Source organism: Gastrolobium bilobum, unplaced genomic scaffold (assembly GCF_033153095.1).
Source record: "Gastrolobium bilobum isolate Gb01-03AN ecotype WA unplaced genomic scaffold, APGP_CSIRO_Gbil_v1 utg98832, whole genome shotgun sequence".
In the NCBI taxonomy this organism is placed as follows: domain Eukaryota; kingdom Viridiplantae; phylum Streptophyta; class Magnoliopsida; order Fabales; family Fabaceae; genus Gastrolobium; species Gastrolobium bilobum.
In genome coordinates this window covers 1-56,619 of record NW_026898669.1, presented here as the reverse complement: position 1 = coordinate 56,619, position 56,619 = coordinate 1, and the positions used below count along the sequence as shown (strand labels likewise).

The 56,619-nt window shown below is 38.7% G+C and overlaps 1 protein-coding gene and 1 non-coding gene across 5 annotated transcripts; both read left to right on the top strand.

Moving 5' to 3' along the window:
- Window positions 1-17,224: 17,224 nt before the first annotated feature.
- LOC133318149 (small nucleolar RNA R71) lies at window positions 17,225-17,331 on the top strand. The gene has a single exon (XR_009752433.1). It is a non-coding gene; the product is annotated as a small nucleolar RNA R71 (small nucleolar RNA).
- Window positions 17,332-25,719: 8,388 nt separating this feature from the next.
- LOC133318148 (probable sodium/metabolite cotransporter BASS4, chloroplastic) lies at window positions 25,720-51,036 on the top strand. 4 transcript variants are annotated; one of them, XR_009752432.1, is made up of 15 exons: window positions 25,720-26,002; window positions 26,327-26,414; window positions 26,548-26,655; window positions 26,765-26,832; window positions 27,399-27,477; window positions 32,203-32,261; window positions 32,403-32,471; window positions 36,056-36,169; window positions 36,872-36,893; window positions 44,709-44,776; window positions 48,766-48,851; window positions 49,514-49,643; window positions 49,796-49,897; window positions 49,967-50,209; window positions 50,990-51,036. XR_009752432.1 is itself a non-coding variant. In XM_061520111.1 (14 exons), the coding sequence occupies exons 1-14, from the start codon at window positions 25,808-25,810 to the stop codon at window positions 50,036-50,038; spliced, it is 1,260 nt and encodes a 419-aa protein (XP_061376095.1). In that variant the 5' UTR covers window positions 25,720-25,807; the 3' UTR covers window positions 50,039-50,763. The 4 variants fall into 4 exon arrangements, 2 of the variants coding, with proteins under 2 accessions (XP_061376095.1, XP_061376096.1); XR_009752431.1 differs by lacking the exon at window positions 50,990-51,036 and adding an exon at window positions 50,419-50,763; XM_061520111.1 differs by lacking the exon at window positions 50,990-51,036 and having other exon boundaries at window positions 49,967-50,763.
- The last annotated feature ends 5,583 nt before the right edge of the window (window positions 51,037-56,619 follow it).

Below are 56,619 nucleotides of genomic sequence, written 5' to 3'. Positions count from 1 at the left end.
ATGGGTCGGATAAACTGTCTTGGGTCTTTCCCAATCAACAACTGCCTCTATCTTGCTAGGATCAACCGCTACTCCATCAGCAGAGATAACGTGACCCAGAAATTGCACTTGAGAAAGCCAAAATTCACATTTGGAAGGCTTTGCATATAACTGTTTCTCTCTGAGAATTTGCAACACAGTTCTCAAGTGACTTTCATGCTCTTCCTTACTCTTCGAATATATCAGGATATCATCAATAAACACAATCACGAATTGATCCAGAAACGGCTTAAATATGCGATTCATGTAATCCATAAACACCGCAGGAGCATTAGTGAGTCCAAATGGAATTACTTGGTACTCATAATGTCCATATCTAGATCGGAAGGCAGTCTTCGGAATATCTTCCTGCCTAATTCGGATTTGATGATAACCCGACTTCAAATCAATCTTTGAGAAAACACAAGCACCCCTCAACTGATCAAGCAAATCATCTATGCGAGGGAGAGGATACTTGTTCCGGATAAACTACTTAGCCGAAAGCTCTTCAATATGCTTCTTTAACTCGGCTAATTCCGGTGGTGACATCCTATACGGAGCCAGAGAGATAGGCCCCACACCAGGCAACAGATCAATCGTGAACTCAATCTCTCTATGAGGCGGAAGTTGTGGAATTTCATCCGGAAACACATCCACAAACTCCCTCACCACGGAAATAGTGCCAATCTCCTCATGACTTCCGCCTACTAAACCCCCCACAAAGACATATCCCAATGCCCCGGCCCTCAAAGCCTTTCTAACCTGCAACACAGATAGATATGGGGAAGAACTAGTAGCAGAATCATCAGCATCAAGCACAATCCTTTTACCACAGCAGTCTATCATAGCACAGTTCTTTGACAACCAGTCCATACCCAAGATAACTTGAAGGCTGATCATAGGTAAACAAATAAAATCCAGCACGTAATCTCGGCCTTCATATTTGAATTCAACATCTTTACACAACACGGATGTATAACACTCCTCTCCAGTAGCAGTAACCACTTTCATTGGAGGGCGAATGTCATACATTTGCAAATTTAGCCCAACGGCCATAAAATCAGACATACAGGAGTGTGTAGCTCCTGAATCAAACAACACTTCAACATCCATATTATCAATGTAAATTGTACCTTTCACTAGATTCGGAGCCTTCTCCGATTGCTGACGGTCCATGGTATATACTCTACCAACCGTCTGAGACTCTAGCATAGGTTGAACAACAGAGACCGGAACAACAGTAGCTTGAACTGCCATAGTCCTTGCTTCATTCTGAGGACACTGCTTGGAGTAGTGACCGGATCTTCCATATTTAAAGCAAATCACCTCACCAGTAGCACATGGACCTCTATGCTCTTTGCCACATCCCTTGCACTTGGGAGGAGGTCCTCTATCAACAAACTTCTTCTGAGTACCGGGTTTTTTGAACAAGTCAAAGGGCTTATTCGCATTCAGCTTCTTGCCTTGCACCTTCTTGTTCTTCCAATAACCTGAGCCCGTTGCTTTATTGGAACTAGGTGTCTGGGCCTCAGAAGACTTCTTGGTTTGGGACACCTTATACACTTCCTCCACCTTTCTACACTGGTTTACAAACCGACTGAACTCTCGGATGTCACAATTTGACATCTTCCGAGACATCTTCTCATTAAGACCCCATTGGAACTTGGAGGTCATTTCAGCCGGGGTGGGTAAGGCTCGCCCATAGTTGGCGTATTTCACCAACTCATTGAATTTTGAGAAGTATTGGTCAATAGACATCGACCCTTGTTTGAGATCGTTATACTCATTCTGCTTTTGTTCCCTAGCCTCTCTAGGGAAGTAGTTATCCAAGAACAATGTCTCGAATAACCGCCATGTGATCTCCCGACCTTCAGCTTCTAGTGGCTGCACGGTATTTGTCCACCAATCTTCTGCTTCCTCTTCCAGCATATAAACAGAGTAAGCCAACTTCATTGCGTCAGGGCACCTCATCACCCTGAATATTTTCTCCATCGCTTGGAGCCATTTTGCAGCCGCCATTGGCTCATAACCTCCCTTAAAAGAAGGAGGTTTATGTTTTCGGAAAGCCATCAATCTCCTTTCCTCCATTTCATGATCACCGACATTTTCAACTTGAGGTTGACGAACCTCGGTGTGATGACTCCGACTCCCAGAGTGGTGACTACCTTCACCCTCATTGTTACCCACTCCACCCTCTTCCTGTGAAGGAGGTGGAGAAGGCGTAGCAGTGTGAGGAGGAGGAGTGGGTTGCCGGTTCACGGGCCTAGGACCCCTCAACGTCCTCAGCTCAGTCATCATTGCGGCCATGGCAGTCCGCGAGTCTTCATTTGTTTTCATCAGATTTTCATTGGCTTGCCTGCTAGCAGCCAACTCCCTCTGAACAGCTGCAAGAGCTTCAGCTACGGGATCAGGGCTGTACGCCCGTTGCCCCACGGCCACTTCTAGGCCTCACAAAAGCAGCCAAAACAGGTTCTGGCTGAGCATTGGTGTTTGATGGTCCGGGGTTGTTTCGGTTCCTCGTCATGTCACTACACATGTTACACAAAGAAGTGAGTTGATCAGGCCCACACTTAGTGATCACAAATGCAATAATCATACAGAGTACTAAAACAACTATAAAGCATCAAACACTAAGCATACTCAACAATAGCTAACAGTTATTCCCGACGAAACTGCTCTGATACCATAAAATGTAACGCCCCGTTCTAGAACCGGTTTGTTAACATCGCATTATGATATTAAGCGCAGTTACAATCACATGGGTTCAATTAAAATTCGGATAAACTTTTTATTTTAAAACGTACCGAACTTATAATACCCATTTTCGTGATCATAACCATATTACCTTGCGGAAACAGATAAATTAAGCTTAACATCATGTTCATTTTCCATTTTTAAACCATTAATTTACTTCTTGTTTAGTTCAAAACTTCTACTATATTGTAGGTTTCTTCATTAGCTACCCGTGGCTTCAAACCGTGCTCAAATCGGAGCACTGTAGCCCAAGTTAGGACAATTTGAAGCAACACAAGAGAGTGTTGGTCACAGGCCCCGCGCGCTTCAGCGTGCTACTGGGCGCTCAAGCGCGCTCTATCGGGCGCTAAAGCCTCCATCTGGGCGCTTAAGCGCACGGAGGCAGTAAGCATCAGGCATTCCAGTGTGGATGGGCGCTTAAGCGCGCAACAGGGCGCTCAGGCGCGATATCCTGGGCGCTCAAGCTCCCACGGGGACGTTTTAGCGCGCAGAGACAGAAGCATCTTCTCCTTCAGTGGCGAAGGGCGCTTAAGCGCGGACCAGGGCGCTCAAGCACGCAACCCTGGGCGCTTAAGCCCAACCCTGGGCGCTAAAACACGAGGGGGCAGTAAGCCACCCAACTTTCTGCAGCAAGGGGCGCTTAAGCGCACGCCAGGGCGCTCCAGCGCGCAATCCTGGGCGCTTAAGCCCCCACTTGGGCGCTCCAGCGCGAGGAGGCAGAATGCATTGGCACTCGCAGGGGCAACAGGGCGCTTGGGCGCGCTCCTGGGCGCTTAAGCGCGCTGCCAGGGAATTCCAATTCCCACATTTCTCAAGTCCAAGCCTTGGGGAAAATGCATCCCCATTACAAACCCCAATTGTCCATGCCCCAAAACTAAATCCTAGCACTCATCCAACCTCTCCTCATGAGATTTAGCTAGAATTTGGGCAGCATGACCTTTGTTTTCTCATCGTTTACCGGTTTAAACAAAAGGGTACCTAATTGATTTTCAGCCCAACCAATTCAACAACTCAATACATAACAAGCATGCATATATTGAATTTCAAGTAGGCATCATTTACATTACATATCCTTTACAAATCATAGAACTTAGCTTACAAAACACTATGATCATTCCCTTGGCTCCCATCAACAAAAGGTGTAACCAAAGGCATGAGCATAGGCTAAGTTCATCCAATGAATCAAGATATACAAATGACCAAGGCCTTTCAAAATAAAATCCTATACATGTCAACTACAAAAGGCATGCATAAACTCAAAAGAAATGCCACATTTCATGCATAATCCAGATATGGCCACTTGCCACCAGAGGCTCCTGCAGCATCCTTACCTCAAAGGGGGTCCCCACAACACGGGGTGAGATATACGAATATATCCAGTAAACCAGGGGTCCTTGGAGCATCTCTCCACCCCACAGTTCCATATCAGTGTAATAGCAATAACAATAATAATGCAGTAAATACATATCTATGCAAAGTGCAATACATCTCCAGGAGAAATCCCTCGAGCTCTCAAGCTGTCCTAAGGGAACTCAGATGCAAATAGTCCTACTGGCCAGCTAACTACCAAGTATGATTTACGCATCGCCATGCAACATACCAACATAGGGAAACACCATCCTATGCCACACCAAATGCATACACATACGTATAACAAAGCATTACACTATTTTATTGCATTTATATACACAATCACAACCTCTACCCTTTCAGGGCTTGGTAGAACAGTCAAGGGAATTACACCCAAGGTCCGAAGGCTTACCTCAATGCTTCAGTCGACCTTTGTACTTCACCAATGACAACAATACTCTACTCCAAAACCAACACCTACACATGGTGTAATGCAATCAACACATTGCATCCAAGAGTATTTCACAATCAACCATCAATTCAAAACACAACTCAAGTATGAGCTTATCAATTCCAATGAGCTATTCAAGCTCCATAGCTTGCTCCAATGGTTGATCACTCACGGTTGGTCCAAATGTCTCAATCATAGACATCACAAGGATCCAATCAATCATTCAACTCACTAATTGTTCAACATGCTAGAATACTAACCAATCCAAGCATGAATTTTCCAATATTATGAACAATTATCAAATGACTATCTAGGCTCATTTCCACCGATTAAATGACATTCCTAGCATTTTCCATAACATGCTCTAAGCTCCATTCTTCCTAGAACATAGCTAATTCAACCACATTTCATAAAAATCCCAATTTACTATTCACAAACCCTAACTCATGCAAATTTCAAGGAATCATGAGGCTCAAGGGTTAGAATCTTACCACCAATGGTCACACAACCAAGGATTGATGGCTCCTCAAGCTTCAATGGAGGTAGAAACTCTCAAAACCCCAATTTTCACCAAAGGGTCGAATTTTTGAGAGGTAATATCTCTCTCCACAATGCTCCTCACTCAAAACAAAGCTAGGATTATGAAAGAGGACGAGATTCTAAGCGATTTAGGCTTTTGAATCATCCAAAACCATCAAGGTTTCCTCCTTCCTCTCTCTCTTCTTCTCTCTCCCTTCTTCTCCTTTCTCTTTCTTTGTCTCTGTTCCTCGACGGGTTTCAGGGGGAAATGGGGTCTCTTGGTAGCTTAAGGCACTTAACATAGGTTAAGTGGCTTTAAGCGGGTATTGGTTCGTCTATCTATTCAACTCCAATAATTACCAAACTTTACCCAAAAGTCTGGAATATTATTCTAGGAATATTACTATTTTTATTTTTATATTTTGGGCACTTTCACCAGTACCCATTTATACCCCTTAATTTTCACTGAGTACACTTTTTAACTCCAAAGTGACTCAGATTCATATGATTAAGCCTTATACTTAATTTCACTCACTAAAATATGTTTAATTAATTAATTACACTAGATTTACTAATTAATTAAGTTGGGCTATTATATGGCTCTAACTCAAGGTTTTAATTTGAGAAGCTCTCTTGGCCTATACCCATGGAGTGGTCGACGGTGGAAGAAAGTGAGGAGAGAGAGAGTGTGTAAAATCTGATTTCATGCCTTTAAGTCACTTAAGTCACTTAAAGTGGGTCTCACACGTCACTTAACTTTCTTAAATCATTCATTTTAATCCATAAATTCATAACCTATGTATTTTTCTCGTTCACGTCATATTTTTACCTCCTAAAGATACTGATCATATTTTCACGCTTATCGGTACAATTATACCGCAATATTTTACATCAGTAAAATCACTATTCATCAATTTTTTTGAAACTTGCCTAACCACTCGATTTTTTGTTCTGAATCCATTTCCGACATTATTTTTTCCATTTGAGACCTTCTACTCAATTTTTCCTGCCTAGGGTTACATGTTTGGTAAATTACCATTTTACCCTTCTTATGCAATTTGACCCTAATCTCAGGATTTTCACTAATACCCTTTAATCCATATTTTCATACGTAAATATACGTTTGCGAAATACGAGGTGTTATAGGTGGATACAAGCATGTCCCAATCATGTATTGTAGGTCGACCGATTATGATGTTATAAGATGAGGTAGCATCCATAATAACGAAATGAACTCGTCCAGTTCGGAATGCTTTCTCTGTTTCCAGCATAAGCTTCGGGTTAATGTAACCTTTAGGAGGCGACCGCTCTCCATTGAAACCCACCATCTCAGTTACACATGGTTTCAAGTCTTGCTCATCAAGATTCATTCTATGGAAGGCACTCCAGAACAATATGTCAACTGCACTCCCTGGGTCGATGAATATCCCCCTATCATGGCAGCTAAACCGGTTACTATAAGCCCGCCAGTATGACCTGGGACCACCTTATCTAGATCATCTTTAGTGAAAATAATTTTGGGGGATCAGGCTTGTCTCTCTTCTTATTGAAAACTGGTCTATCTCTTAACGATATTACCTCATTCAGGTATCTTCTCCTTGCACTAGTAGTGTCTCCACCCCCTCCAAGAGCCCCGCTTATCACGTTGCAATTAAATTCGGACTCTTGGAACTTATCGTCGCTGGCTTCAGCTTTCTTCCCTTTGCCTTTGTCATCTCTATCACGGTCTTTTCTCCTATTATCCTTCTTTGGGCTTGCCCCCCTGCTACGGCTTCGTTGTCTGCGTTTGTTATTCTTCTTGACTTGAGTACATATGAGGTATTATTTCAACTTTCCCTCTTCGATGTGTTTTTCTATGGCATCTCGGAGGTCCCATCATTCATCCGTGGTATGGCGTGGCCATCATGGAACATACAGTATTTAGAGTGGCCAAGTCCGCTCTTGTTCCTGATAGGCCTCATCCTTTCAACATTTTGAAGCTTGGTTTGGGCGACCTCTCTCCACATCCGAGATCTGGAGACATTCAAAGGGGTGTAACTATGAAACTTGGATCTTGAGAAACGCTTTTTCGGCGCTTTAAAACGAGAGTCAGCCGCCTTCCTGAACCTCTGCCAATCTCTGTTTTTATTTCTTTGGTTTGAGCTCTGGTGACGAGGACTTTGGCCTCTAATATAACACCTCTATATTTGAAATATATTATTAAATGCCTAATTGAGGGTTAGAGGGCATATTTAGAGAAAATCATGAGTTTTGGGTCAAAATACCCATCAGAGGCAAAATGATAATTTGCCAACTGTGTAACCCTAGGAAGTGAAATGTTAAATCGGAGCATAATTTGATGAAAATAATACTGGAAATGAGTTCAAAATGAAAATTTGAGTTGATAGTGCATTTTGAGAAATTTGATGAATAGTGATTTATACCGGGTAAAATACTGCGATATAAATTTTACCGAAAAACGTGAAAATAGAATTAATATTCTAAGAATGAAAATGTGTTGAGTTTGGATGAAATTGATGATTTATGAATTTAGTGAAGATTGGCGGATTAAATGAGTATGTTTAAGTGAGTAAAGTGACATGTGGGACCCACTTTAAGTGACTTAAGTGAATTGGAACACATGTGGAAATCAAATTTCAGCTCATTCTATCTCCTCTCTCTCCCTCACCCGTAGCCTTCTCTCTTAAATCAGCCAAGGAAGCCATTTTTGGTGGCATTTGAAAGCTTGAAACCTGTTGGGTGGTTTGCTGATGGTGGAAATTATATATTCTGATAAGGGGCGTTCCTCTGTTCTAAGTTAGCAACAGAAAACAGAGTTGTTCCCTTACTTCCAACCCAAGTGCGCAAGTGCACGCATCAAGTAATAATGGGTGTATTAAGGCCCAGATTATCGTTCCCACAAGGATAGAACTCTAAATATTGTCTTAAACTATTTTAAAAAGAATGAAAATGAGAAGAAAAATTAGTGAATGAACTGTCTGGTCAAACGTTCCCTACTGTCTTGACAATGTTTCTCAGGAATAGTAAGTTCAGTCTGATGGTAAACAATTGCTCGTTGCGTTATGTATGTGATCATTTCTGTTTAGAATAAGGTGTGATAATAATCATTGGAGTTTGATAGATACATGATTAAACAAAGTAAAAATAAAATAGTAATGATAACTATAATCAAGAGACAACAAAGTGGATGGTTTGAAAAATAGTTTAACAGAAGGAACGGATTCACTGCTACATTCTTAAATAGTTATTTCCTCTGTTCAAGACTTAGCACTTTTTGGCTTTGTCCCAGTTTCGTATCTGCCAACTCTGATTCGTCAGCTCATGGACTAGATGGCTCACAAGTTTTCATATTCCTACGGCTCCCTTGACTCCAACAGGTACTTAGTACAGAACCTTAAAATGGACGAAGTGGCCCCTTATTCCTAAGGTGACCAATAATGTTTTTGCCATAACACTACCTTCCTCCAATGGCTAAGCTGTCAAAAATCCCTTCCTTAAGGAAGTTCCTTTCTCAGTATATGTTCAATTTCCATTGATACACAATGAATATAGCTTACTTAGCCAAAGAAATACAAAAAGCTTCAGTCAAGAGTTTTGGAAATAATTCTTTAAGAGTTTTACAGCTTATCCGTTCCACAGATAGTTCAGCCCATAGCTGATATTTTAAACATAATTATTCTAAACTGAAATCCCATAGACCCGAGATTCAGTTCAGAGATAACGATTGGAAAGAAAAGAAGAAACACTTATATTGAAATCAAACAAGAAAGATTACAAAAAAGTATAAAATGGAGAAGATGGTTTGATGTTCGTGGGGAGTCTTAATGGATGATACAGAATAAGGAAGAAGGGTTGTCACTTAACTACAGTTAAAACTATACAAAACTAAACTACTAACTAATACTAGGCGATCTCTTCTTTTAGGACTTCAATCCCTCTAGGATTCGATGATGTTTTTGTGTTTGGGACGTCCTATTTATAGGCAGAAGAGAGAGTGGAAGTCTTGTAAATCCTTTGGAGTTGGTTTCTTGAATGAAGGGACGGGTCGGTGGTAACAGTGTTTAGAAGCTTGCAAATTTCTTGATGGGACAGTTTTTGTTGATGATTAGCCGTTTTCTTGCAGTCCCCCGTGCCTTGCTTTCTCTTCCTAGTCAATGAGAACTCTTGATTCTCTGCTGTTCACGTTTCCTGCTGCTTAAGTGGTGCACCGCCTTGCTTTTTAGAAGATGTTTCCACGTTTCCTGCAAAATGAGCAGAGCATTAAATGAAGGTAGCAGGTGTAATAAATGCTCTCAATCAGTTCCCCTTTTAATATGTTTTCAAAGGAATACGTCATCATATGTTCCCCCACTGTGTTTTTGTCACAAATGTGTAAAACAAGTGATTTTCATGCTAAGTTTCTCATCATATGAGGGAACATATGGTATTTTGCCATCAAAATGGACTTAGATGGGAACGAATTTACATCCCATCAAAACCTTATCTCTATTTTTAGCCATTTTTAGGAAAAACCTTGAACTACAAAGTTGTTCCCCACGTCCTTGAGATTAACTTTCATATTGAGTGCATCTTGTGGGGAGCATTGTATAAAGAGATTTTTGACCTCCAAACCCATGAAAATTTCAGAGAACTTGACCATTATGGGTTATTTCAAGTGTTGGAGAGCTTGGAGATCACTCCCTTGAGCCTTAGGAAGCTATTTATGGTAAGTATTCACAATTTCATTGAGTTTTTTGAGAGATCATAAAATTGATGAACATTAAATGGCAGTATGTTGGTTGATGTAGTTGGAGAGCTTTAATGGTATTGTCTCTTTGGAAATAAATGCTTAGAATGATAAATGAATGAGATTGAATCAATAATATTTATGGTGACAAAGTTTTGTAACTAAGTGAAATTTATGATGAGAATTGTGATTGGGGTCTTAAATATGGTTGGTGAAAATTATGTATTGGTTGTTGGGAAATTTAATGTGGATGTTGAATGAAAATGAAACATGATAGAACAATTGGAAATCCCTTGGTTTGTGACAAGATGCCCATTGGCCATATGGAGATAGTTTGATGGAAATTGGGTTGGAATATGAGAATGATTGTATGTTGTTTGATTTTTGTGACTTGTTTATCAAGTTGTTGATGATCATTGTAGGTTACCTCTCACAGAATCAATAGAGGTGAATTGAGCTTAGAGCTAACGTTGAAGAATATTGCTTTTGGAATTGAGGTAAACTTTAAGTACTGGGGTTGATCCCCTTGTGTGTTCTGTAAGAACCCGCACCGTTAATTAAGAAAATTAATTAATTATTTGTGTGAACTTAAGAAATAATTCCGTAATTGACCCTAATAATTATGAGATGGCTTAAATAATTATGGTAAGTGTTTTATAATGCTGAAAGTCGCTTTTCTGACGAAAAGTGCAGATACCGATTCTGCTACTCGGTATAAATGCGTACCGGTGAAGTATCCCGAAAAATTATGAAAAGTGTGTATATGTCACTAGAATAATATATAGGACTTGTAAAACAAGTTTCAAGTTAAAATAATGAGATATGGTGCCAGAACTGATATTGGCTATAGAAAAGTGCGTACCGAAAAGGTGCTGCAAAAAATAAAATAAAAATATGACAAATCTTAGAAAAATGAGTAGGTTCAGAATTCTAAGTTTGGGATTAAAATGCTAAGCGTAGCAATTAGCACTAATACAATGCGATTAAGACTTAAGTGGACTATATATACCCATTTGGCCCAAAACCCTAGGCCATGTTGTGCCTTCTACGTAGGAATTTCTGGAGCTTGAGGGTCAGCCACCTTGCCACTCTCTTCTACCTCCATTAAAGCTCCAAGGGAGCACCTTTTCTTCATCTTCCTTCACCTAAACACCTTGGGTGAGTGTAAACCATCATTGTGAGTGAGAAATGAGCACTATTTCAGAGTGTGGTGGTTGTGTGAAGTCAGTTTAAGGGCTGTGTTTCTGAGTTGTGAGGGAGAGGCCATTGTCATGGCATTTTAAGGTCCAAGGAGTGACCTTTGTGAAGAAAGAACCAACCTTTGGTGCGCCATTTTCGTACCTTTGAGAAGTCTGAACTTGAGGAGCTGTTTGGTGAGTTCCAAGAGCCATTGTACCTCTGTTTTGAGCTTGGGTAAGCTTCACCACCTTTGATCCTGAGTTTTATATGTTAAAAGTTGAGTCTTGGCATGTTTAAGGAGTTAAACAAGTAACTAACCTGTAAATGAACCTATATGTGCCTAAAACTGGAGTCTTGAACGTATGTAATTGGTAAAAGTTGAAGCTTTGATGGATATCTTCGCCAAAAGCAGAATCTGCATCCTGTCGCGAAATATCCGGATATGATATCCGCATATTGATATCCGGATATGATATCCGAATATGGGGTCTCTGATATTCGAATATGAATATCCGGATATGCATCTCCGGATATGATATCCGGACATGGGATATCCGGATATGCCCCCAACATATATCCGGATATTCTGGGTTTGCGTGAACAGTAACGGTACTGTTCATATAAAACTGAGTTATAGGTTTGTGGACCCTAGATTGATGAAGTTGGACTTCTGTGATGACTTGTTAAGTCAGAATCTAAGTGATTAAGGGCTTGTGGCTTTGTGAGAAGCCTAAAGACATGAAACATAAAGGAAATGCGTTGTCTTTATATCATATGCTTGTATGTTTGAACATTGATATGATGCTGGTCCAAAACAGATTGTGATTCTACTGTGTTTGGGCTTTGAGATTGGTTGGACTCTTGGCTTGGATTGCTAGCTTGCAAGGTAAGCTTTTGTGTCCTCGGTTTAGCCATTGTGTGGTTCCACCCCCATGGTGGAATGGTTTATATGCATAATGTGTTTACATGCTTTGATAATTGAAAATGTTGTTGAGATTTATCTGCAATTGCTTATAATATGTATGTGTTGTTCCACTTAGACGGTAAGCCTGAGTATGTGGTGTCATACGAGACAGTGACACTGTGGGTGGGTGCAAGTGGCGTCTTGCACTAGTGTGGGTAATAGACGTATTGTTGCGTAAAATCGGCAAGTGCACCGATCGTACCAAGTAATAAAAAGTGAGTAAGAATATCGTCTCACGAGGATTGAGGCACCAGATTTAATTTTAACTATTCCTTTCTTATTGGATTAACAAAGAGAGGTTTTTGAAATAATTGTGTTGTGACAATTATGAACTATTCAATATTTCGTGAACAATTCAAAGAGAAGTTTGAAAACTTTAAAGTAAAAGGTTGAGATTTGAGAAAAATATTAAAAGAAGCTATTGCAATAAAGGATGCCAACACCTTTCCAATCCCCACCTTGTAATCTTGATTAATATTTATATTTAATTACCCAATTGATCAAACAATTCACCATCTATAATTAATTAGTTAAGCCCTAATCCCTTAGTGATCTTAACTTTATTAACCCTGTTAGAATCCTAATCCCTTAGAAATCCTTTTTCAAGTTAATCTCTTAACCCAGTGAATTTTCCACGTTTGCAGTTCATGTAGCTTATCCCTAGTGCATACATGAACTGTTATTTTACCCTTGTCAGGAACTAGAATCCCAATATTCCTATTGAAAACCCTAACCCTCGCAATCTTAATAGAGTGATCAATTCTAAAAGAATTAAAAGATGAAGAACAAGATAAAATAAATGCAATTTGAAATAATTAAATATAAATTTAACCAAATGACAAGGGGTTCACATCAAGGGTTGTGACCCTTACCACAATAATGAAACTAGCCAGACATATTCATGTTTGACAATTCAAAGAATTGAAAAGAATTCATAAAATAATAAAACAAGAAAAATTGGAGAAGAAGCTTGCTCTGCGTTCTGCCTCCGTCTTCCTCTCTGTGCAAAAGTGTTTTTCTATTGAGGTCTGAGTCTCTATTTATAGAGTCTTTGACCTGGTGTAGAATCTTGATTGAATCCTTGTCGTAATCTCAGTGTGATCTGTCTCTGATTTAAAACAGATTTAATGTTGATTGACGCACCTCCCACGCCACTAGCGTGGTTCCCACGCTGTGAGCGTTGGAGTTTTTGTGAAGAATCCTGGAGCTCCACGCAACTAGCATGGTTGCCACGCTTCAAGCGTGGGTTTGTGAAAAGTCTGGCGCTACTATCGTCAATCCTATGGTAGTAGCATGGTAGCTTCTGCCTGAATTGGATGTCTGGCGCCACTAGCGCGAATCCCACGCTAGTAGCGTGGATGCCTCTGGCTGAAAAGCTCCTTTCATGCTTTGAGCGTCATACCCACGCTGTGAACGTGGGCCTTTAGTTTAGCTTTTTCCTTTTTAGCTCCAGTTTGTCTGTTTTTCCTACGAAATCAACATAAAATCAGTATGCAATCTCTGATTGGCATTTTAACAGATCAACAATAATATTTTCCCTTTTTGCTTAAGATTGAATCAACATTCTTTCTCTTTTTGGCTTAGATTTCCTTATATGCTGAATGCATATCAAACAATTCCCAGATTTGAACTTTGCTGTCCTCAGCAATGTAATAGATTCAAGTTATCAGCAAAGAATAATTCAGTGAAAACATGGAACACAACACCATAAGAATTCAAACTGTTATGCATGTATAACTCTGTTAAAACTTCCAATAATGCTTTTCAGTTATATCAAGAATTTAAACCCTAGCGTGAACATTTCCTCATCAGTTTAAATGTACTCTCATCACACTCAGTGTTTAAGGGTTTCACACTTATCCGTCAGTGTAGCAGTAATTTCATAGGCTTGAACTTATTCTCAATTCCTAAGAATGAGGAATCCATTTGACATGCACAGACTGATCAAAAGGTCTTTGACAGGTTGTAACTTGGCCTGTTTTGGGGGTGAGAATCTTTTGGTCAGAAGCTGATTGGAGAGATTGAAATACTGATTTTAACAATACTTCCTTCTTTTCTGGGCTTTGCACCATCTTACAGACTTGGGATTCTTTCCCTTTTTTTTGCTACCCTTTTCTTTCCTTGTTTGCAAATGTTTTCTTTCTTTTCTCTTTTGAGCTGCAAATTTTCTTCTTTTCCTTGTTCAGCTACTTAACTTTTCCTTTGAGAAGTACTTTAACTTTTCTTCTTTGATCAGCATTCAATCTCTTCAAGGTGTGTCAAGAGGAACAAGATTAAGTAATTTTCATCAGGTTTGAATGAACTGGTTTAAGGCTCAAAAGGGCTTAACAATGGAAATTCTTACGGGTAAACTGTTTTATTCTAAGTTAACAAGAATAAGAATGCCCTTATCATATCAGTAATGCATGCAAGCTAGAGAAACAGTTCAAGTTCTAGAAACTACTACAGTGAGGCCTCTCAAAAAGAAAAATTTTTGTTTAGGCTCAAATCCTCACAGTTATAATTCAACTAGAATCGCAATTCAAAGTTTCACATCAAGCATTATAAAAAATTTCACCAAAATAGTTATAAAAACGAGCAGTCATCATTCTCAGATTAAAACAATTAATTGCTCACAGATATCATGCTTCATCTAACTCAATCTAATTACTTACTGTGTAAGCTTAGAACACTCTGGGACTGCTTGTTTAGGAATTTTCTAAAAAAATTCTCTTTTTCTTTAAAAATTGAATCTAACTAAAAACAACAAATAAAAAAAAATTGAAGGTTAATATCTCCCTTTTTTCAGAAAAATTTCTGTTTAGACGTCCTTTAGCGTGGTGTAGTTCCGCAGTATTTAGCAAGCCTCGCATACAGTATGCGACAATTCCCAGATTTAGAACGTAGCTGACCTCAGCAACAAACTATACTAGTCGAAGGACTAAATCTGCCAGATGGAACACACACACACACACACACACTTGTTAAACAGTCAAAACAGAATAAACTCAGTATGCAAAAGGAGGAAATAATCAAACCATAATCTCAAAACAGCAAAACGAAAAATACTATAGTCAAGATAAATAGTGAGGACACTGGCGCTGAAAGCGTGGAGTTCACGCTGTGAGCGCGGAGCTCACTGGAACTTTTTGATCAGTGGAGCTGACAGCGTGGAGTTCACGCTGTGAGCGCGAAACTCACTGTCTCTTTTCAGTCTTGTGGCGCCACTAGCGCCAAGTTGACGCTGACAGCGCCAATTCCCAGATTTAAAATATTTCCATATGGTCACTAATTCACCACTTAATTGACTTATTAAAAATTAAACTATCCTAAGAAAATAAAATAAAAACAGAAAAACAACTATTGGGTTGCCTCCCAATTAGCGCTTGTTTAACGTCACGAGCCTGACGTACCCCTTTTGATTTATGGTGGTTGGAAGCATGCTACCATTGATGACCCAATCTTCTTGATCCAGTATTGTTTCCTTTTATGATCATATGCATGTGGATAAGGATGAGGGTTCTCAGGAACTTTGAACTTAGTCTTCACATGCTTTTCCTTACTCTTGGGCTTTTCCATCTTAACCTTTGGCTTGCTGTCTTTATGCTGCTGATGGACTTCTTTCTTTTTCCCTTCCTCAGCCTTTTTCTCCGCAATGTAATTGACTTGATTCTTAGGTTGAGAAGAAGGCAATGAAGGAGCTTCATTTATGAATACCTTGAATATTGCTTGCTCTCCATCCACACGCATTATCAATTCACCCTTAGGTATATCGATTAACGCTCCTGAGGTTGCTAAGAATGGCCTCCCGAAGATCATAGGCACACTGACATCTTCATCAATGTCAAGGATGACAAAATCATCAGGAATTAGAAATTTGTCTACCTTGACTAGCACATCTTCCACAATACCATATGCTTGCTTTGTTGAGCGGTCGGCCAGTTGAACATTCATCCTAGTTGGCTTGACTTCATCAATTCCCAGCTTCTTCATCAGGGTTAATGGCATCACATTAACGCTGGCATCGAGATCACATAAGACTCTCTCTATAATTGTCTTGCCAATGGTGCATGGAATCCTGAAGCATCCTGGATCCTTCAACTTTGGAGGCATATTTTTCTGCAGGATTACACTGCACTCCCCTGTTAATGTGACAGGTTCATCCTCTGTGAGCTTCCGCTTCTTAGATAATATCTCCTTCAAGAATTTGGTATACGAAGGCATTTGCTCTAGAGCTTCTGCAAAAGGAATGTTAATTTGCAATTTCTTAAACATTTCTAAGAACCTGGCATAATGTTGCTTCTGTGCCTGTTGTTTGAGCTTCATGGGATAAGGAGGTTTCTCAAAACGAGAATAATCCATCAGTTTCTTTGGAGCTTCCACAGCTTTCTCCTTTGCTTCTTCTTTGTCTTGCCTTGCAGGTTCTTCTTTTTCATGCTCCTGCTCAGGTGTTGGCTCATCAACTTTCTTTGGCTGAACCGATTTCGGCTTTTCTTGAGGATCGATCACAATTCCACTCCTTGTCACAATGGACTTGCATTCCTCCTTTGTATTCACAATTGTATCACTTGGGAACTGTCCTTGAGACCTTTCAGCCAACTGCCTAGACAACTGGCCTATCTGACTCTCCAAGTTTCGGATGGAAGCATCCTGGTTCTTGTGGTAGGCTCTTGTCTTAATTATGTGATCATTAGTGGTCTTGGCCAGTTGTATCATCGCTTTCTCCAATTCGGATGGCTCTTTTTGTGGCAGAGAAGGATGTTGTAGATAGTTGTTGGATTTATAATCCAAGCCGCTCCCTTGATTCCTCCTTTGAAAGTTGTTCCCTTGGCCTCCATTCTGATTTCTCTAGTAACTTTGGGTATCCTGTGGTGGCCTTGGATCATACCACACTTCATTGACTTGGAATGGTTCAGCTCCATTGAATGTAGGGCACTCATTAGTCTCATGTGGCTCTTTGCAGTACTCACAGTTGAATACATTAACTTTAGATGTTGAGATCTGCATCTTGTCGAGCTTGGCATATATACTAGCCAACTATTGTAAAATCACCTTTTGCTCCGCTAATGAAGCATCATTGCTCCCCAGTTGTAGAAGTCCTTTCTTCGATTGAACTGGTTGAACTTCCATTAAAGCATTATCAGCTCTTGCCATGTTGTCGATTAACTCTAAAGTTTCAGCTGTTGTCTTCTTTGCTATGGTTCATCCAGCTGCACCATTGACCACCATCCTGGATTCCGACGTCATTCCATTATAGAAAACTCTGGCCTTCTTTCTGTCCGGCAAGTCGTACTGGGGACACTTCCTGATCAATTCTTGGAACCTGGTCCAAGCTGCACATAAAGTTTCTCTCGGATGTTGAGTGAAGTTGGTGATCTCATTCACCAACTTGTTGTATTTCTCCCTGGAGAAATGCTCTGCAAAGAATTTAGCAGCCAAATCATCCCACGTTGTGATGCTGTTGGGAGCGTGCCTATCCAACCATCTCAGAGCTTTCCCTGTTATAGCAAAAAGGAATAGTCTGAGTCTAATTGCATGGTCAGACACCCCATTATGCTTGGCTGTATCACAGATTCTCAGAAATCTGTCCATGAAATCATGGGGGTCTTCATAGTCTTCTCCACCAAATGGATTTTTCTCAACAAAGTTTATCAGTGTTGGCTGAATGTCAAAATTATTGGCGTTGACTGGTGGTCTGATGATGCTTGAATTCGTTCGTGTAAACATGGGAGCCAAGATTGACTCCATCAATTCCTCCGTAGGAGGTGGTTGATTATTTGCGGCCATCTCGGGTTCTGCGTTTGGTTCTGAACTCGAGGATTCTTCCTGCTTTCTTTGCTTAGCTAGCTTTCGGTTCTTCTTTGCAGTTTTCTCTATTTCTGGATCAAACTGTAAAGTGTCTCGATTTACTTTACCTCGCATAAACTACAGCAAAAATATTAGTAACAAAACAGAATCCAATCAAGAAATTCAAAAGTTAAAAATAAATTAGGCGTAGTCAATCCCCGGCAACGGCGCCAAAAATTTATTGCGTAAAATCGGCAAGTGCACCGATCGTACCAAGTAATAAAAAGTGAGTAAGAATATCGTCCCACGAGGATTGAGGCATCAGATTTAATTTTAACTATTTCTTTCTTATTGGATTAACAAAGAGAGGTTTTTGAAATAATTGTGTTGTGACAATTATGAACTATTCAATATTTCGTGAACAATTCAAAGAGAAGTTTGAAAACTTTAAAGTAAAAGGTTGAGATTTGAGAAAAATATTAAAAGAAGCTATTGCAGTAAAGGACGCCAACACCTTTCCGATCCCCACCTTATAATCTTGATTAATATTTATATTTAATTACCCAATTGATCAAACAATTCACCATCTATAATTAATTAGTTAAGCCCTAATTCCGTAGTTATCTTAACTTTATTAACCCTATTAGAATCCTAATCCCTTAGAAATCCTTTTTCAAGTTAATCTCTTAACCCAGTGAATTTTCCACGTTTGCAGTTCATGTAGCCTATCCCTAGTGCATACATGAACTGTTATTTTACCCTTGACAGGAACTAGAATTCTGTTATTCCTATTGAAAACCCTAACCCTCGCAATCCTAATAGAGTGATCAATTCTAAAAGAATTAAAAGATGAAGAACATGATAAAATAAATGCAATTTGAAATAATTAAATATAAATTTAACCAAACTACAAGGGGTTCACATCAAGGGTTGTGACCCTTACCACAATAATAAAACTAGCCAGACATATTCATGTCTGACAATTCAAAGAATTGAAAAGAATTCATAAAATAATAAAACCAGGAAAATTGGAGAAGAAGCTTGCTCTGCGTTTTGCCTCCGTCTTCCTCTCTGTGCAAAAGTGTTTTTCTATTGAGGTTTGAGTCTCTATTTATAGAGTCTTTGACCTGGTGTAGAATCTTGATTGAATCCTTGTCGCAATCTCAGTGTGATCTGTCTCTGATTTAAAACAGATTTAATCCTGATTGACGCACCTCCCACGCCACTAGCGTGGTTCCCACGTTGTGAGCGTGGGAGTTTTTGTGAAGAATCCTGGAGCTCTACGCAACTAGCGTGGTTGCCACGCTTCAAGTGTGGGTTTGTGAAAAGTCTGGCGCTACTAGCGTCAATCCTACGCTAGTAGCGTGGTAGCTTCTGCCTGAATTGGATGTCTGGCGCCACTAGCGTGAATCCCACGCTAGTAGCGTGGATGCCTCTGGCTGAAAAGCTCCTTTCATGCTTTGAGCGTCATACCCATGCTGTGAGCGTGGGCCTTCAGTTTAGCTTTTTCATTTTTAGCTCCAGTTTGTCTGTTTTTCCTACGAAATCAACATAAAATCAGTATGCAATCTCTGATTGGCATTTTAACAGATCAACAGTAATATTTTCCTTTTTTGCTTAAGATTTAATCAACATTCTTTCTCTTTTTTGGCTTAGATTTCCTTATATGCTGAATGGATATCACGTATTCCTGCATTTCTCTGGCCAATAGATTAGTTATAACACACATTACATGGTTTTCTGCTGCATTGCACTGTTTTTAGAACTTATATTGTTTAACTGTTTTTGGAACTTATATTGCACATGTAAGTGAGCTTGGGGTGGAAGATCCTTGAGGACCCCTTGTCTCACCGAGATATCTGTTTAGAGATCTCACCCCACGTTTGGGGCGCTTTTTTCAGGTTCAGGTAACACAGGGGTTGAGACCTCTAGCAGCAGAAGGCCGGAGCTTAGCTGATATTTCTGCTTATGCTGTCTATGTTTGGATGCTGGATGATATTTGTTGCTGTTATGTTATTAGTTTCATGTTATGGATCTTTGAGCTGAGACTCTGTTGATTATGTTGCTATTTGGTGAGTATGGGGATCGTCCATGACACATTGACTTGACTTTATGTTTTTAGTTCTGAGTTGTATTAATGTATTAGGATATTGTCCGGACTACGTGTTGTAGATCTGTGACTTAGATACTCTCTTATTTATCTATTGAGGTATTTCAGTTAGGTGTCTTTTGCAATTTATATACAGACGATGTTTTTATGAAATGATTAAGTAATCAAGTTGGCTAAGTTTAATGACGTCATAATTGAAAAGAAAAAGATTTTTCGTGCTTTTAATTAAGCGTGGCTTAATACGATGACATGTTAACAGACCGGGTATACACGAGGTGTTACATTTTATGGTATCAGAGCACTTTCTAGGGAAAAGCCTGTATGTAGTGCAATAACTTAGGATTGTTTGTGCGAGTCTGTCTTGTGATTTTCCTCTGTTGGGTTTTGCTAAGATAATGCATGTGTGACCATATTGCATGGGCCTGATCAACTCATTCTTTGTGTAACTTGTGCAGAGTATGGTAAATCTTAGGAGAAATTGCGAGACAAACGAGGATCAGCTGGATCCTGCCCTGACTACATTGGCTGAGATGCAGGTGGCTAGACTAGCCGATCAGGAGGCCACTAGATTGGCCAATGTGGCAATGATGGACGCCGTTCGAGAGGCGAACCGGAAGGCCACCGAAGATGTCCTTGAGGCAAGCAGACTGGCGAACATGACCATGATGAGGGTCATGTTGGAGGGGATGGCCGCAATGAGGGTCAGTTCCCACCGCCACCACCTCCACCGCCACCTCCGCCTCCATCTCCACCTAGTCTGCAGGACGAGAGCCAGAGCCATGTTGAGGGCACTGGTCACCTTACTTGGGTAATGGAACCTTATATGGAGCCTGCTGAGGATCGCGATGTGTTAGACCGCCGGCTTAATGCTTTCCGCAAGGATAAGCCACCTTCCTTTGATGGGTCTTATGATCCAATTGCTGCAGCGAGATGGCTGCAGGCGCTGGATAAGATCTTCTAATTCATGCAGTGTAATGATCCGCAAAAGCTGATGTTTGCGACGTATATGCTGGAGGGAGATGCCCATGAGTGGTGGATGAACACCTTTCACGCTTTTGAGATGTAGGGTCATGTTATGACATGGCCATTCTTCGAGGATTGCTTTCTGGGTCGGTACTTCCCTTATGATGACAGGAGAGGAAGTAAGGGGAGTTCGATAGGTTGGTGCAGGGCTCGTTGTCTGTTGACGAGTACCTGGCAAAGTTTAATGAGCTGGTGAAGTTTGCACACTTTCGGATGGCTATGCCTACTCCGACCTTCTTGGCTGCTAAGTTCTGTAGGGGACTTAGCGAGGAGATAGCTGTTCCCCTTGCTGGAGCGGCTTCGAGAGATTTTGGGACACTGATGCAGCAGTGTCGGGACATCGAGGATGTCTGTATTACGAGTAAGGCCAAGAGGGCCAAGATTGCTGAGACGAAGGGAGCGAGTAGTTCCACTTCCTGGAAAGACAGGAAGTTTGCTGGAAAGGGAAAAGGGAAGCAGTTTGCAGTTAGATAGGCACCTGGCCAGTTCAAGAGGACTTCTTCGCAGCAGGGAGGTTTTGCTAGGCCTCCTTCCACTTCTACGTGTTTGGGGTGCGAAAAGGAGCATGCAGGACGTTGTGCTACGGGGCAGCTGATCTGTTTTCACTGTGGCAAGGAGGGCCACTACTCTAGAGATTGTCCGTCGTCGATGGTGAGAGCTGCTGCAGTTCAGGCAGTTCCACTTCAGATGGTTCCCCTTCCACCTACTTCGACACCGGCAGTGCCACCTGCTGTTGGACGTGTGTATACGTTGGATCGCCAGCAGTCGAACCGAGCTCCGAACCTTGTCAGAGGTACAGTTTCCATTGGTGGATCTTTTGTTGATGTATTGTTTGACTCCGGGGCTACGTATTCCTTTATTGCTACCCCGATTGCTGTGGGGCTTGAGTTGCCCATGTCTGTGCTTTCTCCACCGTTGCGGGTGACCACCGCCACCGGAGAAAAGTGTGATACCTCCACTGTTCACCACAAAGTAGCATTTCAGTGGGATGGCCGTGAGTTCTCGGAAGATCTGATAGGATTGCCGATGGCCAATTTGGAGATTATTCTGGGCATGGATTGGTTGTGCAGAAATTGTGTGATGATTGACTGTTGTGCCAAGCGAGTGGTGGTGTCTCCGTGTGACTCCACAGCCAGTTCCTCGCCTTATATTTCATTGTTGCAGGCTAGGAGAGTCTTGAGAGCAGCGGCATTTGGTTATGTCATGTTGGGAGGTTTGGTGAGTGGGGCACAGAAGGATATCACTGGCATTCCTGTGGTGGGGGAATTCCTTGAGGTGTTTCCTGAGGAGATTCCTGAGTTTTCGCCACAGCGGGAGATAGAGTTCTCCATAGACTTGTTGCTTGGTGTGGGGCCCATTTCTTTAGCTCCATATCAGATGTCGCCACTAGAGTTGACTGAGCTGAAGAAGCACATTGAGGATCTTTCAGCGAAAGATTTCATTCGACCGAGCGTGTCTCCATGGGGAGCACCGGTCATCTTTGTAAAGAAGAAAGACGGGACTATGCGATTGTGCACCGACTACAGGCAGTTGAACAAGGTGACGATCAAGAACAAGTATCCCCTTCCGCGTATTGATGGTTTGCTGGATTAGCTCAGGGGTGCTTGTGTGTATTCGAAGATTGATCTTCGGTCTGGATACCATTAGATTCGGGTGAACAAGTATCCCCTAAGATCGCGTTTCGTTCGAGATACGGTCACTTTGAGTATTTGGTGATTCCTTTTGGACTCACGAATGCACCAGCAGTGTTCATGGATTACATGAACCGGATTTTCCAGCCGTACCTGGATAAGTTTGTGATCTTCTTCATTGACAATATCTTGATTTACTCCAAGACGGAGGAGGAGCATGCTGAGCACTTGAGGATTGTGTTGCAAGTGCTTAAGGAGAAAAAGCTTTACGTTAAGCCTTCAAAATGCGAGTTTTGGCTCAAGTCTGTGAAGTTTCTTGGGCATGTGATTTCTGCTGAGGGAGTTGCAGTGGATCCCAACAAGATTGAAGTTGTGCTGGATTGGGAGAGGCCCAAGACAGTTACTGAGGTGAGGAGTTTCTTGGGCATGTGATTTATGTGCAATTGCTTATAATATGTATGTGTTGTTCCACTTAGACGGTAAGCCTGAGTTTGTGGCGTCATACGAGACGGTGACACTGTGGGTGGGTGCAAGTGGCGTCTTGCACTAGTGTGGGTAATAGACGTATTCCTGCATTTCTCTGGCCAGTAGATTAGTTATAACACACATGACATGATTATCTGCTGCATTGCACTGTTTTTGGAACTTATACTGTTTAACTGTTTTTGGAACTTATACTGTTTAACTGTTTTTTGAACTTATATTGCACATGTAAGTGAGCTTGGGGTGGAAGATCCTTGAGGACCTCTTGTCTTACTGAGATTTCTGTTTAGAGATCTCACCCCATGTTTGGGGCGCTTATTTCAGGTTCAGGTAACCCAGGGGTTGAGACCTCTAGCGGCAGGAGGCCAGAGCTTAGCTGATATTTCTGCTTATGCTGTCTATGTTTGGATGCTGGATGATATTTGTTGCTGTTATGTTATTAGTTTCATGTTATGGATCTTTGAGCTGAGACTCTGTTGATTATGTTGCTATTTGGTGAGCATGAGGATTGTCCATGCCACATTGACTTGACTTTATGTTTTTAGTTCTGAGCTGCATTATTGTATCAGGATATTGTCCGGACCAGGTGTTGTAGACCCGTGACTTAGATACTCCCTTATTTATCTATTGTGGTATTTTAGTTAGCTGTCTTTTGCAATTTACATACAAGCGATGTTTTATGAAATGATTAAGTAATCAAGTTGGCTAAGTTTAATGACGTCATAATTGAAAAGAAAAATATTTTTTGAACTTTTAATTAAGCGTGGCTTAATATGATAATATGTTAACAGACCGGGTATACACGGGGTGTTACATGTTCCACCATGCCCAAATTGGGGGGTGATGGTTGGATGTGTGCTCTTTGATAATGTGTGTAATAGTATGTTCATGCGTTATTGGCATGTTGATTGACATGCGTATGACATGCGTGATATTGCAATTGTGATCTCTGGTCAGTAGATGTGTTGGTTTGGACTTCCGCCGTTGTATGCTCTTTTGGAGAGTTCCAGTCGGGTTTTGTCGTAGAGTCGTATCTGGGAGTGGCACTAGGGAGCTCTAAACATGGGACTTTCGCTAGATAGGTCTTCGTTGGGAGTTGGGTTTTGCCATGGAGTCGTCTCAACTATGGGAGAGGCACCAGGAAGGTTCCCGGGAGTTATATGATTGGGTCCTTAAATAAAATCCTCATATGGATGTTCTTGGATGTGTGCCCGGTTGTGATATAATGTTGTGTGTTATACTGTTCATATGTTTATCATTGCATGAACATTGAGTGAGCCAGTGTGTGGAGTGACCCTCCAGGACCCTTGGTTTATTGAGATATATATGCATATCTCACCCTACGTTTGGGGCACCATTTCAGGTACTATTGACCAGGTTGGAGCTTTGGGGAAGAGGCCTGCTTAGAGGCTATGATGGATATATGATGTGTATATGGATTACTTGGTATTTTGGCGAGGAAGGCATAGGATGCACATACTAGAATTTACTTTGTATCTTGGACTTAGGGTATGAACATTGAATTGCATGAGGTTGTAATTGCCATGCCATGGTTGTTCATATGTTGTTCTAAGTCATTTAATCTTGGTTTGTATTTTGGTATATGGAATTGTATATGTCTCATATTGTTATTTTGAGTATTGGTGAGCATGGAGGATGTCCATGCCACTTGGTATTAATGACGGAAAGGTTAATGACCTATTAGATAATGTGCTATGTGAAGATAGATAGATAGATATTATATGATTTAAAGTTGTCTTGTAGGTCACATGGTGAGTGGGAAGTAATTCCCCAAAGAAAAATTGGTGAAAACAGGGGAGGGCATGTGTTGCCCAGTTGAAGAGCGTTAAAACGCGCTTACACCGACGAAAAATGTAAGTCCCTTGTTAGAGAGCGTTATAACACGCAAATAAGCGTTCAAACGTGCAAAAAGGATGTGTTTTTGGTATTTTTTTTTTACATTTTTTCTTTTCTATAAAATCAGGAAAAAAAAGAAAGTGGGGGGAAAGAGAATGTAAACACACACCAAAATGATGTAATTTTATTTAAAATGACATAAATTAGATCTTTTAAAATAATAAACACTTTTTCCTTTAAATGTTTCTATACATCACTGATATTAGCCTTATTTATTTGTTAAATGGTTATGATGAGGACCTAATATCTAGGTCCAGAACACTACTTAAATGATTTCTAAAAAGTTTATTTAAAATTTTGTTAGAATTGCAATATTACGATAATTGATAAATTAATTTAGAGTTTATGATACGAACCTTGGGGAGCCTCACCCAGGTAGGAGAGCTTAAAGTCCATATAAATCCCATATTAGTCACCCATATAACCAAATGTGGGAACATTCCATCACGCTCCGCAGTCCCAGGCGGATTGCTCGTGCCGCTCGATTGCAGCTATGAGAAATAGTGGAAAGCTCAGATAGTAATTGATACAAACCTTGAAAGAGCCTCACTCTAAAAGCTAGCCCATGAGGCAGGACAACTCAAAGTTCATATAAACACCACATTAGTCACACATATAATCAATGTGGGATTACTCAAGTTCCATCCATATCTTGCAATTAGATCGTAATAGTTTATGTTTCTTCAACAAATAAACAAATAAAAATTTTAAAATATTTTTTATTAATTCTCCAAATTCTCAAAATGAGATAATTTTGAGATTAGAGGGAAAAATAAAAATAAAATTGCACGTTGTTCCTACCGCCATCACACACCTAACTTTCTCTGTTTTTTACACTTTGGCAGTCTCAACGAGCGTTTACTATCATTCTACCTTACAAGTCTTGAGAGTTCAGCCACTGCATTCGACGGAGCCCATGGCGGAGGCCACCCACTCACTCGTCCTCATGGTGCTTCCCGCCACCACTTTCTCTTTCCGTCGCCGGAATCCTCGTTTTCTCGCATCCCTCCATCTTCCCTCCTCCGTTAAACCACTGACTTTTCGCTCCGCTGCTTGCGTCGCTCGCCATCGAAAACTCTCACTCGTTAGAGCCTGTGACCGATCCCAACGGGTTCTATCTCTTCTCCATTGCCAAGAATATAAGCACGGAAAAAAATGGGGGGTTTTAAAACTTGCATGAGTTCCCAAATTTAGGAACAATTAATCTGAATTCTTGTTTCAATGTGGTGACAAATTTGAGGATTTTATATAATTTTTCATATAAAATTCTTATTGAAGTATTTTATGTATTACCAAAATTGACCCTAAATTGAATTTTTTTGGGCCAAAGTTACTGAATTGTAATTCTTGCTGAATAAAACAGTGAAGTTTTCTGGTGTTGTATGCATTTATTTTTTATTTTTATTTTTAAATTAATTCCATTTTGGAAATTCAGATGGGTGGTAATGGAAGCAAAGAGACAAAGGGATTTAGTTGGGCGCAACCCGTTTTGAGATTTGCTGGGAGCAACGTTTTACCTTTGGGTAGCTCTTTGTTCTTTTGTTATATTTTTTTATGTATCTTTTTTTGTGATTTTATTAATGGTTTACATCATTTTATTATGTTATAATGGACAATGATTTTTCCTTTCTCATGTGTTTTTGACGCAATGCGTAGCTCTGGTTACTTCAGTGGCGTTAGGATTAGCATATCCTAGTCTTGGTTGTGCTGTGGATAAATATAATGTGTCAAAACTTGGTCCTTTTGGAATTTTTGTTATCTCAGGTTAGTATTCGAGGCTAATCTTTTGCATCTATTTGTTGTTTTGATTTTATGATTCCCTTATCTCAAAGTGTTCTGGTTTTTTCCTTTTGGTGGTTGGTTTGTCATAAAGGGTTGATGTTGCGTAGTGAAGAAATCGGTGCAGCTATAGAAGCATGGCCTGTTGGACTCTTTGGGCTAGTATGAACTTGAATTTTTATGGTTGCTGGTTCACTACAGTTGCTTTATTATTTTTTCTTACTCTCTTAACCTAGATTTGATTGGGTGGCTTGGATTTGGTTTCTCATTGTTTATCTGGAATGTTACAGGAAGTTACTGTAAATTTATGATAAACTTATATATCTCTATGATTTTAGGGTAAACATAAAATTTCTTAAAGTAGCCGAAGAAAAAAAATTAGGATATAAGTTTTTTGCCCCTGTTGAACACTGTCAGCAACCTTGTATCCTGTCTCCTAGCAAGGAAATACAAGAATTTCATATCTTTATAATTGTGGCTGTGAGCCATTTACTTTTATGTACAAATTTTAAACTTCTAAGCCTCTAAGGTTGAATTGCTCTCATTTTGTCTATACAACAGCATCGACCAAGCATTATCTTGCTAGGTGGGTTCAGCTAGATTGATCAGTTGACACCATTGAGCTCTATCAAATATGAATTATCTCAAAGTACATGTTTTAAAAGCAAAATCCGAAGGTTTTTTATGTTTGTCTGAATGTATAACGTGTTATTTGGTTCTTTATGCAGGTATCTATTTTATTTTTTACACCATACTTTTCCAAGGTAATATTGCAATTTCAGCTCCAACCCCAAGAATTTATTACAGGTTCGACCATTTAATTTTTTTCTGCTTTAATCATAAATCAGTAGCCATTTAGTGGACACTTTTGTCATAGTTTTGAATTGTTTTGAACTTGTGTACCCTCATTTGTATATTGCTTAAAGCCTTAAACATTGAATAACTGCTATGTAAATTTTGACTGCATTGCAATACCTTGTAGAATAACTGCCCAGTTTTAAGAAACTTGATTTTTTATGTTGAAGAACTAGTTCATTTTTGCTTGCATTAAATATTAATTGGAAACTCAACCGGTTCTGCATTGTTGAAAATGTCACCTTTTGTTTGATACAGTCTCTGCTCTAATAAGCTGATAGTCAAAGTTTTAAATTATTTATCTCTGAAATGGTGCCTCTTTGACCAATGTGTTCAATGGCTGGCCCCATTCTTATTATTAAATCCAATTTCTGCACAAGTTAATAGTAGGTCCATGCAGTGTCCACAAATGGAGCACAAAATACATAATTATAAAGAACCAATTCAACCCAAAAATTTAAGCTGTTAGGTGAGGCTAAATTAATGGTTTTATACTTTTCTAACACGTCTCCTCACACAAGAGCCCTTTGGGCTTGAAGGGTGGATAATGCACATGCCCACTTACCTATGCTAAGAAACTCCAAAAGAGTTAATTTAATGTTAATTAAATGAGGGGTGGTGAGGATCAAACCCGTGATACTGAGTCTTTAATACTATGTAAATAACCAATTCAACGCAAAAACTTAAGCTGTTAGGTGAGGCTACATTAATGGTTTTATACTTTAACAAGAATAGTAGGGCAATGCCCGACTGTAGGTTATGAAGACATGCCCATGCACATAGTTGTGCAGTTGTCCTTCTTATAAGCTTGTTTGTCATTCTATATCTTTGACTGAAAATTCTCACATGTTGAAATCAAATGCACCACATTCTTGCGAAAAAGGCACAACCCCATATTAGTCTTAATAAATCTCAATCATGGAGGGAGAAAAAGTCTTCTAAGTTGGCAGGGGATACCCAAGGGCATTTGAAAATGATATTGTGAGAAAGTTTATCATCTAACATAGAGAAGGGGCTTGCGGTTTATAGGGTAACATGATATACAAACTCAATCCCTCCAAAAGTGAAGAGAAATATACATATGCAGGAATAGGGTCCTAGGTGTCTCCATTAAGTGCCGAGTTTTGCGTTCAACCACTCAATTTTGTTGTGAAGTATGAGGATAAGTACTTTGATGCAAAGTACCCTATTGAGTCATGAATTCCTACAAGTTAGAAAACAAACATTCTAGCTCATTTTTACTACAAAAAATACAAATTATTGTTCCAAAGTGTACGATTTTTAACACAAAACTTTTGATAAATTGAGAGTAACTCAAAATAGTTTTTTATTAAAAAGAGCTAAGTGAAAAAAAGAATATTCATAAAAAAGGTTACAAAACATATAAACTACAAATTGGAATTGACCCGACTTGAACCCTATATATCTAAATGAAGAGAGAAGGGAGCATTAGTTTTTTATTGACACGACAAGGAAAGGAAGACTGTGCTTGCTTTACAAGACTCACAATCTAAAGAATCTAAACTAGACAAGTGAGGAAACATCTTCTAGAGTTTGGAGAGATTGGGATGTCCAAGACGATTGTGAACAAGGTTAGGAGAATTCGTCATGATACCTGCCACTGGGGAACTATGCAGAACAAAATGGTAAAGTCCTCACGACTCACGACCGGCTCCAATCATGCTTCTCGTACTTAGATCCTTGCATAAGACTAGAGTTTTTAGTGAAGGTAATGGAACAATGAAGAGAACAAATAAGCCAACTAGAATTAAAAAGACAACTAGTGACATAGAGAATGGATGTGCCGGAATTGTTAGATTATCTTAACTGAAATGTAATATATTAAAATATCATAGATGATTATAGTAGGAAATCATATGTTTACAATAGAATAATTATGATTATTTACACGAGGAACTAAATGATTATTATTAATTCCCACACCAATATATATACAGCTATGCGTGGTCTGTTTTGGGACATACAGAATCTGCTCAATCAGATATTGAAGTTGGTTTCAGAGCATGTTTTGGTTGTCTTATAAAGAACCAAATCAACCCGAAAGCTTAAGCTATTGGGTGAGGCTATATTAATGCTTTTATATATCTCTAACACGCCCCTCACACAAGAGCCTACTCGGCATGAAGGGTGGATAATGCATAGGCCCACCTACCTATGCTAAGAAATTCCACAAGAGAAAGTGAAGGGCGGTGAGGATCGAACCCGGGACACGAGGCTCTGATACCATGTAAAGAACCAATGGGCTTTCGTGTAAGGGGGCGTGTTAGAGAAGTATATAAACCATTGGTTCTTTACATGGTATCAGAGCCTCGTGTCCCGGGTTCGATCCTCACCGCCCTTCACTTTCTCTTGTGGAATTTCTTAGCATAAGTAGGTGGGCCTGTGCATTGTCCACCCTTCAAGCCCAATGGGCTTTCGTGTAAGGGGGCGTGTTAGAGAAGTATATAAACCATTGATGGGCCTTCACTTAAAAGCTTAAGTTGGTGGGTAAGAGTTTTTTAATGGTTTATACTATTCTCCACACATCTCTCCTAACAAAACCCTAGTCTTGTTGCATCCACCTCACAGCGACCCTTATCGCCTCGTCGCTCCTCAATATTGACGAGTGAGTCTTGCTGTGACTGTGCCTCCTTCTGGCAGCCCACTGCCATGCCTTCAACTCTTTCAGAAACTGGAACATTTTTTGATCAGCTCCCAAAACCTCGAATCTAAGCGCCGTATCTCGGTCATCCATATGTCGAAGGCTCATCATATTTGCCTCCACACATGCCACCTTATCCAAATCCAAGTATGTGGGAGTGCGTCAAAGGACTTCTAAGTTGCTCCTTCACAGATTTGTGCACGATCCCTCCCTTGGTGCTCTTGGGGATTTTATCCAATCGTTGGTGTAAAGAACCATTTCAACCTAAAATCTTAAGGTGTTGAGTGAAGGCCTTTTTAATGGTTTATATTATTCTCTAACACACCCCTTCACGTAAGAGCCCTTTGGTCTTGAAGTGTGGATATTGCACAGGCCCAATTTTTGGTTTACCTTTTTGTGCTTTTTATTTAATTACACTAGAAAGTGAGGGGAGGTGAGGATGAACTCGTGACCTTGTGGTCACTGAAGCTCTGATACCATATAAAGAACCATCTCAACCCAAAACCTGAAGGTGTTGAGTGACGGCCTTTTTAATGGTTTATATTATTCTCTAACAGTTGGTCCCACCATTTAGTGTCTATGGGGTTTTTTCCAACTTTTTTCTCAGCACCTTTTCGTGTGTATTGAGATCATTATTTAGCGTATCTAGCCTTTTTTATCCGGCCTATTTCTTCCTTTTTAGTGAACCATTACAATGGGAGACAATGATTTTGCTACTTCTGAGATTTTTTGCCAGCTCATCATTTTGTCATTGGTGTAGCAGTTTTGTGCTTCTAGTTGTACCTTGTAGCATGTCTCAAAAGGTTGAAAGAGATTAGTAATTTCTGGGTTGATGGATTGCCATAGAACACTCAAGAGTTGTGAATTTCCTTCTAGTTAGGATGATCAATTGCCCCAGACACCTGCTAATTTTGTGGTAAGATGGTCAGATTGTCCTTGCCCTGCAAATCAATTTTTTACTAAATGTAGCCTAGTATTTGTAAGTGGATGGTCCGGTCAATCTCTTCATTGTGATGGATGGGATATTAGTGTTGGTGAGCACATCGGGTGTTTTGGTGGCTGAACTAGGAGAAATAGTCTCTGAGAAGGTAGAGTCATTGTCGCATAGGAATAACTTATAGGAAATTGTCAAAAAACTACAAGAGGAACACTGTAGGAAGGACAAATGATGGCCTCCAGGATTTGGACAACTTGGACGAGGCGCTTTAGATTCTGGGATTTTAGGACCTGGTTGGAAGATTTTCCGGTAGCCAGAAAAGTTGATGATGAGGTGGAAGGTTGCTAGAAGGAGGTACAACATGATTGGCTTGCCAATTTAGAGAAAGGACTGTTGTACAGTGGACACAACGGGTTCGGAGATATTTTCCGTTGGACAATGAGCGCAATGGGTTTAGGGTTTAGTGAGAGAGACGGGGTTGAAACCTGCCCTAATACCAACTTGAATTTTACAACTCTAATATCAACTTGAATTTTACATGGAAATTTGATTTGGTGAATTTGTGTGTTTATAACATACCACACATAACTTTGTAATATTCGTATGGCTATTAATTACAATGATTCAATCCCTGACATACATAATTCTAATCGATTCTATAGTGTGTACATGATGTCCTGCTGTAATCATCTACGAAATTTTAACATTACATATTCTTTGAGATATTCTAAAAGATGGATTCAAGAATGTTCAAAAGCTAATCCCTGTTGCTATATATCTAAATAATATGTTAAGTCATATAAAATATGCTGCAGGTTTTGCCTTGTAAAATGACCAATTTTGTCATTTCATTTTTGTTTATTTCTTTTAAAAACACATTGCCATAGTGCCATTACATATTTTGCAAAATGATGAAAAAGCTCTATCTTGTTTTTATTTATTGATCAACACTTAACGATATCTCTTCCCCAGTATATTTCCAACAATTGAAAGTCTGTAATTTATGCACCCATCATTCACAGTTGGTTTTCACAATCTTGAACTTTCTATTGAGATACAAATTTTTGGGTTTCTACAGGGCTGGCTATATTTAGCTGTATGCCAACTACGTTATCAAGTGGTGTTGCACTTACCCAGGTTAAGTTTATGTTCTTCTCATTTCTTCTTTATGTCTTCTTATTTATTTGACTTTCCATTCTTATAAATTTTATATACCTTGTTTTTGTCATATGTAATGGAGTTAGATTTTGTTTGAGTTTTCCCATTTTGCTTTTGCAGCTTGCTGGGGGAAATTCAGCGCTAGCTCTTGCTATGACTGTAGTATCGAACTTGTTAGGGATATTCATTGTGAGCCATCAAGAGTTGCGCATTTAACATTTTCCTCAATTTTTTCTTGGTTTTACATTTTTTTTGAAGTTTTTTTTTTTTTTTTTTAATGAAATAAATATATGGCTGTGTTGAAATTTTAGGGACTGAATGGAAAGGAAAGAGATAGAACATTTTGATAGAAAATATTGGATTTTGCCGAAAAACTAAAGTGTGGTAGACGTAGATCTAGGATCTTAGAATCAAGGAGATGAAAGGAAATTTGTTATTAGCTTTTGGGTCATACCTTGCAACTCATACAACACTTCCTAATATAGAACTCTTAGAAAAAACCCAATGTTGTAACATAGTTAAATTATAAATACATACTTACATAGTGCCTTATTTCTACGAACTAGTGTTTGCATTTATGGAATTGAAACATAACTCTAGAAATTTCAGAATTAATTTCAAATACTACCTCCTGATTCTGAAATTCTAGAACTCCAAGTTTGTCTCGTAAGTGAAAGAATTGTCTTGGGAAAAAAAGGCTTCATAAAGAATTTTTGCAACTTGACCGTTGGATTTACAACACTTTAGCTCGATCTCTTCTTCAACCTTCTCTTAAAATGAAATTTGAGCTCTTCCTTCTCTTTGCTATCTTCCTTCAGAAGTTTCTCATTAGGACCATGGGAGTTGGTGCTAGTTTACATTTTGCCTGGTGAAACTTCTTTAATATATTTTCAGCATACTCTATTCTGATGTCCTTGAATTACATAGCCTTGTGATTACTCCATGTATCAAGGACATTAAGCATATTATTAACGGAAAGGGATGGTTGGTGCCAAACTCGTGGGACTATATTTAGCCAAGGTGAGGGTTGACAAGTAACTAAAAGTGGAGAGGGAGGAGAACAATGACTTATTACTAAAGATATGATTAATGACACCATACTCAAGATCCCAAGGTCCAAGGGATTGCAACTAAGAAAGACCAGCAAAAGAATTACCTTTGTGCACAAAAAAGGCAGTGGAACCTGAGGCTTGGTGTGCCTCAAACCATTTCAGAAAGTCAGCAGATATACGATGGCCGTTTGAAGAGTCCTGGACAAGGTTGGCAATGCGAGAAAGGTGGCCATGAAAATCCCTAATGCTTGTCAACGGAATGGCCAAACTGATGGCAATGGGTTCACTGAGGACATGTTTTGTTGGACTTATGGCCACAACTAGAACTCTTGGACACAAGTGTAGAGGAATCAAATGGAGGACGCAAGTTTGGTTTCATGGGATGTTTGGATGGGATCTATAGCAAAGACCAAGCGACATTTAGAGTGGGGATAGTGGTGATCCCTAAATCTGATCATGATCGACAAAATACTTTGGAGGAAAACTATAGAGGGCTAACGGTTTGAGAAACATACTTCGTTGCTCAATTTCCTTTGTAGGTGTCTTTCGGGGTGGGTAGGGGAAGGCTCATTTAAGTCATGGAGATCTCCATCAATTTTCGCTAAATATACATATATAGAGCCATCAAATCTTTGAGGCCATAATGATACTCATAAGGTTATGACAAACTCAATATAGACACCGATTATCATTGGTATAAAGGACCTTAGCCTATTGCCAAACAAAACCCGCAAGTGATGTGAGCCCGAAAGGTTTGCTTCAGAGATTGATGAATAATGAATTTTTTAATGTTGCAAAATTTGGCATCAACCTTCTGTAAGATGCTCAATAGCAGACACATAGTTAGGCTTGGTCATGAGGTGATCTAGGTAGTCTTGCCTACTAAGCCAAAGTTTAATGTAAGAAGCCTAAGTGTAACAGTTAGTACCATCCAACTTGTCTGTCGAGAGAGGAACGCTAACACATTCATTGAAAACAGAAGCTTGAGGCTTTAAAAAATCCTTAAAACCGGATCTAGCCTTGGGTCACACGAGGCAGTGGAGGAGAAGGTTGAATGGGACTTGATCTAGTGAGAAAAGAGCGTGGGCATGCTGAACACCCAATGAACAATATGGGATGGAGACGGGATTTCTCTAAATAGACCTAGAAGGAGACGATGAGCATAGATCGAGATAGATTCAAGTACAAACTTTCTGCCACGCATAATAGACTGGAATCTTGGGTAGAAAATGCGTGCAAGAGAGATTGCACGTGCAATGTAGTTAGGCTGTGAGAGTAGTGTAGGTTTGCCAAATTGAAGGACACAAACTAGATTGCTAGTCTCTCCCTAAAAGGTGGTCGGCTGACATTTGGAAGATGTTGTGATGTCTGCCAGAATGATGACAAGAGAGGGGAGACCGGAAACTAGAGTGATATGATTTTTAGAATAAAATTTACCGATGCTGGGCAATGGTTCCACCATGTAAGCACAAACTAGGGTCTAGGGTTGCCTATTGTTAAGCTCTAGATGCCTTGTTGATTAAGGAGGACATACACTGAATAGTGTGGGATAGAGACAGGAGCACTCCAAATGGACTCCGAAGGGGACGACGAGCACAAATCAGGATAGATCCGAGAGTAGACCTGGAGGACGAAGATTAAAGGATGTTGCGAGCCAAAAATGGTCCTCCACGTGCTGCTACACGAGGCAATGGAGTTTGGCCTTGGGACTAGCATGGATCTGCTAGTCTCAAGGAGATGAACTAAATTTCTTGGTCACTGGCTATAAAAATGGTGGACCGATTCCCAATGAGGTAGAAGAGATGGCTGAAAGATGCTGTGATGGCTGTTGGAATGATGACATAACAGGGATAGACGTGGACAACGAAGCTTAATGGATGCTGTGAGCCAAAAATGGACCTCCACATGCTGCTAGCACACAAGGTAGTGGAGTATGGCCGTGAGACTAGCATGGCTCTGTGAAACTAAAGGAGATAAACTAAATTTCTTGGTCATCGGCCGGAAAAGTGGACAAGTGGTTGTGAAAGAGGTAGAAGACGGTGGCCGATAAATGCTGTGATTGTTAAAATGATGACATGATATAGGGGACTGAAAACCGGAGTGACAACATGACTTTTGGGAAAAAATCTGTCGCTGATGGATAGTGGGTCCACTTGGTAAGCATGAACTAGGGACTAAGGTTGCCTTTCATTAGGCTCTAGATAACATGTTGAGTTACGAGAAAAAAAGAGATATTTGATGAAATCCATGTGTCTCAATTACACAATGGGGTCTGGATTATATAGCCAGAGAATGATATTATATAGAATAAATACATAAATCACTACTATACTAATTACCATAATTATATGATTTTGACTACCCTATTTACATAATTAGTAAGATAATATTTTCGTAGTTACTACAATTACTAACGTTATTCGTATTGTTCTCATGATTTCCTATAACATTTTGTATAAATAAGGGATTATATTAGTGTTTTTTATGAATCTCAGATATCACATCTCATATCTTCACATTAATAATATTTGATCTCATCTATCCTTCACCATCAAGGCCCTATAATTTAAACGTTTGATTGAGTTTTTATTCCTCCTGCCTTTTTTTCCGATCATTTTAAACAAACAAAATGCAATTTTTTAGCCTCTATATGTTTTATTCATCTAATCTAATTTTTTATTTTGTTGTTAGATTTTATGATAATATTTCGTGTTCTTTTAGGTTCCACTTTCCATCACAAAATTTATAGCTGATGGAGTTGGAGTGACTTTACCTACCAAGCAGATATTTAAAAGTCTTGTCCAGACAATACTAATCCCCCTTATTTTGGGAAAGGTAATTGACTTTTCTCCTTCACATATCTTTGATGCAAAAGATTATTATTGTTTGAATATTTCCAAAATGATGTGGTTTCGGACTGTAAAAATATATCTTCTCTCCATGGGCTTACTGCCGGGTTTCTTTATGTTTATGGGGTTGTTTCCCTTTCTAAAGCTGTAATGGTATTTTTGCAACTGTCACGTGGATTTGACTACACAATATTTTATAATGAAATTAACTTTTTTGTGATCTGGATTACTACTTTTAGTTATTATGTGTTTTCATTGTGCAATCCTCCTAAAATGACCTAAATATTCCCTGTAGATACGTGTCTTATTACTTATAGTAGGGGATTGGTCGTGACTGTTCAATTGTATTGGTTTCTAATTTGAAATTGTCCCATGACTCGAATACTGAGCAAATTTACTGGCCATCTTTATCAAAATGACTCAAATAGCCCATGTTGATCATTTTTTTCTTCTTCTGAATTGCAGATTCAGTTTTTGGTATTTCGGTATTTCCTACTTTCACCAATTGATCAAATTAATTTTCGCTGCATCATTTGATTTCTTGAGAAGTATCTATACCCTAGTGGCTGTATGCATTTGTTTGTGCCTGACAGTTGAATTTGGTCTTTTGAGCTGAATACTAACAATTTTGTGTTACACTCAGTTTGTCGTAAGTGTTCTAATGTTCTTTATTTCTTTGAATGGGCAGGTTCTACGTGAATCTTTTAAAGGTGTGTCCTTTGTCTATGCTTGTTTAAGCAGTTTGTTTGTCACATGTTTTGACTGATAAATTAAAGAAGAGTGATCTTCATTTTTACATGAAAAAATAGCTGGTAATGAGAATTAAATTGTAAAGCAGAGTTTCCTTGAAGTCTTAGTTGCGAAGCGCTACCCAATAGCTATGGGGCAAGTAATTTCTATTAAATTATTTGCTTTCATGTCATTTGCAATCATCTCGTACAAGTGACCATTAATTTATGTCAGAGTAAAAACTCGTCAACATAATATGTAAATATGTCTTTCTTGCAGGAATCCTCCTTAAGAACGTAAAGCAACAAAGAAAAGAAAAAAAATCAAGGGACCAAAGCTGGCCAATCCCTTGACACATCTTTTAGAGGAACCCTGTTAAAAAGGCTTTGTGCTTTATACCAAATAAAAACCTAATGCCTAATTTTATCCCACGGCCACACCATCAATTTTTGGACAAAGTTACGCAACCCTTAGATCAGGAGCACAACATTAGGATGTCCGCATTCCACAGTTATGCCGTCTTCCTCTGCATGCACCGCCTCAAGTTGCGACACCTGCAAATAGACCTAGGCATGTTCCAAGACTTTCCAACACCGTTGCTTTACCATTTGCGACCCCTACCTTGGTCTTCTCGGGGCATTTTTTGATTGTGGGTCCCATAGTTTTGGTGTTTGTGGGATGTTTCCCAGAGTTTCCAACTTTTTTCAACATTTCACAAACTATTATTCAGCTTGGCCTAGCCTTTTTGCAGTGTTTCTCTTCCTTTTTGGTGAACCCAACATGAACGAGCTCGTCTGCTCTTGAGAAGATGGTCCCTCAACTATCTTGTTTAGTGTCTGATACAACTCCACCTAAGTTCTTGGCTTATTGTAGGAAGCGTTTCAGAGAATTACACTCTATATGCAAGGTAAAGAATGTTGTTAATTCTGACCTGCCCACTGCTGAGTCACCATCAAGTGAAGAGAAGGCACTGAATGCTGAATCACCACCAGGGGAGGGAAGCGGAACCAAAGCACTGAATGCTGAATCACCACCAGGGGATGGAAGCAGAACCAAAAAACGGTTGGAAGAAAGAGAATAAGAAGAGGAGAAGGAAGGGAGTGAGGCATGTTTGGACAAATGGAAATTCTGGGCTTTTGGGAGAGATCAGGAGCTCTCCGACTCCTCTGAAATTATCCTTTATTTTTCGTTATTACTGAATTGGTGAATGTTAAATTGTCTCTAAGCGTTAGTTTGTCTCTGAAGATAGTTTATATTATGAGAATATCCTTTGTATTTGAAATTTACATTCTGTGTAGCTACATTTCACAGTACATAAAATTAAAATACAGATTCCCATTTACAGTTTACATACTCTTCTTGGAATTTAAATTTCACGAGTGTTACAATTGGTATCAAAGCTCTTTTCTGGGAGCGCTGAATGGTTCTTACTAGGACTATGGATAACCGAGTAGAAGCAATGGAGGCAAGGATAGGTAGGATAGAGGAGGGAGTCCAGCGAGTTGAAGTTGGACTAGCGGAGGTGCTTAGATCTCTCTAAGAACTTAGAGATGAACGACGTTCACCAAGTCGTTCAAGCAGAGGTCGAGACGGATGAGGGAGGAGAGAATCTCCAGAATCAACTGACGAAGAAAATTATGGAGTGCGTAGAGGAGAGAATATTGGGAGGAGGCTTGAACTTCCAACATTTTCTGGGGATAATGTATATGACTGGCTGAATCGAGTTAATAGGTACTTTGAGGTGAATCGTTTGAATGATAGGGAGAAACTAAGGGCGGTGATTGTTGTTCTGGAAGGAAAAGCCCTCCATTGGTACCAATGGTGGGAGAGGAACACCATTCAAGCTACCTGGGGGTCTTTCCATATAGAGGTGCTGAGCAGGTTCCAACCAGATCTGGAGGGGAATCCCTTGCACGAATTGCTGAGCCTACGTCAATCCGGGATTGTTCAAGAGTATCGAAGAGATTTTGAGAGAATTAGTGGGACATTGGAGCACGTTGACGACGAAGTTCTTCGTGGAATCTGGTTGAGTGGGCTGTCGAACTGCGTACGTGAGGAACTTCTGATGCAACCCTTAGACTCGTTGCCGGTACTGATGAGGAAGGCACAACGAATTAAGAGGAGGAATTGGGCATGGGTTGCAGAGGGAGTAAGGGGAAATGAGTTGGCAAAATTTGTAGGGTTTTCGAAGGGGGCCCAAACACCTACATCCCGTTCACCTCGTATCAGAACCAATACGGGTTTTATGGGCCAGCAAAACATGGGCCAACTTAACTCCAGAACTGGGTTTGCTCAAAATAACTCCAATCAATCTACTCCAGCGCAGGAAGCTTCGCGAATGGAGACTGCTCCTAACCCTAGCACTGTAATCCCAGCCACACAGCAGCCACCCAAGAGTCAAGGCAGCACCAACAATTGCAGCGACAACCGTCGTTTAACTCAGACAGAGCTGCAAGAGAGGTCGCGCAAGGGTTTGTGTTTTCATTGCGAAAAGCGATGGAACCCTGGCCATCGGTGTGCGGCGAAGCACCTGAATCTTCTGGCGATAGACGACGAAGGAGAGGAAGAAGACATGCAGGGAAACGGAACTGGTGGGGAGGTCGTGATCTAAGGCGAGGAGACGCTGCAACTGTCTTCGCACAGCTTGATGGGGCTGACAACGAGCAAAACGATGCGTCTGTGGGGAGAAGTATAGGGGAAGCGAGTCATAGTTCTGATTGATAGTGGCGCGACCCATAACTTCTTCAAGACGGAATTGGTTGAAGAGTTTCAGCTAGAGACAGATGCCACACCAACGTACAAGGTCGAAATAGGAAGTGGAGAGAGACTAAAGTGCAATGGGGTTCGTGAACTAATTTTTTGCTTTAAACATGAAGGGAGGGAGGTGAGATTCAGGGCTGAACTTGAGTTGTCTAGAAGCACAACCTCTCTCAAATCCACAGTGAAGGCTATTAAGGGGGAAGGAGAAGGGATTTTGTGCAACCAAAGATTGAGAGCGGCCACGAAAATAAGGGGCAAGTGGACTGGGCTGAGTTGAATTTGCTATTGGAAGAGTACGTTGATGTCTTCGCCACTCCAACGGGACTGGCACCTAAAAGGAGTCATGATCATGCTATTGTTCTTAAACCTGGCAGTGAGGTCCCAAATATCAGGCCATACATGTATCCTTTTTATCAGAAAGAGGAAATAGAGATGAATATTCTTGAATTGTTGAATTCTGGTTTTATTAAACCAAGTGTGAGCCCTTACTCGAGTTTCGTGATTTTGGTCAAGAAGAAAGAATAGGTAGAGGGTATGTGTTGATTATCGAAAGCTAAACAAAATGATAGTACCAGATAAGTTCCTGATGCCCATTATTGACGAGTTGATCGATGAGATTGGAGAGTCTTGCGTCTTCTCGAAGCTGGACTTAAAATCCGGGTTCCACCAAATTCGTATGAAGGAGGATGACATAGAGAAGACAACTACGACATTACGAGTATTTAGTAATGCCCTTTGGGTTGACAAACGTGCCCTCAACTTTTAAAGCTTTAATGAACGAAGTCCTCCGGCCGTTTCTTCAGAAGTTGGCCTTGGTCTTCTTTGATGATTTACTGTTGTATAGTAAGACCAAAGTTGATCATTTGCAGCACTTACGAATGGTTTTGGAAACGTTGAGGGAACAATAACTATTTGCTATTCGAACGAAGTGCTCTTTCGAACAGACACATTGATTATTTGGGGCACGTAATCAGCCGTGGGGAAGTAGCTGCAGATCCGGCCAAAGCAGCCGCAATGCGCGAATAGCCAACTCCTAAGAACGTGAAAGGGTTGAGAGGGTTTGTAGGACTGATGGGATACTATAGAAAGTTTGTCAAAGGCTTTGGGATGCTGACCACACCACTTACGGATTTGTTGAAGAAAGATTCTTTTCACTGGAATGATGAGGCCCAGGCTGCTTTTGAAGAAAGATTTTATCCCTTCCTGACTTCAGCAAACAATTTAATGTGGTGACCGATGCATCAGGCAAAGGGATTAAGGCTGTGTTAATGCAAGATGGTCGTCAGCCTTTGGCTTTCATCAGTCAGGGATTTTCACCATGTTCCCAAGGGAAGTCAGTTTACAAAAAGGAATTAATGGCGCTGGTATTTGCTATGCAGAAATGGAGACATTACCTCATGGGTAGGCATTTTGTTGTCAAAACCGACCAAAAAAGCCTGAAGTACTTGATGGATCAAAGAGTTTTGGGGGAGGACCAACAAAAATGGACATCCAAATTGTTGGGATTTGATTTTGAGGTGCAATATCAGCCAGGTCGTGAGAATGTAGTGGCTGATGCTCTCTCGCATGTGCACTATTTTGTTGCTCAGGGGGAGAGTTCTGGAATGATATGTAAACTTCGGAAATCTTTATATGGCCTGAAGCAATCTCCTCGGGCCTGGTTTAGCCGCTTTAGTTCAGTTGTTGAATCCTTTGGCTTAATCAGAAGCAAAGCCGATCATTCTGTCTTTTACCGGCATAGCTCTTCTGGCCAGTGCGTTTATCTTCTGGTCTATGTTGATGACATTATCATTACAGGCAGTGATCAGACCGGGATTGATCAATTGAAAGAGCATTTATTCAATCAATTTCAGACCAAAGATCTTGGCAGACTTCGATATTTCTTGGGGATCGAAGTTGCACAGTCTAGGCGGGGCATTTCCATCTGTCAGAGGAAGTATGCACTGGATATCCTAGATGAGACGGGCATGTTAGGCTGTAAACCCATTGATACACCTATGGACCCCAATGTTAAGTTATTACCAGGACAGGGGGAGCCACTGCCAGATCCTAGTCGGTACCGCCGACTAGTTGGAAAATTGAATTATCTTACTGTGACAAGGCCAGATATCTCCTTCGCAGTGAGTGTTGCAAGTCAATTTCTTGATTCTCCCTGTGACTCCCATTGGGATGCAGTTATTGGAATTCTCCGATATATTAAAAAGGCGCCAGGAAGAGGTTTATTATATACAAATAAAGGGAGTTCAGAGATCTCTAGTTATTCAGATGCTGACTGGGCAGGTTCTCCTTCAGATAGACGATCCACCTCAGGGTATTGTGTCCTCTTAGGAGGAAATTTGATCTCTTGGAAGAGTAAGAAGCAAACTGTGGTTGCCAGATCCAGTGCGGAGGCAGAATATCGGGCAATGGCAAATGCAACCTGTGAGCTCATCTGGCTGAGACAACTGCTTAAGGAACTCCATCTCTGTGAACAAAGGCCTATGAAGCTCATTTGTGACAACCAAGCCGCTTTGCATATATCCTCTAACCCAGTCTTTCATGAGAGGACCAAGCATATAGAAATTGACTGTCATTTTGTTAGAGAAAAGATCCAGTCAAGGGAGATCGAGACAGCATTTGTCAATTCCAATGATCAACTTGCGGATGTATTCACTAAAGCTCTTAGAGGTCCCCGAATAGATCATATTTGTAACAAGCTGGGAGCTTTTGATATATACGCACCAGCTTGAGGGGGAGTGTTAGAAATAATATTAATTTATTATTATTAGAATAGTCTAGAATATTCCAGATTGTGGGCTTGGCCCATTAGGTCATCCCATTAGGTTTTGTAGTCTCTATAAATAGAGAGCCTCCTTGTACAAATTACACACACTTGAATATACAATATATTTCAGATTCAATTATTAGCAATGCTCTTGACCCCCCACTAGTGTTAGCCCTATCTTAGAAGATGCTCTCGGTGACTCACATACCTTCACATGTTGTTCCTTCTGTCTCTGCTCTTGCATTAGAGAGTCTGTCCATTGCTCTTCGTAGGTAACCGTGCCACTCGTGACCTCACCCACCTTATGCTTTTATGAGTTATGATCGGATTTTTGTATAAGATTTTACCTTTGTATCTAGTCTTTCCTTTGTATCCATCCCTTAAATCACATGTGAAGCACTATCACATTAGGATGGCGTCAAGCAATGTTTGATGAGATGTCTGCATTGCACTCTAATGGCATATGAGACCTTGTTCCTGCACTTGCAAGCATATCCATGGTTGGTTATCGCTGGGTATTCACTAATAAGGCCAATTCTAATGGTAGTGTTGATGGTCTTAAGGCTCGTTTGTTCGCAAAAATATATACTTAGATCTTTGGTGAGGATTATGGGTACACTTTCTCTCTTGTCGCTAAAATAGCATCTGTTTGACTATTCCTTTCCTTGGCTGCTATTTGTCATGGGCCCTTACACCAACTAGGCATTAAAAATACTTTTTTATATGGTGATTTGCGGGAGGAGATTTACATAGAAGCCTACATTGGTGTGCAAACTCTACAAATCATTGTATGGTTTGAAACAATAACCTCAGGCTTGGTTTAGCCGCTTTTGTTAAGGTGTTTAGGCATTTGATTTACGCCGTAGTGAATCTGATTACTTCATCTTCTATCAACATAATTCTTTTTTACAGTGCATCTACCTTCTTGTTTATGTGGATGACATTGTTATCACTATCAATGATCCAGTTGGAATTGAACAATTAAACAACTCTTGTTCAGTCATTTTCAGATTAAAGATCTTGACAAGCTACACTATTTCTTAGGTATGGAGATTGTGCAATCTAGACATGGTATCTCCTTCTCACTATGAAAGTACGCCTTGGATATTTTGGAGAAAACCGGCATGTTAGAACGTAAACCTATTGATACACTGATGGATCCCAATGTCAAGTTATTTCCAAACTGGGGAGCCATTTACAAACCCTAGTCATTACTGGAGGTTTATTGGGAAGTTAAACTATCTTACTATAACAAGACCAGATATTTCTTTTATAGTGTACTAAGCCAATTTCTTTGTTCCCTGTGTGATTCTCCCATTCGATAGATACTCAAAAGAGTGCCTGACAAAGGACTTTTATATAAAAGTATGGGGTATGTAGAGATTCGCGATGACACTGATGTTCTCCCTTGAATAAACACTCTACTACAAGTTATTGTGTTCCCTTTGGCGGTAACTTAATTTCATGGAAGAGTAAAAAGCAGACAATTGTGTCCAAATCAAGTGCAAAAGCTGAGTATCGTGTAATAAGAACTACTACTTGTGTGTTTATCTGGTTGAAGAATTGGATAAAGGAATTGAATATTTGTGAGTTTCAACCAATGAAGTTAATTTGTGACAATCAGGTAGCATTGCACATATCTTCAAATCCAGTATTTCATGAAAGAACCTAGCACATTGAGATTGATTGTCAGTTTGTCCGAGAGAAAATTCAATTTGGGGATATCCAAAAAACTTATATCAACTCTTATGATCAATTTGCGTACATCTTCACCAAGGCTCTTAGAGATCACCGAGTCAACTATATGTGACGAGATTGGTGCCTTTGATATATATGCACCTGCTTGAAGGAGAGTATTAGAATATATATACATAGGTTTTGTGTTATTAGTCCACATCATGTAAATAGGGCTCAAGCCCATATAATTATTGATATAAATATAATCTTTGTGTGGTCACAATATTTACACAGTTTCTCAATTTCAAGTCTTATCATTCAGTCTTTATTTTTTCTTTTCTTTCTTCCCTATCTAAATATAATTTCAACACCCTTGTTATGGGTAAACCTTTATTGTCTGTCTTTTCTTTGGTATTCAATGATGGGTATTTTCCGTAATTTTATTTGCTTAGATAGGTAGAGGTATAGAAGGGCTCTAATTTATTTGTTTTTTATTTGAGGATCTCTGTTGGCGTACTTTCTCCTCTCTTTTTTCTCTGCAATAATATAATTTTTTATCTAGAAATTATTTGTTTTCATCAAATCTGCATTACAGGTGTCGCTGACTTTGTTGACAGAAACCGTAAGCTTTTCTCATGGATCAGTGCACTACTCCTTAGCCTAGTAAGACCAATCCCTTTGCAGTGTTTCCTTATTTCCTTTGCCCAAGTTGGCGGGAAGATTTGCGTAATTTTTTGTTGTTGTTGACCCCTTTGGGTTCCTAACAAAAAACACGGTTCTCATTTTAGTTTTTTAGAAAAAAAAAATTAGTCGCCTGGTCCCTATAAAATTCAAAGTGGATCCATTTTAGTCCTTTTGAGGGATTAATGTGGGTTTTTTAAATTTGCGAGGGACCATGATATCAACTAAATAGGTCCACTTTGAATTTCTTAGGGACCTTGGGACTAATTTTTTTTGTAAGGGACTAAAGTGGAGACCGTGTTTTTTTTTTAGGGACTCAAAAGGGGTTTTACTCTTTTTATTTTTTTTTTTTTTTTTCAGAATCTTAAGTTACAAGAAATGGTTGAGACACATTTTGCAGTTTCTTTTAATTGATTATATTGTTGCACCAATGGCACATTCCATCTGTTGAAAATGATTCACGAAATCCTTGTTCAAAAGTGAGCAGTCCAAAATAATAATAACGATAAACATTAGTTGGAGGTCAAGGAATTATTGTTCCTGGCTTCACTTGATTCATAAATTTTTTAGTTCAAGTGTGAAAGAAAAAAAAAATTAACCTTCAATTTCTGGTCAAGAAGTAGTGTTCCTGGCTTCGCTTTACCTTAAAAATCTTATTATCGCATAATGTTATACCTAAATATTGTTTAAAGACAAGGACGTTTCAACAGAGTTTTGTTGATTGTGAGCCTTTAACAATATGTTTACATTTGTTGTGATGCATGCTCTTCTCTCCATGTATTCTTGTCATCTTTGATAACCATGTAACTAGGGATCAACAATCTTCAGGATGGGTAAAATTTTGTATTTTATTCTGCTTTTCTTATTATAACCAATTTGATTATGTCTTGCAACCAATTCACCAAAAAACTTATCTTGTTAGGCGAAGACAAATGAATAATTTTTATATTATATCAAAGACGTCCCCTCACATAAGAGTTTATTGGGCTTGAAGTGTAAACAAAGCATATGCCTACCTACCTTTACTAAGAAATTCCACAATTAAATAGCTTAAAATTATGGAATTGTGTGTCTATTCATACCAAACAAAAGTTTTATTTATAACAATGAATTACATGGGTTTTGGCCTTACCATATTTGCTTGGTATTGCACAAATACATAAATATCCTATTCATATATTCTAACACTCCCATTCAAATTGGTGCGTTGATATCTTGCGTGTGAAACTTGTTACAAATACGGTTGACCCGGGAGCCTCTAAAAGCCTTGATGAAAATATTTCCAAGTTGATCCCCAGACTGAATCTCTTTTCGGACAAAGTGATAGTCAATTTTAGTGTGTTTATTCTTCCAAAAAAGTTAGGATTAGAGGATATGAGCAACACAACCTGATTGTCGCAAATTAGCTTCCTTGATTGTTTACTTGGTTTATTTATTTTTTGGTACTTTTCACTCTTTGTTATTGCTGTCAACAATCTCTTTAAACAGCTATGGCCTCGAGTGCAAGTGATTCTCCTAATCCCAAGACTCCTCGATCATCTAGAGTCACCAATTCCACCAGTAATGTTCCAGTTTCTAATGCCTTCTTTGGTACTCCCACAGTCACCTTTGAAAAGTTAAATGGTAAGAATTATCTGGCTTGGTCATCCTCCATTGAATTGTGGTTTCTTGGTTAGGGTCTCCCTAACCATTTTGAAAAGTCTGCTTCTGTTATTTGTGATAGGAGTCAATGGGAGAGGTTTGGTTATCAATTATGTGCTTTGTTATGGCAATATGTAGAACCTAATATTTTAATTAATTCAATTCCACTACCTTTAAAGTCATGTGTCACATTTTGGAACAAGGCTCGCAGTTTATTTCCAATGACATTCAATGCTTATATGATTCAGCCCATCAATTGGCTTCCCTTCGACAGCCAAATCATGTCATGACTAGTTTTATTGTTCAAGTGTAGGCTGTAGTGGAGTACTTGAAGATGTTTTTACATAATGGATAGTCATCAAGGCTTACTAAACAAATTAGATAAATTGTGTGTGGTGCTGGTTTTGTGTGCCTTGCACTTTGACTTTGCTCATGTTTGAGATTAATTTTTGACTAGTCAAGAAGTACCCATCATGTATTCAATTTTCTCTTGCCTCTTGAGAGTTCCTATTACCATGGTTGTCAAACTCGCGAGTAAACTCGCAAACTCGGACGAGTTTATGCTTTTGGTCAGCCTCACCATTCCCGTTTCACTGCAAACTCGCTTTTGACACTCAATCGGTAGAAACGCTGTGTTTTTTGGCAAACTCGTAAACTCTTACGAGTTTAACGATTTCAAGGAAATGGAGAAAAACCCATGGATCCGAAAATTTGACCAGAAACCCATCGTATTTAGGATTTTTTTTAACACAAAAAACCCTAAATACCTGGTTCAGCCGCCATCGTTCTTGCTCATTGAGAGACGATGTCTTCTCCGACTCCTGCTCCACTGCCTTCTCTGGCTCCGGTAAGTGGAGGTTATGTGGAAATGCGAGCTTCTGTGAAGCTGTGGTTCTCAAAAACCATTGTGTTGCGGTGCTTCCTCCTGGTTAAGTTGTAGAAGACGACGCAGGCACTAGAAATCAGCTTCAGCGGCGTGAAAGGAGAAAAGAGAAAAGATGGGCAGATTAGGTATTACAAAAAAAGCTAGGTCAATTAATTCAGCTCATGGGCCAAGTCCAAGTCCAAAAAAGAGCAATGGGTTCTATCCAACCCTTTCAAATAATTTTAGTAGTTATTTTGAATGAAGGCCCAAAGCTTTTAATATTTAAATTTGAGAGAAAAATGCTGAAAATAATAATATTTTATTACTTTATTTAATTGTATTAATAATTATATCAAATTTGAAATGTGAATGTAAAATATTTTTACACTTATAATACATGAAAGTTAAATTTAATATTATGTGTATATTAATAAATATATTACTTTATTATATTTACTTATTATGTTACTTTATATGCATATAAATATATATAAATATAATTTGTATCCTGTGTTACGATTCTACGATCCGTGTTACGATTCTGCGATTTACGATTTTGGTTCACCCTTCCAAGTTTGCATAGACTCTCGAGTTTGACAACCTTGCCTACTACTACAATTACAGACTCACGTTCCAACACCATTAACGCATCAGTCATTGTAAGTATCTCGGGATCTCGTGGTGCACATGGAGGGAGTGGAACTTGCGGTGGTCGTAGTGACTGTGGTAGCAATCTTCATTTTATATATTATAAACAACTAGGCCATGTCAGACTTGTTACTCTTTTCATGGTTTTCCTGATAGAACTGTTAACATCACTCAGTCTAATCCTCTTCAAGGAGAAGAAAAGCGATCTAGTGCCTCCAACCATGTAGCTAGAAATTGGTACTTTTTTCCTCTCTCTCTCTCCTGCTGATTTTCCTCATTTTGTCACCTTCATTGATGGTTATATTTATATTGTATTTCTAAGAGATTAAGTTAGATTTGTATTATTGACAACTTGAGTTTTTATATATGACTTATAAATCTCTCTCTTGTCACCTCATCCCCTTCTCTTTTCTCTGAGAATAAGATTGTGTTGCAGGGAAAAACTTTGCTTTAGGCTTGCCATTGAATCCTTAAATCCTAGGCTCTTTTTTATATCCATGGGCTAGAAAAATCATAATGCTAACCAATCATAAAGTATATATTCTTAAGTTTGTGAAAACCAATACCACTAAGTGAGCCCCTTCATTCAAAACAAAAATATTTCCAATTCTTTATCCATATGCATATGCTTGTCTTTGTTCAATAAATGCTGAATTTTAATATGATCCACGAATGCTATGCATATATGGGCATTTATCCAACGTAACAAAACATTTTCCGGAATTAATTTTCTGCTCTTGTTTGAGTTATTATATCTGATTCTTATGTTATCATCAAGCACAGGCAAATTATGGTCTAATCAAATATTGTCATGCAGGTACCTTGGACACAAGTGAGCAAGTCAAGGTCCCTGCTGTTAATGGTGAAGCCCACAGTTTTTCTTGTAGCTATTGGACTGGGAACGTATGTTCTGTACACTTGAATTAGTTTTCATTTTGGTTGCATCATGCCACGACGGGAAACATGTTATCAGTAGTTTTCACTTTTACTATATGTTTGTTTTGCAATATTTTTATCGTAAATTTTTTAACAATTATTATGCATTTCATTTAACAATGAATTGTTAACCAAAATGAGTTCCAACAACAATGATTTGTAAATATTTGATGGTATGTGCCACTGGGTAGGTACTGTTACTTTTTACATATGATACTGTGTTCTTATTGCCCAAATATGTTTGGTTCTGTTTTTATGTCGGTACTTCATGGATGGCATCAAATTCATTTAAATTGGAAAATGGGAATTTTTGTTATTTGAAATTTTTGTGATCGTGTCATTAGTTTTAAACAGCATTGATGATTGTTATCAAAAAAAAAAAAAAAACAGCATTGATGTAATACTGAAATCACAAAATATGTAGTACATACATACATAGTCTTCTGCCCGCATAAAGTTTTGTTTAATATACGCAGATCTTTTGTTACTTTCTTTGTATGAGCAATTGTCCAAAGGGGGCACCAGTGTGCAATTTAATGGGATTAGTCACTATTATTTCACAGCTGTAAAGGACTTCTAGCATTGATGGAGTGATGGTATCTAAAACTGACCTTCATGATGCTTTGCAGACTTCTTCATCTGACTTTATTAGCATTCAATAGCATTGCTGTCCGGAGCCTTTCAGTTATCACTGGTGGTAGAAAATCAATTTTTTCCCGTGATGAAAATGCCAATGCACTTATACTTGTTGCAAGCCAGGTTTAACCTCAATCAGTTATCTTTAAATTTCTCAGATCACCTATGAAATGAGTATTAATTTTTGAGATAAGAAGCACTTTCTCACAAATCTATAGTCAAAATTGATATCCTCCTTTTGATCTTCTCCCCAAACACTTTTTCATATCTTTCAGAAAACATTACCTGTAATGGTAGCTGTGATACAGCCACTTCATGGTGCATTTGGAGAATCTGGTTTACTGGTTCTTCCTTGTGTTGCAGCACATCTAATCCAGGTTATTGATTTTTGTCCGACCAGTTGTTTCTAATGTTTCATCCTCATGCTAACCCAAAACTCTCTGTAGATTATTGTGGACTCTATTCTCGTTAACTTCATGCGTCCCAAAGATGATACCAATAATGCCAAGGCGGCTTAAGTGGAGGAAATGCTGGTCATCATCCATGGTTGTCTGTGGATCCATGTGTTGGCATATTGTGAAGCATAACAAGCTGCATTATTGGAAATGTTGAGACAAAGGATGTTTAAAATCTGCTTGGAGTTTCATTTCTCCCTTATGAGTTGCTGAAATATACCGAAATATATTATGGTAAGAGTACATTGTTCAGTTTAGCAGTTTGCCCCAGCATGCAGTTTCAGATCTTTACTTGTTGTATGGTGACTATGGTTATATTTTGTTGTGTGTGTGTGTTGGTGGTGAGGGGGAGACCGGTTGTGAAATTTGTTATTTATATTCTATTATACGTTCATATTCTTTCTTTAGATTAAGTAGTTCTATTTGTGCAATGGAAATGATAGGCATTTCATATTCACTTATGGAGGATCTCTTTACCTCGCTGTGCTAACACCCTGGCATGAAAGTATGCAGTTCCTCTTGTGGTTGGAGCAAGTTGGTTGTTGACATATTTTGACTTTTGATGTTCCGCGGCTATAGAGTGTGATGCAGTGGATTCTACTGTTGTTTGTATTCAGGGGTGTCCTTATTTTATTCTCAGCTGTCTTTGTGTATCTGTGTGTGAATTATGGATTATGAATGGCACTAGCAAGTCCAGTCTTAGCAATTACTTTTGCGCATTTAAGGGTGTTTTGTGTAAATAAAGTTGGGACCTTAACGTTCCCTTAGAGTAAAAAATGTTCTTATTTTTTTTAATCAATAATAACCCTACCGTTTAAAATATTCATACATATCCATTAACTTTAAATAACATTATTAAATTTTAGTACATTGTGATTATTTTGCCCTGCATTTGTTTAAAAACACAAAGTAGTATAGTTTGACTTTTATCTTCATTTCCCCTCAAATATTAGGGTTCCTTTATACAACAGTTTGTGTATTTCTTATCCCCCACATAATTAATACTGTCTTCAGGCTTCTGCACGTATGGAGAGCGAAGAAGATGACCATGTTCGAGGCAGGTAATTGATATTCTTGCTCTTCGTGCTCTTTTACCACCGAAATGTCCTTAGTTTCTTTCGTTCTCCTCTGCCTTTTTTTTGCTATTATTAATCTCTTTTAGGGTTTCGTTTCTTTCTCTTATCTTAGTTTGAACATTTAATAAACACATGTTCTGCATACAATATGAAGCTAAATTATATAAGGATAAAATGAAATAAAATTGATATAAAAACTTCCATTTTATTCACAAATGTCACTGCTGCAAAAGAATTTTCAAGTACAAGAAACATTGTATGAAAGTACTTTTTTTATTACGGAAAGAAATTGATAAAACAACGGTCCGGCCCGAAATATAATCCACTGTATGCTAATAATACAATTCAAAATGAATTATGGAATTTCGAAAAGAACACATCATAATTAAATTATTTTGAAAAGAACACACCATAATTAAAATTTGGTCCTATTGTGAAAAGAGAATTTTTTTCTTTCTCTTCATTATAAAGGAAACATAATTTTAAAAAAATTGTGCATAATATTGTCGTATCTTTCTTAAAATACTATTAAAATAATTATTTATATAATTTTCAATTAAAAATATTTTGAAGGTTAATTTTTTCTCATACTTTAATCTATTTGAATAGTTTATTTTTTTTTTTAAAAAATAAAATATTTAATAAGATGTCTTACACTAAATCTTGATTATTGATCAACTTCAATTTAATGGCTCAAATATTTAATAAATCAAAATCGTTAGATATAAATAAGATTAACAGTTAAAATAAGAGTGTAATTTACACAGGTGTAAAATGGTCTTGACTTAGTGGTATGATAAGGTTGTTATCCTTATCTTTCTTAGTTCTTTGTTTGTTATGGGTTGTTGGAACATGGGCCTATAAGATATGATCATAACAATTGCGCCCAGCCCGACAATATAAGAGTTTGGGTTGCTGGGCTGCAATGCTTCTATGCACATTCTGGATTACGGCTAGGTTCGGGCTAAGGACCCATCCCATCAGTGCCACTGCGACATTTCAGATTCTCTGAACGTTTCTCACTGTAGACGACCTCTTTGTCGCGTGGGGGAGGTCTTGGCCTAGCTTCCTTTAGTTGATCCTTGCTGGTGCTCCTGGAATTCGTGGCCTGGTCCATAAACCGGCTTTGATGCCCCTGAGCCAGTTAATCTTTTTCATTCATTTTGCCGAGCTTAAGGTTGAGTCTGATTTATATAGCCTTTGGGTCCATCCTGAGTAAGTCGTCCCAGTATGGACTGACCTTTGGCTTTCCCTCGCCTGCTTTGGCAATTATGCCGTTAAACTTGTGGTGCCATGATTAGTTCGACGTGCGTCGAGAAACATGTGCTGCCTTTGTATTTTGTACTCAATGATGGTCTGTTTACGCATCTGCGTCACAAATGCTTTTCCATTAGTGGAATTCCCTTTTTACCCATGACTTTTCGTCTTCGCGCCTAAAGTTGGTTTTGTTTCGATGCTACTTCACTTTCTCATTTGTGCATTCCTTTTCTTTCACGTTTCTGATAAACTCTTCATTCCCATGCATTTTACCTAGGGTTTTCTTGTCAGTTTTTGTAGAAGTTGCTGCACTTGTCCTAAGCTTCATAGGGAACATCTTGAGTTTCTTGGGGTTTGCTCTCTTGAAGATCATTTGAATCCTTAGTCTCTTTCCATATACTTAAACAGGTAACCATTAAACACCTTTTGCCTCCTTTTTTCTATGTTTCTTGTTTCCTTGGATGTTTACTTCTTTGTTATACACCTCTGGTCCTCTAGCGAGTTTGGGTTTTTTCCTTTCTTTGACAACAATAAAAAAACCCCTTGGAAGTATAGTTTTCTAGGAAAATGAGCAAAAGAGTTAGTGGTTCCACTGCATCTGGTGGTGGTGACGATGGTCGAGGTGATCCTGGGGAGGGCGCCCTTATCTCCAACATGCTTCATGGGGCCAAGTACTGGTTCCTTGGTATTGACCGTACTGAAGAAGAAAAGCAACAAATGCTCCTTCGAGGTTACTGCAGCGGGGGTAGTAAGAAAGAAAAGGTCAGCTTTACCTTAGCAAGGACGTGGCTGCTATGCATCTCTTGAACGGAAGCGAGTTTTGGGCATTCTCAACCACAGAAGTCATGGGGTTGGAGGCAGTACCGACGTTAGGTAGTCAGTTAGTGGCGAGGAGGCCCCTTCAAGTGGATGGGCCTTTGAGATAGGTTCGTCAAGAGTGCCTACTGCAAGGAGCTTGGCCACGCCCTCCCCCTATCCTCCCGTCATGAAGATTGAAAAGACGATTGTGGTTGGCCATTGTCATGGCTGCGTGACCTTGGCTACCATGCTACACGAACCTGGCTTTGAGCCTTGTGCCAAGATGGAACTAGAGAAATGTCTGCATAAGAAGACTTCTATTAGGCCGGGCTTTCCTGCCCATCCAATTGCTTCCGGCATAGGGAGCTCGACCTAGCCAATTGAGATTTTGGATGAGTCCACCAGCTCGTCCAGTTCCAACTCCTATTGTTCAGCAATCTGAAATTTCTTTCTTAAAGAAGTTTCTTTCTCAGTCATGTTCAATTTTCATTGATACAAAATATTAAAATACATAACCAACAAAAATGCATTAGATTCAGTACAAAAGATTCAACTACATAGGTTTAACAATTTCACAGGTTTTCCATTCCAAAAAGAAGTTAGCTCATGTTCAAAGACATGGTCGAAAATACATATAAAATCTTAATAACTTGAAATCCCATAAACTCGAGATACAAATTGATGAAGACGAATATGAAGAAGATTAATTATAGACTCAAAATAAATACAAAGAAAAACAGAGACTCAATAACATAGCGATAAAATAAAAACGAAGAAGAATGATTGCTTTGCTCATGAGGAGCTTTGATGGAGAATCGAAGAGAAAATGGTGTATCTCAAGTTAAAAGCTTAAGAGAATATTGATTCTTCAAACTTCTTTGAATTCCCAAAATCCTCCTCTTGCCTTCATTTGATCTTCTATTTATAGGCTAGGGAAGACAATGGTTCTCTTGTGATTCCCTGCATTATTGAATTAAGGATGTCTCCTCCTTTATTTGACCTAACGAACTAACGAAGGAGAATGCTGAGGTGGATAAGACTAGGGCTGAGTTGTCCCTTTTGCTGTGCTTTTCCAAGGACGATCTTCTAACACTCAGACGCGTCCAATAACATTCTCTACTTTGTTGTGCATGTTTGTCTGCTCTGCTGCGCGTCTCTATCCTTTATGTGTGCTTTCCGGTGCGGTACCTGCAAAAAGCATAAAGCAGATGTTAGTGCAATCAAAAGGTAAAAGTAATGAACAACTCGTACATTTTATTCTCTTTTTCTTTTCTTACTTTTCCACATTGGAAATCATTCTTTCACACAAGCCAACATTTATTTCGAATATACTATTATTTATAATAAACCGTACTAAAAGGGTGCAGAACGAACAACGTTCTACAGTAAAAACACTGCAAATGAGAATGAATATTTGTCCCATCATTCACCATGATAGAGTGGGAATCAAAATTTATTGTTTATCACAGATGATGCCAATGTTCGATCCAAGTAGATCGAGAATGTTCACCCTGAGGGTGATATGTCAATATGGGATCAAAACGCGAGCATATATCTATAAAAGAGATATTGCAGAGGGTTGTATATCATTGTGTGCATAAGATACATAGCATAGTCAAAACATGAGATGCGTGCACATTAACAATTAAAAAAAATGACACGTAGCGTGTCATACTTGATGGGTTCAACCCTTATTTATACGTGAGTTGCCTGATGAGAGTAGAATTATGATCTCCTTAGGATTGTTAGGGAATGTTTCTTCTCTCTTCTAGTGGTATGAAAAAGTTGATATCCTTATCTTTCTCAGCTATTTGTTTTTTGTGGGTTGTTGGAACATGACCCGTAAGTTGGGTCCATAAATCAATCTTACTTAATTATTTTTTAGTTTCAATGAAGTAAAGGAGAAGGTTTCTAATATGCAAGTATCAAAATATGTAAGTTGAGCACAAGTCTTATGCCTGGTAGAAGAGTGAAATTCCAAATTCCACTTTGATTATATTGATTAAAGAGCACGGCTGATACTGACGTAAAAAGCAACGACAACGAAAAGGATGAAAATTAAAAATTTACAAAGAAAGAAAAAAGACAAGAAAAGGAAAATTCAAGGAAAATTCAACATGAAGAGGGATTAGAAACATTGACAAGAATAGTCTGTATAATCAATATTATGGATAACTCAGTTAGAAAGTTGAAAGCTACAAAAAAATTTAAAAATAAAAAACTATTTAAAAGTAGGTAATCAAATGCGCACAAAATATAAATTTGGTTTGGTCATTAGAAAAAAGAGAGAGTTATCCTACCCGCTTTTATCAACCGATTTTAACAACATTTTAATCACATCATTATTATATCTTTTAACTTAACAATTAAATCATTTTGTGGGTCATTTGAGTTCCATAAAAAGCTTAATGTTGGACTTTCTTTTAATTTCACTAAAAAAAATATTGTTTTGAGGACAAGATATTTTGCATTAATTACTTTGAAATTTAAATAAAGTCCAGTAAATAGTTAGAAAAATGTTTTATACACATGATTTTTCTCTGTAAAAAATAAGTCATATAAGAAATATAAATCATGCCTTTTAAATTAAGCCATTAAGAGTGGATTATAAGTTAGAGAATTAAATAATATATATGAAATGATATATTCAAATAAAAAAAATATTAACTTTGCCATGGGATGTATAAAATGTATAACTACGATAAGATATATTTGTGAAATAATATTATCGTTGTTATGTTATTATTTGTTATAAAAGTCTTTTTTATGTACAGCTTTATTGATTATTATTATTATTAAGCGAAAGTTTACCAATTACCCTTTGTTTAATGTTGAACAACATATTAGCATTTCTTAAGCAGTTTGCAGGCTGTTTCATGATAATAACAATTTATTTTTAATACCCCGTCACTAATTTTTTTTGACACATACGTTGAATGATGTATTATTACATTATAAAATAAATTTATTTATAAGAATAACTACTTAAAAGATAGCTTTTCATGTACCAAAAAAAAAAGAGAGATAGCTTTTCCAATGATGTGTGAAAACCTGAATTATTATTAGCTTAAATTTTTTTATAAATTAGACTCATAATAAATAGAATTTTTCTTATATGTTATACATAAATATTTCTAGTAAATAAATTGTTTAAAAGATTATATTTTGGAACGTATAAAATCTATTTCTGTTTTAGATCGAATACGCGGACTCATCGAAGAAAGTATTCTTAAAACATAAATTCTGCTTTTCTTTAAGATAATTTTTTTAGCTAATGAATAATTTTTTTATTCATTTTGAATATTTTTTTAAAAAAATAGCCTTAACCAATGGTAGTAATAACATTCCTATGTTTGTATTCTTAAACCCTCCATTTCTTTTTAGATAATTTTATCATTAAAAAAAATATAATTTTACAAATAAAATAATTAAAATAAAATATATTTTTTTGTACATAAAAAATAATTATATTTTAAGTACTGCATCTAAACATAAAATAATTCTTTTAATTTA

What these genes read in the sequence shown, in the direction of transcription:
- LOC133318148 (XM_061520111.1), top strand. Translation starts at nt 25,808, where the DNA reads ATGGCGGAGGCCACCCACTCACTCGTCCTCATGGTGCTTCCCGCCACC. An exon ending in TGGAATTTTTGTTATCTCAG is followed by an intron (nt 26,656 to 26,764) that starts GTTAGTATTCGA and finishes TTTGTCATAAAG; the next exon opens with GGTTGATGTTGCGTAGTGAA. An exon ending in TTGCAGCACATCTAATCCAG is followed by an intron (nt 49,898 to 49,966) that starts GTTATTGATTTT and finishes AACTCTCTGTAG; the next exon opens with ATTATTGTGGACTCTATTCT.